Raw genomic sequence first — 72,089 nt, 5'->3', positions numbered from 1 at the left:
GAACTGAAGAGCCTCTTGATGAAAGTGAAAAAGAAGAGTGAAAAAGTTGGCTTAAACTCAACATTCAGAAAACTAAGATCATGTCTCTGGTCCCATCACTTCATGGCAAATAGATGGGGAAACAATGGAAACAGTGAGTGACTTTATTTTCTTGAGCTCTAAAATCACTGCAGATGGTGACTGCAGCCATGAAATTAAAAGACACTTGCTCCTTGGCAGAAAAGCTATGACCAACCTAGACAGCATATTAAAAAGAAGAGACATTACTTGGCTGACCAAGGCCTGTCTAGTCAAACCTATGGTTTTTCTGGTAGTCATGTATGGATATGAGACTTGGACTATAAACAAAGCTGAGTATGTAGGATTGACGCTTTCGAAGTGTGGTGTTGGAGAAGACCCTTGAGATTCCCTTGCACCTCAAGGAGGCCCAACCTGTCCATCCCTAAGGAATTCAGTCCTGAATATTCTTTGGAAGGAGTGATGCTGAAGCTAAAACCCCAATACTCTGGCCACCTCATGTGAAGAACTGACTTATTTGAAATGACCCTGATCCTTGGAAAGATTGAAGGTGGGAGCAGAAGGGAATGACAGAGGATGAGATGGTTGGATGGCATCACCAACTTGATGGACATGAGGTTGAGTAAGTTCCAGGATTTGGTGATGGACAGGGAAGCCTGGCATTCTGTAGTCCATGGGGTTACAAAGAGTTGGACAGGACTGAGTGACTAAACTAAACGGATGTATTATCTTTCTAGTGTATTTGGTTACTGTTTTTTAATCCCTTAATTTAAGTTTTTAATCCCTGAGCTTAATGTTTCATTTGTACTTTCTTCTGTACTATATGTACTTTCTTTCATCATAGAGTTATGAGTTAATAAATATGAGTTCAATTACTCCAAAAAGTTAAACTATACCCAAATAAGATATTATACTCATTTTCCAATTGTCAGGTATTCGACCAATAGATACCCTGATAAACAAAACAAACAACACCATTATTCATTTGGCAAATACTGAATTTCACACTCATCTTTACTTCTCTTTCAACAGAGTAAGTAAAAGAAAACTATATTTTAAAAATATTGAAATAGTATTTAAGTATTATTAATTTGAAGGGAAATATACAAATTGAATAGATAATACCTGACACAGAATAAATAGATATTTGAGGGCAGTTTTTCAAATAGAAATTTAGTCAAAATTTCATACAGTTAAAAATATAAAGATTTCAGAAATCCATGCTCTGTAGTAAGACTTTCTTTCCAAGAAGAGAAACTAATGTATTGGAGTTCAAAAACTTGATGTTGCTCTGCAAATGCTGCTGTTGCTGCTGCTGCTAAGTCGCTTCAGTCGTGTCTGACTCTGCACAACCCCACAGACAGCAGCCGACCAGGCTCCTCTGTCCCTGGGATTCTCCAGGCAAGAATACTGGAGTGGGTTGCCATTTCCTTTTCCAATGCAAGCACGCATGCTAAGTCACTTCTCTCGTGTCCGACTTTGCGACCCCATAAATGCCAGCCCCCCAGACTCCTCCCTCCACAGGTTTCTCTAGGCAAGAATACTGGCGTGGGTTGCCATTTCCTTGTCCACTGCAAATGCTAACAGGTGCCCTATTTGTTTTGATTTTATGTATAGTGGGTGGGTGTTCTGGAAGAAGAAATTTTCATTACTGTCTGCATTTGCTTCCTCTTGTAATTTATGAGAAATGATTATAGCTCCAAGTAATTTTAACATTTCTTATAAAGTATAATACATATGTGGAAATACACATATCATAAGCATCAAGAATAGTAGTTTACTTTTTATTTAAAAATACACAACATGTACTACACCTGTTAAGTGGTTATTTTCATGTCAAGAAATGTAAAAGTTCTGAGATTTTACCCTCTCTTCAAGCTAGCAAGTTAGCATGCCACCATTTCATGGATCTGGCAGAAGTCATGAAACTCCTGAGTGGAGTGGGGGAGGGATAGTTTATTTTTGCCAGGAAAAGTAGTTTGGCAGCTAAAAGATGGTCATTTACAATTTTTCCTGAGCCCCGGTTTCCACAAGTTTATAAATCAAGGCCTGATGACATTCGTACATGCAGTGACTTATGATAGAAGAGAGGACCTCTTAACTTAGGAAAACCCATTTTTTATAAAGGGCCACATTCAAACCAAATAAAACTATTTTCTAGAGAGGAGCATTATCTTTATTATACTAATCAGAAAACAAATTTTATCTCTTGTGATTCACCTGGTAAAGAATGCGGGAGACCGGAGTTCGATCTCTGGGCGAAAAGATCCCTTGGAGAAGGGAAAGCTACCCACTCCAGTATTCTGGCCTGGAGAATTCCATGAACTGTATAGTTCATGGGGTCGTAAAGAATCTGACACAACTGAGCAACTTCCACTCACTCACCCTGAATTGAAGTATTTCTCAGTCTTTCAAGGCCATGTCTCTATTCACGTCTCTGAAAAGATAGTCTGGAAGAAAAGGCAACCGGTACCTCTCCTCACACAACATGCAGACATGCACAGAACCCATAAAGTACTGTCTCACAACTAAGTTTCAGTTCAGTTCAGTCACTCAGTTGTGTCTGACTCTTTGCGACCCCGTGAATCGCAGCATGCCAGGCCTCCCTGTCCATCACCAATTCCCGGAGTTCACTCAGACTCACATCCATCAAGTCAGTGATGCCATCCAGCCATGTCATCCTCGGTTGTCCCCTTCTCCTCCTGCCCCCAATCCCTCCCAGCATCAGAGTCTTTTCCAATGAGTCAACTCTTGGCATGAGGTGGCCAAAATACTGGAGTTTCATCTTTAGCATCATTCCTTCCAAAGAAATCCCAGGGCTGATCTCCTTCAGAATGGACTGGTATTTCAATAATATTCCAATATTTTGCATACTGAATGCACCCATGTAATTGACAGATCAGGGAAAGAATATTGCCAACATTTGTAAAACTCCTCTCATTTCCCTTTTGATGTACCCATCCCTTACCAAGTATAAGCACTATTCTGAAATGTAACAATAAATTAATTTTCCTGTTTTTTTTTACTTTCACTTTTTTTAACTTAAACACACACACACACACACGTATAGTGTGTGCCTTAACATGGCTGGGTTTATTTATTAAAATTATTTTCATGAGATTTGATCATGTTGCTGTGTATAGTGATAGTATTTTTTAAAATTGAGCTGTAATTGACAACATTGGAGTGTACTGAATGATGATTTAATATTTACGTATATTTAAAAATTATCACCAAAATAAGTTTAGTTGACATTAGGTCACCATACATAGTTTATTGATTTTTTCTTCCATGGGCTGGAAACTTTTAAGATCTACTCTCCGAGCAATTTTAAAATGTGCAGTAGCTGTGAAAAGAAGAGAAGTGAAAAGCAAAGGAGAAAAGAAAAGATATAAGCATCTGAATGCAGAGTTCCAAGGAATAGCAAGGATCGATAAAGGACAGAAATGGTATGGACCTAACAAGAGCAGAAGATATTAAGAAGAGGTGGTAAGAATAAGCAGAAGAACTGCACAAAAAAAGATTTTCACAACCCAGATAATCATGATGGTGTGATCACTCACCTGGAGCCAGATATCCTAGAATGTGAAGTCAAGTGGGCCTTAGAAAGCATCACTACAAACAAAGCTAGTGGAGGTGATGGAATTCCAGTTGAGCTGTTTCAAATCCTGAAAGATGATGCTGTGAAAGTGCTGCACTCAATATGCCAGCAAATTTGGAAAACTCAGCAGTGGCCATAGGACTGGAAAAGGTCAGTTTTCATTTCAATCCCAAAGAAAGGCAATGGCAAAAAATGCTTAAGATACCACACAATTGCACTCATCTCACATGCTAGAAAAGTAATACTTAAAATCCTCCAAGCCAGTCTTCAGCAGTACATGAACTGTGAACTTCCAGATGTTCAAGCTGGTTTTAGAAAAGGCAGAGGAACCAGAGATCAAATTGCCAACATATGATGGATCATTGAAAAAGCAAGAGAGTTCCAGAAAAACATCTATTTCTGCTTTATTGACTATGGAAAGCCTTTGACTATATGGATCACAATAAACTGTGGAAAATTTTGAAAGAGATGGGAATACCAGACCTCCTGACCTGCCTCTTGAGAAATCTGTATGCAGGTCAGGAAGCACCAGTTAGAACTGGACATGGAGCAACAGACTGGTTCCAAATAGGAAAAGGAGTATGTCAAGGCTGTCTATTGTGACCCTGCTTATTTAACTAACTTATATGCAGAGTACATCATGAGAAATGCTGGGCTGGAAGAAGCACAGCCTGAAATCAAGATTGCTGGCAGAAATATCAATAACCTCAGATATGCAGATGACACCAACCTTATGGCAGAAAGTGAAGAGAAACTAAAAAGCCTCTTGATGAAAGTGAAAGTGGAGAATGAAAAAACTGGCTTAAAGCTCAACATTCAGAAAACTAAGATCATGGCCTTTTGTCCCATCACTTCATGGGAAATAGATGGGGAAACAGTGGAAACAGAGTTAAACTTTATTTTGGGGGGCTCCAAAATCACTGCAGATGGTGATTGCAGCCATGAAATTAAAAGATGCTTGCTCCTTGGAAGGAAAGTTATGACCAGCCTAGATAGCATATTAAAAAGCAGAGACATTACTTTAACAACAAGGTCCATCTAGTCAAGGTTATGGTTTTCCCAGTGGTCATGTATGGATGTGAGAGTTGGACTGTGAAGAAAGCTGAGTGCCGAAGAATTGATGCTTTTGAACTGTGGTGTTGGAGAAGACTCTTGAGAGCCCCTTGGACTGCAAGGAGATCCAACCAGTCCATCCTAAAGGAGACCAGTCCTAGGTGTTCATTGGAAGGACTGATGCTGAAGCTGAAGCTGAAACTCCAGTACTTTGGCCACCTCATGTGAAGAGTTGACTCATTGGAAAAGATCCTGATGCTGGGAGGGACTGGGGGCAGGAGGAGAAGGGGATGACAGAGGATGAGATGGCTGGATGGCATCACTAACTCGATGGACATGAGTTTGAGTGAACTCCGGGAGTTGGCGATGGACAGGGAGGCCTGGCGTGCTGTGATTCATGGGATGGCAAAGAGTCGGACACGACTGAGCAATGAACTGAACTGAATGTCCCAAAATTTATTTGTTTGTTATTGTTGTTTTAAAATAGGACCTAATATAATTTAAGTTGTAGAACATAGTATGGATAAGGCCCTATCAAAATATCTTGCTCTAAATAGGAACATCATCATATAGACATTGCAAAATAGATATTGACCTAAAGTATGCCTTATCGGGAAGATCCCCTGGAGAAGGAAATGACAACCCACTCCAGCACTCTTGCCTGGAATATTCCATAGATGGAGGAGCCTGGTGGGCTACAGTCCATGGTTTCACAAAGAGTCGAACACGACTGAGCAACTTCACTCACGTTTAGGGTACTATTCCTTAATTTTTTTAATCGATTTTAGATATCAGAATCTTGCTAATAAATGAATTAAGATGGTAGAGAGTTGTTCTGATCTTTCCTTTCAAAATATTTTAAATGGTTCTTTTAAATTGGCACTCCATTAAATAAGAAAAGTGATTAGCTTCTGTTAAATTTCTAAAGTCGTTTGGTTTATAATAAGTTCTATACTCTAGGTCCTGTTGATATCCCCTCCTGATAAGTTCTATTTTATGCCTTTTTGTATTTACATGTATTGGCTAATCTTAAACTTCTTATTGCCGTATACCAAAAACTGGAAATCTCTTCTAAACGCATTACTCTAACAATTGGCCTGTACTATTATGTTTATCCCAGTCTTTGTGTATACTTTTCCCTTTCTTGTCCTACTGCTAGATCAATTTACATTACAGTAAGCTCCATATAATGATGCTAGCTTTATAGTCTTTTTTTTTTTTTTTTTTACTTTTCTATTGCATTTTTAACCATGTCAGAATATATGACAGTAATTTTCAAGGACACTGGATAAGAAAAGAAGCATTTGAAGCATAAAATATATTTTCCGAAATCTTCTAGTATTGAATTTATATCCACAACTCATATAATAATTATTCTCTTCATATCATTAGTTGGAAGGATATAAGCCTATAGCCATTCTCTTCTCCAGGGGATCTTCCTGACCCAGGGATCAAATCCTGGCCTCCCACATTGCAGGCTTTTTTTTTTTTTTTTTTTTCATCTAATCCACCAGAGAAGCCTGCTTATAAGAAAGGTTTCCCCAGTGACTGAAGTGGTAAAGAATTCAATCTGCCTGCAATACAAGAGATACAGGTTTAGTCCCTGGGTTGGGAAGGGCCCCTGGAGAAGGACATGGCAGTCCATTCCAGTGTTCTTGCTTGGAAAATCCCACGGACAGAATATCTTGCTGGGCTACAGTCCATGGGTCTGCAAAGAGTCAGACATGACTGAATGACTAACACACACACACAATCTCTAAGTCACGTCGAACTCTATTAAACCCCATGGGCTATAACCCGCCAGGCTTCTCTATCCATGATATTTCTCAGGCAAGAATACTTCAGTGGTTTGCCATTTCCTTCAACAGAAGATCTTCCTGACCCAGGGGTCAAACGTGTGTCTCCTGCTTGACGGGCAGATTCTTCACCACTGAGCCACTTGGGAAGCCTGATTCAATTCTATATACATATATATCTTTATTTCATATTCTTTTCCTTATCGGTTCAGTTCAGTTCAGTCACTGAGTCGTGTCCGACTCTTTACGACCCCATGAATTGCAGCACACCAGGCCTCCCTGTCCATCACCATCTCCTGGAGTTCACTCAGACTCACGTCCATCAAGTTGGTGATGCCATCCAGCCATCTCATCCTCTGTCGTCCTCTTCTCCTCCTGCCCCCAATCCCTCCCAGCATCAGAGTCTTTTCCAATGAGTCAACTCTTCGCATGAGGTGGCCAAAGTACTGGAGTTTCAGCTTTTTAGCATCATTCCTTCCAAAGAACACCCAGGACTGATCTCCTTTAGAATGGAGTGGTTGGATCTCCTTGCAGTCCATGGGGCTTATAGGTTATTACTAAATACTGAGTATAATTCCCTGTGCTATATAGTAGGTCCTTGTTGGTTATCTATTTTATAGATAGTAGTAGGTATATGTTAATCCCAAACTTTAATTTATCTCTCCTTTCCTTGCCTCTTTGATCATCATAAATTTGTTTTCTATGTCTGCAGGTCTATTTATGTTTTTATATAAGTTAATTATTTTTTTTTTAGATTACACAAATAAGCAGTATTGTATGATGTTTGTCTTTCTCTGTCCAGTTTACTTAGTATGATAATCTCTACGTCCATCCAGGTTGCTGCAAATGGCATTTTTCATTCTTTTTATGCCTGATTAATGTTCCTTTGTATAAGTTACCATATCTTCCTTATTCATTCATCTGTTGGCATTTAGGTTGCCTCCACGTCTTAGCTATTGTAAACAAGCATGCAGTGAACATTGGAGTGCATGTATCTTTTTGAATTATGGTTTTCTCTGGATATATGCCCAAGAGTGGGATTACAGAATCATATGGTAGCTTTATTGTTAGTGTTTTGAGAACCTTCATACTGCTTCCATAGTGATTGTACCAATTTTCATTTCCACCTACAGAGTAGAGTTTTCCCTTTTCTGTACACCCTCTCCAGAATTTACTATTTTTAGACTTTTTGATGATGGCCATTCTGACCAGTGTGAAGTGGTACCTCATTGTAGTTTTGATTTCCATTTTTCTAATAATTAGCGATGTTGAGCCTCTTTTCATGCCTTTTGGCCATCTGTACATCTTCTTTGGAGAAATATCTATTTAGACTTCCTGCCCATCTTTTGATATGGTTGTTTGGTTTTTTTGATATTGATCTGCATAAGGTGTGTATATTTTGGAGATTAACCCTTGTTCATTGCATCGTCTGCAAATATTTTCTCCAATTCTGTAAGTTATTTTCTCAATTTGCTTATGGTGTTATTTTTAATGTTATTCAAAACAAATTTAAATCTACCCTTCTATTTCACAGTCATTGTGGTAAACGGTGGGACTAAAGACAACTTTGTCATCATACATGAACTCCAAACCTCACAGACTAGAGGAATAGGAACTAAGATTGTTTTTTTGTTCTAATGCTTCCTATTATGCTCACAATTTCTTGTAATTAAAATCAGTTCCAATCACAAACTGTGAGGAATAGTTAGCTTTTTCTTTCCATTTATGAGAAAGTAGAGACATAGAAGTGCCTTAAAGTTCACATAGTTAGTGAGACACCATCATGACTCAGATTTTCTTAATCAGATTCAAAATTCCATTGTTTTTCCTCAAAACAAATAATGAATAATAACAAAGAAATTAGACCATGCTGGATCCCCAGATGGCTTGTAAATGATGGAGGTCTTTTCCTGTCCCAAGAAAATTTGGCCCTATTTCTTCTTCTTGTTACAACTAATATTTTATTTTGTTTCCTCACTTGCTACTCTTGCCTATGGGCTCCACTGATTTAGAGACATGTAGAGGAGACATCTTGAGTATGTCCATAAGAAAGAAAGAATGCTTGGTATTCTGTCTGTTCCTTTTGTCAAAATTTAAAATGATACCCTATGTAGAAATTGCAGCATTCTGGGCAGAACTAAGAAATAAACATTTTTATATCCACAGGTCAGTTTAATTACATGATATTGACTAAAGACAATATTAATGTTAGATTATTTCTAAACAGTCACATTATTACTAATGTCAAATTGCAGGAATTGCTAGAATCAAAAGTAGAAAAGGCTTAAATTCATGAATACTAAATCCTAAGCCAGAGATGATTCAGCATCTTTAATGTTATTAATGAGAATTAATTGGTTAAAAAGGAAAATTGATAGACATAGTTGAGTGAAATATTTTTGAGAAAAATATTGTTTTACATGTAAGTCAAGAAAGTTAATTCAGAGTGATTGCTCCAGGAGGAATATGATTTATACAAGAATTATTAAAATGCAGATTAATTGCACACTAGCCAGTTTTCCTTAGCATGTATGCTAAATTTCATTTGAGTTTCATTTAGTAGAAAAAAATGTTTACCTCTGACAATTTCTATTTTAATTTCATTTCAGGAACTTAATAGAACCAGTTATCTTATATTTCTATGAGGCAGATATAAATCTTCATCCTGTAGATCTCAAGAAGGGCCATGTATTTTGGGACTTATTTATATATGTAGCAAATCATTTTATTGAATAGTGTAGTACCTTGCTCAGAGAAGTTAAATAGTTGATTTAAATCTCAGTTTTCATTTTATTTTTCAGATGAAATGTTCCCTAATTATCTCAGGTAAAATATCTTACACCTGCCTCTGTTTTTTCTTCTGTTTACATTTTTCTAGAAGGGAACTTGTCACATTGGATTGTACCTATCATTTTGTTTATGCTCCTTTACACCATGAAGTGTTAAAAGGGGCAATTTAGTCAATAGTTACATTTTGAAAGCCTCTTCTGCTTTTTATTTTTTTAAAAAGGTGGATTCAACATTCATAATCCCCAATGTATGGCTTAATTATTGATCTTTAACAAGTTACTGCAAAACATGGCACCAAACAACAAACATTATCTCATTATCTCATCATGTTTTCCTTGATTCAGTAATTCAAGATCTGTGTTGCTGGATGGCTCTGTTCTGGCTCTCTGAGAAAGTTGAAGTGAACTGATCAGTTTGAGATGCAGTCATCCGAAGTTTCTGAGATGACTAATTTACATGGCAAGTAGCAGGAAGACTTGAGTCTTGGTTAATATGGTTCTGCCAGTTAACCAAGAACTGAAAGAATATCCTTATAATATGGCAGCTAGCTTTCCCAAAAGTGAGTGACCTAAGAGAAAGCAATGAGGAAGCCACAATGACTTGTATTACCCGTTGCCAGAAACACCATCTTACTTTCATTAGAAGTTGGTCATTAAGTCCAACTCACGTATTTATAGGCTCACATGATTATGGAGGCTCAGAAATTCCATTATCTGCTTTCTTCAAGCTGGAGAATCAGAAAGCTGGTTCTGTAAATCAGCCCAAGTCCCTTGAAGTTCAAGGAACCAGAATTGCCAATATCCAAGGGCAGAAAATAGATGTTCCATTTCCCAGCTTAAGCAGACAACAAATGCCTCCACCTTCCACTTTTTTGTTCTGTTCAGGTTCTCATAAAATGGGATAATGTATAGTTGCTTTGGTAAAAAAGATCTACATAAGTCAGTCTACTGATTCAAATTCTAATCTCTTCCAGAAGCACGCTCAAATGCATATCCAGAAATGCTTTACCAGCTATCTGGGCATCCCTTGTTGTTCAGTCACAAGCAGTTCAACTCTTTGTGACCCCATGGACTGCAGCATGCCAGGCTTCCCTGTCCTTCAGCATTTCCCAGAGTTTGCTCAAACTTGTCCATTGAGTCAGTGATGCCATTCACACATCTCATCCTCGGTTGTCCCCTTCTCCTCCTGCCCTCAGTCTTTCCCAGAATCAAGATCTTTTCCAATGAGTTGGCTGTTTGCATCGGGTGGCCGAAGTATTGAAGCTTCAGCATCAGCATCAGTCCTTCCTGTGAATATTAAAGGTTGATTTCCTTTAGAATTGACTGGTTTGATCTCCTTGTTGTCCAAGGGACTCTGTAGAGTCTTTTCCAGCACCGCAGTTCAAAAGCATCAATCCTAGGTGCTCAGTCTTCTTTATGATCCATATCTCATATCCATACATGACTACTGGGAAAACCATAACTTTGACTAGACAGACCTTTGTTGGCAAACTGATGTCTCTTGCTTTTTAATACACTGTCTATTTTTGTCATAGGTTTCCTTCCAAGGAGCAAGCGTCCTTTAGTTACATGGCTACAGTCACCATCTGCACTGATTTTGGAGCCCAAGAAAATTTATTTATTTCTTACTGTTTCCAGTATTTTCTGCATTTATTTGCCATGAAGTGACGGGACCAGATGCCATGATGTTCATTTTTTGAAAGTTGAATTTTAAGCCAGCTTCCTCACCTTTTTCATCTTCATCAAAAGGCTCTTTAGTTTTCTTCCTCTTTCTACCATTAGGTTAGTATCATTTGCATATCTGAGGTTGTTGCTATTTCTCCCAGCCATCCGGATTCCAGCTGGTGATTAAAATGGCCTGGTATTTCACATGATGTACTCTGCATAGAAGTTAAATAAGCAGGGTGACAATATACAGCCTGACATTCTCCTTTCCTAATTTAGAACCTGTCTATTCTTCCATGTCCGGTTCTAACTGTTGCTTCTTTACCTGCATACAGGTTTCTCAGGAGGCAGGCTAGGTGGTCTGATATTCCCATTTGTTTAAGAATTTTCCATAGTTTGTTGTGATCCACAAGGTCAAAGAAGCAGAAGTAGATATTTTTTCTTGAATTCTCTTCCTTTTTCTATGTTTCAACAGATGTTGGCAATTTGATCTCTGGTTCCTCTGCATTTCTAAATCAAGCTTGTACATCTGGAAATTCTCAGTTCGCATACTGTTGAAGGCTATTTTGAAGGATTTTGAGCATTACTTTGCTAGCCTGGTAATTCACACATAATTAGTCTTATCAAACTGACACATAACAGAAGTGTCAAAGAATCTGTGGACATATTTTAAACCACCACATCCACTAACCTCCTACTACATACATACATACATACATATATATATATATATATATATAAAATTGTTGTTTGTTTATTTATTTCCAAGGATCATTTAAGAACTTTCAGCTAACTGTAACTGGTCTTTGTAGGTATACTAGGGTAGGCAAGTATAAACTCATGGATATCTTTCATTTACACTTAAGTTTAAAAATTGATTTGAATCCTTCACCAAGCTTCAGCTATTCTTTTTGTGATCTATAACAATAGATTTGTCATAAGGATTTATGAGAATTAAATGAAAAAAAATGTGCATAGAGTGCTAAATTTCCCACTGCTACATAGTAAACTGTTAACACTAACTGTTGAGATCACTATTATTAGCTGCCATCATGGTGATCATAGGCAGACATGAAGTTCCTTCACCACGTGTTTTTCTTTGCTGAGTTGGGTTTTGTCTCATCACAAAGGCACAAGGGATGCCCAGTTTATGAACAGCCCTAGTTTTCTTCCACGTGGTTGAATGGAAAATGAAAAAGAAGAGAAGATCTTGTGGAATAACCTCCTTACCTATCTCACTGGAAAATAGGTCTCTTATTTTAAAGCTTCTATATCATGCTTAATATAGATCCAAATGTTCCCTTTTGGTGAATAGGAAGAAGAGGAAGAGTGCCCCGTAGACTTCAGAAGTTTTGCAGGATAGTTAACACATTGCCTGATATTGTAAAATCTCAAGTAAAATGTGTTGGTTTAATTAATATATGAATGAATAGAATTTGTGAGTGTTATAGAGCCCCATTTTAATAAGTAGTATTTTACTCATTTTACTTGAAATGAATAAATAGTCACAGAGTACTTTTTTTTAACCTCAGCATGTTCTTGGATACAAAAAAGAAAACATGGAATTTGGGGTTAAAAAGTTGCCTACTGACCTTATTAAGTGGGCAGTCAGGCTATTTATTTCCTAAATAATTACCTTCATCTAAGTCTCAAAATGACCACTTGTTCTATTTTATTTTGCCAATTAAGAGCTGTTTCTAGAACACAATGAAGAAAATAGAGATAAAATTTATTGCTTTCATTTTCCTACTCTTAGTTCAGTTCAGTTCAGTTCAGTTCAGTTCAGTCGCTCAGTTGTGTCCGACTCTTTGTGACCCCATGAATTGCAGGACGCAAGGCCTCCCTCCATCACCAACTCCCAGAGTTCACCCAAACTCACGTCCATCGAGTCGGTGATGCCATCCAGCCATTTCATCCTCTGTCGTCCCCTTGTCCTCCTGCCCCCAATCCCTCCCAGCATCAGAATCTTTTCCAGTGAGTCAACTCTTCACATGAGGTGGCCAAAGTACTGGAGCTTCAGCTTTAGTATCATTCTTTCCAATGAACACCCAGGACTGATCTCCTTTAAAATGGACTGGTTGGATCTCCTTGCAGTCCAAGGGACTCTCAAGAGTCTTCTCCAACACCACAGTTCAAAAGCATCAATTCTTTGGCGCTCAGCTTTCTTCACAGTCCAACTCTCACATCCATACATGACTACTGGAAAAACTATAGCCTTGACTAGACAGACCTTTGTTGGCAAAGCAATGCCTCTGCTTTTAAATATGCTATCTAGGTGGGTCATAACTTTCCTTCCAAGGAGTAAGGGTCTTTTAATTTCATGGCTTCAATCACCATCTGCAGTGATTTTGGAGCCTAAAAAAATTAAAGTCTGACACTGTTTCCACTGTTTCCCCATCTGTTTCCCATGAAGTGATGGGACCAGATGCCATGATCTTAGTTTTCTGAGTGTTGAGCTTTAAGCCAACTTTTTCACAATACATGCATGATTCTATTTTTTCTCAAAGGAAAATTATTCCCATTTACTCTCATTTCTAGAAATAGCTTAAACACAATTTTAACAACTACTTTCTTCAAGTCCTATATTGTTAACTAATGAGTGCTTGAAACATATGATGTGCCGTAGATAGGCTAATGACATAACATATAACATTAATAAGTGTTACTAATGAGTGGTAACACTCAACCCAGGAAGCCAAAGTCTTTCCATTTCCCTTTTCTTTCTTTTCAACTGACTTGACATTTGGTAATATTTCTGAAGTTAGTGTTAGCCTTTTTGTTTAGATGTTTTATTCAGATTACACCTGAAGAAAACATGAAATCACAGCAAAAAATACCTGAATTTGGATCCCTCTTTCCAGATGGTTTTCCTCTCAGCATTAGCAAAATATCACAGCTTTTTTTTTTTTTTTTCCTAAGAGTGATGGCCTAGATAGGGATACAAATTCAGATATTTTTTTGCTGTAATTTCGTGTCTGGGTTTGTTCCATGCAAAATAATCACATAAAGAAAAAAAAGGTAATGGTCAAAATATTACTTATTTGAAAATAAAATATGAATAATTCTTCTGGTCTCATGATGAGAAAAGCTAGATTCATTGTTAATCCACTCTTCACTCTCTGTTTCTACCTGGCTTTCCTGCCACATGCCCGACCTACCATGTCAAAGCAGGAAAACAGACACTGAAAATCTACATGTGAAAACTAACACAGAAAGAGCCTTTGTAGAAAGTTCTAGGGACATTCTCTAAGACCCAACCTTAAAACTTTGGTTTCTCTTCAGACTTATGAGTTCCTAGCATAAGTTCCATGCTAGATTTTTCAAAAAATGAATTCATTTTATATCATTCGCTTTTACACTCTGGGTATTAATAAACCTACTGAGTATTAATAAACCTTTGCTTTCTGAAAGAAGCTTGTGTTTAAGACAGTAGAATGAGAGGAAGAAGCAAAGGTGAAACTCTTTGTCAGTTTTGGATACATTTTCTTATTTGGTGTCCTTTTCAATAGCTTGAATGTTAAAGCTATTTTTATTATAATTCATTCATTCGGATTATCAGTAGTAACTGAAATAACCATTACAAAGTAAGTAAGAGATTGAACCTGAGAAATTGAGGTAGTGATAAACCAAACATTTAAAGAACTTGATGGTACGTTTAAGCCAAAGAGCATAGTTGAAGAATATTGTACACATTTGAAGGATAATGTTGAGGTACTGAACTGGCCATTCTTGCCTGGAAAATCCCATGGACAGAGGAGCCTGGGGGTGGTGCAGTCCCTGGGGTCACAAAGAGTCAGACATGACTGAGTGACTGAATATACACACTGAACTAGACATTAGGGGAGTAAAGAAGCGAAATGAGTTAAAGAGAAAAAACATCTCAGAATTCTGCCTATACGTATTCTATGGCCAGTTATTGTTTGAGTTTTATCTTATTAATAGTTTGTAGAAGTTCTGTTACTATAATCCCATCTGACTGAATCAAAAATGTAGAGAAATTTAATGTTTATTTGTTTTTCAAACACATAGTCCAAGCTGGTAGATTCATTATGAATGCAGCTGTTTGGAGATCATTAACTTAGAAAAATTTTAGTAAGTTTAAAACTTTGCATCAAAACCAGTGAGGAACTTGCTGTATTATAAACCATGGCAGGTAGTACATACTTGGGATGAATCCTTTGATATTATTAAGAAATCCCACAGGTGAAATAGTTGGTAGATGTAAAATTTCACAGCAGCGAATTAACTGGAAGGGATATCTCTGACAAACTTCAAAATGGGCAATCTGATGAGGAAGGTAGAAGAAATTAATTTGCATAACAATGTGGCACTCACAAATTGTACTGTTTCATCAGAGTTAAGTTGAATGTTAGCTATTGCATGTTTATGATTTGAAACTTTCTAGCAAATTCTAACTCCATTACTTTCCATTTATTAAATTTTTCAACTGTAAAAAAAATGTTGAATTTCAAACCATTGACAGTGTCCTTATGAAGATGATTTTCCCTTTATGTTTATATTTAGGATATAAAAAACAGAAAAGAGTTTATCTCCCAACCTAACACTAAGAAAAATCAGACAGACTAAATGTAAATTTATAATTCATCTTGAAACTATCATAAAGTTAAGGTTGTAGTGTAGCCAAGCAGCTTGAAATTCAAGGAAAAAAAAGTATCACCAAAGAGATATGAGTTTCAAAAATAGATAACCTTGGATACAGTACAGCATTAGTAATATTTCAGGTAAAATTTTGAAGCAGTTCATAAGATAATGTGAGTTAATGTAATAGTATAGAATCCATGGGGCTTTCAGAAACAAGGCACATTAGTTCTCACTTGAGTCTCTCTTCCACAGATATCATCACAGGCATATGAGAATTATTGTTGTTGTTTAGTCACTAAGTTGTGTCTGACTCTTTTGCGACCACTTGGACTATAGCCCACCAGACTTCTCTGTCCATGGGATTTCCCAGGCAAAAGCACTGGAGTGGGTTCCCATTTCCTCTACAGGAAGTCCTTCTGACCCAGGGATAGAACCCACATCTCCTGCATTGACAAGTGGATTCTTTAAAACTAAGCCACCAGGGAAGCCCTGAGGAGTTGAAGCTAAAATTTAAAAAAAAAAAAAAAATACTGTTAGGCCTGTGTAGTGGAAACAACAAAAATCCTTGCCTTGAACTTTGTATCTTAGGGAAAAATGGCTGAATCCCTTGATAAAAGGATAGCAAACACTGAGATCCTAATGACAGCTGAAAAGCATTGCAACTGGAGGAGGGAAACAGGAGAAAAACAAAGAAAACAAAACCCTCTACATCTGGGAAATGAAAGGGAAATGTTTTGGTCCCATCTAATGCTGGGGAAGAAGCAGCACCACTGTAAAACCCCACAACAAAGATCCAGAAATATAGGCAATGCTTACATCGATGCAAGAGACAAGGTGTCCCCATATCCTGGACGCAAACTAGAAAATATTGAGAGCGTTAGTTTGCTAGAGCTGCTGTTAACAAAATATCACGGACTGGGTAGCTTAAACAACAGAAATTTATTTCCTCACAGTCCTGGCCGCTGGAAGTCCAGAATCGAATTGTCAGTAGCTCTCTCCTTGGCTGGCAGGTCGATGTCTCCTTACTGTGTTTTCACATGGTATTTCCTGTTATGCACACAGATCTGGTGTCTCTTTATCTGTCTAGATTTTCTCTTCTTATGAAGTCATATGTTCAGTAGGATTAGGGCCCACCCTAAGGACCTCTTCTTAATGTAATCACCTCTTTAAAGGCCCTATCTCCAAACATAGTCACATTGAGAGCTTCTGGACCAGAGGTTAGGGCTTCACCATAAATTCTGAGGCCACACATTTAGCTAAAGCACTGAGTAACTGGTAAAGCAGCTGTCTACCACCAGGGGAGAGGCTAGAGGGCAAAGACCTTCTGTGAGTAATATGCACATAGGAACACTCCAAAGCTGAAAGTGAACAGGAACATTGAGATTACACCAGGAACTCTGCCTGCACACTAAGCAAAAGGTAACACTGGAGAAATACGAAGCCAATGTTAAATAAATGGAAGAGAATCCTAAGCACAACATCCAAAGTCAGTATACCTCTTAGTTCCCTCACATACACTAAAGTTCTAGCAAATAAGATGCATGCACATTTTCTAGCATAAAGATCATTCATCTCAGTCTTTCCTACACAAGTTTTATAGAATCAGAGTACAAAACAAAAAGCTTGAACACACAGGTACACACACACACACAAAACATGCACACATATACACTTTGCAGAGACAAAATAATCAAAAGCACTGGAATTGGAAATGACCCAGATGTTGCATTTCTCAGGAAATGCAAAGTAACTATAATTATTATGCTAAGGGTTTAATTGCCTATAGTGGATAATATGAATGACCACGTGGGAATTTTCGTGGAAATGTGCAAACTAATGAGTCAAAATGAAATGCTAGAAATAAAAATAAATTAATAACAAAAATATAAAGAATGTCTTTGATAGAATTGTCAATAAATTCAACACATTTAAAGAATCTGTGAAATTTCCTTATGTCAAAATAAATTATTGAAATAAAATCGCAAAATGATGAAAGAGTAAACAAAGCAATAATCTAAGATGTGTTAAAATAAAAAATGGTGACCAATTCCTTGAACAAAGTCAGTTTAGTCATACACACAAAACTTGATTTATTTTGCAGGACTAATTTTATCCTGTGTCATTTCTTATTTGTGCTCTGAGATTTATAAGGGAAACTTAGAGTGTTTCCCGAAAATTAACCAGTTCTCTATCATTTGAGAAAATTCTAACACTAGAACCACTGAGAAGAATAAGCAGCCGTTGCTTTGTCACCGTATAAGCTGCTTTACGACAAAAGCCTAAACTTAATGCTGTGTTTGGGTTTGAAATGTTCCTTATTCATAAACTGTATCTTGGGTGTGTAGCCAGTAAAGTTTTACAATAGTACTCTGTTTATTCATTGGCAGGACTTTTTGGCAAAGCTCTGGGATAATATCAAATCATCAGATACCTGTATAAAAATAGAGATTAATCAAGAAAAAGTCAGATTTATTTTGGAATTGTAAGACATGTTAAGATTCAAAAATTGATCACTGAGATGCATTCATTAAAACACTAAGAAAATTAATGTGATAATGCTTAGTAGATTTATAAAATGTGGCAATATTCAATCACTGTTGTTGATTTTTAAGAGCAATTTACAAATATAAAGGGAATACTTAATCCTGACGATGAGCACCTATAAAAGTAATCTATATTTAGTACCATATACATTGGTGAAAAGCAACAAAAATAACAAACAAAAAATGAGAAATGACTTTATTGGAGTTAAAAACTTCTGCTTTGCAAAAACTGTTAAGAAAATGAGAGAAGAAACCATAGGCCAGGAGAAAATATTTGCAAATTATATATCTGTTAAAGAAAAAAAAAAAAAATAACTGGAAGTTGGCATTGAAGTCTGACCTTTTATAATTGGTAAAACTGATGAAAGTTTAAATATTTGCACTAATTTAAATACATAGGCTTATGTATAAAAATATGCAACCTTAGAAGGACCTGTAGAGTATGGTTGCCAGAATCTGAAAGTCTGTTCACATCTCTGAGTTACAACTCCCTTCATCTAAGCTGTGTAAAAGTCCATTTTGACCTTTAGTATTTCTAAATATGAAAAAAATCCCAGGCATTCTAAAGGAGAATCTCAAGTTAAAAAAGAAAAGAGAAAGTGATACAACACAAAATCTAAGTTATGTGGCAATAATATTTGATAGATTATTTATTAAGATACTCAGATACAGTGTCTTGATTATATATATATATATAATCCATACATATGCTATTGTCACTCTTTGCTTTAGGATCTATATTTGCAGGACTTGAAATTTCACCTCATACCTGCCAAAGATTTATGCATTCTCAAAGATTTATATTTATGAATATACATAGATAAATTTATGTCTTTCTTCTCTTGAATTATCTTACTATCATTCTCTGCTGTGTCCCATATTTGCTTCTTTTCCTAAACTTGAGCATCTGCTCACTTAGGAGCAGCCTCTTTTCTATGATCCCATATCCTCATAAGATTGGTCATTGATGCCAGGCATATGTAATTGAGGTTTAATAATAACAGGAACAGCAAGTGTGTCTGTATCATCAATAGAGAATATGATTTATAATTCAATATTAGATGTCTGTCTTCTTAAAAAAAGTCTTTACCTGTACTGCATCTTCAGATTTTGCTTTCATTTATTTCCTTCTCTCCTTCCTTTCTCCTCTTTGTGCACATTTCTGCTTACTGTTTTTCTTTCTTTCTTTCTTTCAACAGACATGGGCTTTCACTGCCTCTTTTTGCGATTCTTTCAATAACCAAATTACACAAACACATTCATGGCCTCTGCACTTGTTTTTCCCTGTGCTTGGCCCATTATCCCTTTTGTTAACCGCATGGATTATTCTGTCACAGCATTTACCTAAAAGCAGTTTTTCTTAGCAGCTCCCCCTAACTACCATCTTAAATTACATCTGCCCATTACAATTGCTTTATTTTCCCCATTACACTTACTACTTAACATATGCATATATTATTTTTGTTGTTTATTGTCTCTGCCTCTTTTATAACTAAATTATGAGTTCTACTGGGTATTGAGTTTTGAATTTGCTTAGGAACTTCTCTCCTTTAAGGGAGCTGAGGACAAGAGTGAAATATTGCTCACTACAGCCAAAAATGTAGTATTTTAAATGTGGCAGATGTCTATTTTTTATTATTTTTCCAATATTGATTTCTAAAACAAAATATAGTGTTAGGAAATAATAGACATGAAATATGGTTTAAACTTTGTCTTCAATGGGGTTTAGTGGAAGAGATGAGTTATTCTTTTATGTGTTAAATCTTTCTTGACTTGTGGAGGTGGTAATGTTAAGATCACTGATGGTATATTGAAGTTAAAATAGAAAGTGTGAATATTCAAAAATGAATGGGAACAGCAAATCTGTAATCAACAAATGAGAGAGTAACTGAGTCACCAAACCAAGGACTAGCAGAAAATATCAAAAGTATAACCTACTGAAAGGTAGGAAATCTATTCCCATCACTAAAAGTGTCCCTCATACAATCGAAGTACTCAAAACATATTTGTTGAATTTATAAATTGTTAAGTTTAGAATTACAGATATGAGGACTAATTTTGAATAAAGATCAGTGAGGTTAGAGAATATATCTTTGGAACAGATTTGATTAATATTTCTAATCTCATGATCTGATGCATAGGGGGATCAATGATACTCAGATTACAAAAAAAAAATTCTTTAAAAATAAACAGAATGATCTTCATCATGATTTGTCATCCTTTATACCCTTAAAACTAGGTACCAAACAGTCTAATCTCAATAGTGTGTGTTTGCTTCAGGCTTGTTTCATCAGTTTCATGTAACTAATTCATTAAAGAGGACTGAGATATTTTCTTTCAGCACTGAATGTTAATGGTCAGATATAAAATAATGTCTTCTCAATTGTGAAATTATATTGGGTTAACAGATAACAGCTACATATCAAGTAACATATCATAGCAAACGCCCTGTTCCAAAAACCGAAGAGAAAACTCTAGACCTGGACATCACCAGATGGTCAATATTGGAATCAGATTGATTATGTTTTTTGAAGCAAAGATGGAGAAGCTCTATACAGTAAGCAAAAACAAGATCTGGATCTGACTCTAGCTCAGATCATAAGTTCCTTATTGAAATATGCAGGCTTAAATTGATGACAGTAGGGAAACCCCATAGACCATTCCAGTATGACCTAAATCATACCCCTTATGATTAAACATTGGAGGTGACAAATAGACTCAAGGGATTAGACCTGGTAGACAGAGTCCATGAAGAACTATGGACAGAGGTTCATAACAGTGTACAAGATTCAGTGACAAAAACCATCCAAAGAAATGCAAGAAGGCAAGCTGGTTGTCTAAGTAGACTTTATACATAGCTGAGGAAAGAAGAGAAGCAAAAAGCAAGGGATAAAGGGAAAGACATGCCCAACTGAGTGCAGAGTTACAGAGAATTGCAAGGAGAGATAAGAAGGCCCTCTTAAAGGAACAATGTAAAAAGATAGAGAAAATCAATAGAATGGGAAAAACTAGAGATGCCTTCAAGAAAATTAGAGATATCAAAGGAATATTTCATGCAAGAATGGGCACAATCAAGCACAGAATGGTCTAAAAGACCTAACAGAATCAGAAGAGGTTAATAAGAGGTAGCAAGAATACATAGAAGAACTGGGGAAAAAAAAAAAAATCTTAATGACCAAGAAAACCGCAACAGTGTGATCACTCACCTAGAGCCAGACATCCTGGAGTGTGAAGTCAAGTGGGCTTTAGAAAGCATCACTGTGAACAAAGCTAATGAAGCTGAATTCCATCTGAGCTATTTCAAATCCTAAAAGGTGATACTGTTAAAGTGCTGCACTCAATACGTCAACAAATTTGGGAAACTGAGCAGTGGCCTGAGGACTGGAAAAGGTCAGTTTTCATTCCAAACTCAGCAAAGGGCAATGCTAAAGAATGTTCAAACAACCAAAAAACTTTACTCGCTTCACATTATAGTAAGTTTATGCTTGAAATCCTTCAAAATAGGCTTCAGCAGTATGTGAACTGAGAAATTTCAGATGTAAAAGCTGGGTTTTGAAGAGGCAGAGGAATCAAAGATTAAACTGGCAACATTCCTTCAATCATGGATAAAGTAAAGGATTCCAGAAATATATTTACTTCTGCTTCATTGACTATGCTAAAGCCTTTGAATGTGTGAATTACAACAAGCCATGAAAAACTGTTAAAGGGATGGGAGTACCAGACCACCTTACCTGTCTCATGAAAAACTCATATGCATATCAAGAAGCAACAGTTAGAATCAGACATGGAACAAGTGATTGATTCCAAATTGAGAATGGAGTATGGCAAGGCTGTATATTATCACCCTGCATATTTAACTTCTATGCAAAGTACATCATGCAAATTTCTGGACTAGATGAATCACAAGCTGGAATCAAGATTGCTGGAAGAACTATCAATAACCTCAGATATGCAGATGATAATGGCAGACAGTGAAAAGGAACTAAAGAACCTCTTGATGAGGGAGAAAGAAGAGAGTGATAAAGTTGACTTGAAACTCAACATCAAAAAAACTAAGATCATGGCATCTAGTCCCATCACTTCATGTCAAACTGGTGAAAATATGGCAACAGTGACAAATTTTATTGAGCTCCAAAATCACTGTGGGTGGTGACTGCAGTCACAAAATTAAAAGACACTTGCTCCTTGGAAGAAAATCTATGACAAACCTAGACAGTGTGTTAAAAAGCAGAGACATCACTTTGTCGACAAAGATTCATATGATATAGCTTTATTTTTTCAGTAGTTATGTAGGAATGTGAGAGTTGGACCATAAAGAAGGCTGAGCATTGAAGAGCTGATGCTTTCAAATTATGGTGCTGGAGAAAACTCTTGAGAGTCCCTTGAACAGCAAGATCAAGCCTGTCAATCCTAAAGGAAATCAACCCTGAATATTCATTCGAAGGACTGATGCTGAAACTCCAATATTTTGGCCACCTGATGCAAAGAGCCAGCTCACTGGAAGTCTCTGACGTTGGGAAAGATTGAAGGCAAAATGAAAAGGGGAGTACAGAGGATTAGATTGGTTAGATAACATCACCAACTCAATTGACATGAATTCCAACAAAACCCAGGAGATATTGGAGGAGAGAGGAGCCTGGTGTGCTGCAGTCATAAAGAGTCAGACAAGACTTTAAAACTGAACAAAAACAGCAAGAGATAATGATCAAACCCATACAGAAGTGATAACAATAAAACCAAGACAAAATTAATAATATATATATATATTTTAATAGCTTAGTAAAAATATTTTTATAATCATTAAGATCTGTTATGCTGTTTTACATTCCTAATGTTTGGTACTGATAATATTTAAAAAGAATTTTAAAGAAGCAGATAACATACATTTAAACATTTATATAGTGATGTAATTTTATGTATTCTTTTGAATAAGCAGTATATTGTAAACTGCTTCATTTACACACTGTAGTTATTCATTATCACACCACTTTACCTTTGAAATTATCTTAATCTCACACTATAGCCATTAGGAAAAAATAGAACAGATGGTAATTTATTGCTTTAATAATGTATTTAATTTAGTATGACTTACAGGTTAGGTGTTTTTCCGTACATCGTCTTCCTAATTCTCATTACATAATCAAGCTAATGGAACCGAAATGATGGTCAATTTGGTTTTGTTTCAGTGTAACGTAATAACAAGATTTGAGTAGGTTTTTAGCAACTTTTCTGTAAGTGAATTGGATTGTTTTATTTAAGGAGCCTGCATGTTATATGTAAAGCCTATTATTTCTATGAATGTATTTGAACAAATTAAAAAGTAATTCATCACAGAAATAATTTCTGAGTGCTTATAACCTATTATGTAGTCCCCATAAAGTAGGGAGTCATCATCAGGGAAAAAGATCAATGAGTCGATGTATGAGACAGAATGCTTAAAAATAGTATTTGCTAAGCATTAACCTATATTTGTTTCATGATTCCCTTCCCAAAAGTGAATTACTCTCATTTAAAGAGTTTTGAGTGATCTATTAATTCTTTGAGAAAAACTAGAAACTAAAGCGGTAGAAGGGGTAACCTCTAAGTAAATTAATAGATTTTAACAACATTTGTAGTTTTTCCCAGTTTTGTTGAGGCATAATTGACAAATAAAAATTACATATATATTTACGGTATACAACATGATTTTATATATGTGTGATAAATATATATACACATATACTGTGAAATGATTCTGTAATCAATTAATTAATATGTTCATCACCTCATATATATGTGTGGTAAGTCACTCAGTCATGTCCCATTCTTTGCAACCCCGTGGACTGTAGCCCACCAGGCTCCTCTGTCCATGGGATTCTCCAGGTACAAATACTGGAGTGGGTTGCCATTTCCTCCTCCAGGGCAATCTTCCTGACCCAGGGATCAAACCCACATCTCTTATGTCTCCTGTATTGGCAGGCCAAGTTCTTTACCAAGAGCACCATGTGAGACTTTGTTTACTGTTAAGGGCGCTTATGCTCTAATAATATGAATTTTAATTATGCAATACAGTATTATTAACTGTAGTCACCAAGATATACATTAGATCCTCAGATATATTCGTATTATACCTAAAAGTTTGTACCCTTTAACTGATATCTCCTCATTTCCCCTAAACCATAGCCCTTGCAACCACCATTCTACTCTCTGTTTCTATGAGTTCAACTTTTTTTGATTCATTATGTGAGAACATGTAGTGTTAACTTTTTATTTATTGTTTTTCTTTTAAGAATAAATTTCAAGGATTTATGACTACAGGCATACCTTAGAGATATTTCAAGTTCAGTTCTAGACCACTGTGATAAAGTAAATATTCCAATAAAGTGAATCACAAGAACTTTTTGGTTTCCCCATATTTGTACTAATAAAAGTTACATTTATACTACACTAGCCTGTAGTTTCGGAGAAGGCAATGGCAACCCACTCCAGTACTCTTGTCTGGAAAATCTCATGGACGGAGAAGCCTGGTAGGCTGCAGTCCAAGTGGTTGCTAAGAGTTGGCCATGACTGAGCGACTTCACTTTCACTTTTCACTTTCATGCATTGGAGAAGGACATGGCAAACCACTCCAGTGTTCTTGCCTGGAGAATCCCAGGGACAGAGAGGCCTAGTGGGCTGCCGTCTATGGGCTCGCACAGAATCGGACACAACTGAAGTGACTTAGCAGCAGCAGCAGCATACTGTAGTTTATTAGCGTTAGGTCTTAAAAATGTTCGTATTTAATTAAAAATAATACTGTTGGGAAAATAGTACTAATTGACTCGCTCAATGCAGTGTTGCCATAAACCTTCAACTTGTTAAAAAAAAAATAGAATATCTGGGAATCACAGTAAAGCAAAGTTCAATTGAACAAGGCATGAATGCATTCCCAATAAGTCACTAAGTACTCTTTTAAAAATACTATGCAAATGATAAGGAAAGAGTTAAAATAACTTAATGCACACACACATTATTAACAGGGAGAAGTTGTAATTCCAGTCCAAATGCAGTCTGCTATAATTCCCTCTTGCTCAGGTGGAGCTAGTAGTAAAGGACCCGCCTGCCAATGAGAACTGGGTTGGATCCCTGGGTCAGGAAGATCCTCTGGAGAATGAAATGGCAAACCACTCCAGCATTCTTGCCTGGAGAATCCCTTGGACAGAGAAGCCAAGCGGGCTACAGTCTATGGGGTCTCAAAGAGTCAGACATAACTGAGCAACATAGCATACAGGAGAAGTTAGTCTTTGTTTTATTAAGGCCTTCAGCTGATTGGATAAAGCCCACCCACCCTTGAGGGGTAATCTGCTTTACTCAGAGTCCACCAAAATAAATTTAATCTTATCTAAAAAACACCTTCCTCGAAACATACAGGCTAACATTTGAGGACACATCTAGGTACTGTGGTCCATCTAAATTGACACATAAAATTAGCCAACATAATACTGCATATTGTAAACTTGCTGTAGAGAAGGAAAACAGGCATTTCAGTAGTTACTTTATTTGTTTAATGTTATCTACTTTGCTACCATTATGGATCTTTTAACATTATCATATTTGAAGGTGCTGATATGACATCTCTATTTTTAAAAAAGAAAAATGCTTATTTTTCTTCTTTGATAATTGTGGTGTTAATTTTCAGTAGAAAACCCTTGGATATTATATTTCACATATGATAAAGCATGAAAAAGTCATCCAATAATATAACCATTTAAAGATGAAAATTTCATTTTGTGAGTCTGCTATGATTTTGGCATTTATAGAAAAATGTGTAAGAACTAGTTTTATTATTTAAGTGAAAATTTAGTGTAACTGGTGAAGGAAATGGCAACCCATTCCAGTATTCTTGCCTTGAGAATTCCATGGACAGAAAAGCCTGGCAGGCTTACAGTTCATGGGGTCACAAAGAGTCGGACACGACTGAGTGACTGACACACATTTAGAATAAGAACTTAATCTTAAGCATGTTCTCCAAATTGTAAACACATCAAGTAAATCTCTAGAAGTTGCCATTCTTAGATTTCAACAATGATTATCTAGGAGGCAGGATTACAAGCAGTTCTTATTTTAGCCTTATATATTCTGAATTAAAAAAAAAAAATTAAAATGTGAGTCTCCAGTGTCAAGCAGTGTTTATACAGTCATCCCTCCATAGCTCTGGGGACTAGGTGCAGGACAAACATGGAACCTGCACAGGAGGAGAGTCTCCTGTAATATACTGGTTTATTTATTTATTTTTTTCATGCTATCTCACTGAAAAAAGAAAGACTCCTTTTCACAATTGTTAGATTAGCAAGCATTACCATGTATTAACACAAGTTGAACAAAGCTGTTTTATCTTTCTAGACCCAGATAGTAATTATTTGTAAGTCAGAACAGGCTCTTATTATCAACAAATGTTAAGGAAATTAATATAACCATTGTAATAAATTTAGCTGTATTTAGGAAGGTAACTGAAAATATATGAAATGAGACTACTATTAAGTAGAGATAAAGTTGAAGTCATACAACATCTGCCAATTAATCATTCAGTATTTATTAAGACATTGATGGGACTAGGTAAGTATTCCTTGGATAGCTAGTTGTAAGGTATTTGCGACCACCTGCACATTGAGGATCAAGTATTACAGCTGTGATGCAATTGATTTCCTCGTGACTTTAGCAAAATAGCTGAAATAGCTCAGAAAATGTGTAGAATATCTTTCAGTAGCATATATTCTTAGTTACAGCCACATCAAGTTGGATTTGAATTTATAAATGAGATTCTAGATTGGCTTCCTTTGTACTGTAAAATGAAACTTAATTGAGATATAAAATCAGTGTGTTGATCAGTAAAATATTTGTAAGGTTGCTGCTGCTGCTGCTGCTAAGTCGCTTCAGTCGTGTCTGACTCTGTGCGACCCCATAGACGGCAGCCCACCAGGCTTCCCCGTCCCTGGGATTCTCCAGGCAAGAACACTGGCAAGGGTAGAAATGCTAATAAAGTTAAACATAAAGGCTAAAAAACAAACTTTTTAATATCAACATGGGAATGTGCTTATGACTTATTTTTTAGAGCTGTTCCTTTTGAGACAATAATATGAATAATTATTGCACCATAACTTTCATCAAGTACTTAATAGTGAATGGGATCTACATTTTAAATTAACATGACAGTCTTTGGAGAAATTCAGAAAATGAAATATGACTATTGTAATTTTTTGAATAGTTTCTTATTTTTTTATAAAGGAATTAAAGAAGCAATTAGTATAAAACAGATATTTGAGATGAAGTGGAAAACAGTATTTCTGTGATGCAAAACATCAGTCAGTTCAGTCTCTCAGTTGTATCTTACTCTGCAATCTCCTGGACTGTAGCACGCAGCGCTTCCCTGTCCATCACCAACTCCCAATGCAAAACACATTCTAAATTAAATTCATCATGTGTAATAAATAATATTTCAGAGAGATAATATGCCTTGATTCACAGAGTTGGCAACTTTATTTTGTAGCATATTCAATTTGTTAGGAAGTGAAAATGGTGGTGTATAAACAATGTCATATTGGAATGAACTCTTGCCACGTGAAGAAACATTAAGTGATTATAATCAAATTAAGTATATTCATTTAGAGGAAACATGTTTAATGTTGTCCTCTATAAGTTGATACCTACCGATTTGCTTTCTCTAAACAAACTATTTACATCAAGGTCAAGTTATAGAGCTTAGATGTTATAGTTTACTCTTACTTTATCTGAACTTGGAGTTAAATCCTAAATAGTTGAAATAAACACACAGTAATGCAAAATCTCATGTATCTAATTTCCAGGAACTTTTCTTCCAACTTCATTCAAATATATGATGTAGGAAAAGGTACAATCTATGAAGTCTTTTGATAATAGTCCTCAGGCTTGGAATACAGGGTCACATTCCTTTTGCCCTTTTCCTCAATTAAACTTAATGTGTTTCTACCAGTTAAATAGCAAATTTAATATCCAAGAACTTGGGATAAATATTAAATGTATGTGTTAGTCAATCAATCATGTCCAACTCTTTCTGACCATATAGACTGTAGGCCATCAGGCTCCTCTGTCCATGCGATTCTCCAAGCAAGAATAATGAGTGAGTTGTCATGCCCTCCTCCAGGGGATCTTTCCATCCCAGGAATCAAACCCAGGTCTCCCACACTGCAGGCGGATTCTTTACCCTCTGAGTCACCTGGGAAGCTCAAATATTTAATAAATTATAGTAATTATTGGCTAACTGTTGGATCTATTTGAGATTAAATACATCCTTTCTAAAATTTATCCTAATAATTGTACATGCAATACTTTGTTAGAATAACACTAAATTTATTAATATCTGTAAGTCAGCACATTTATGAAAATGCCTTTTTTTCATTTTATCATTATCCATGGTAAATAAAAATGTTAATTTTTATTGTAAGCCTGTACACCTATATACATAGTCTCTAGATCAATCTATAAATTAAAATATAGAAAAAATATGAAGTTTAACAAACGCAATTCTTATGCATTCTTTACTTCATGATATGAATTCTGGTATGCTATACTTTATATTCTACTGTTTTTTAATCCATCGTCACACTAAGATTTCTTCATGCGAAAGTTTGGCATTTGTTTTTCCTCTATCACAAGAGAATAGATCTAAAATGTGCTCCCTACAAAAAAGAAGTGGTAATTACGTGACATGCTGGAAGCATTAGCTAATGCTATGGTCATAATCATTTTACAGTATATCAGTATATCAAACAAACCTTCTGTACACCTTAAATTTATGCAATGCTATAGGTCAATTATCTCAGTAAAGGTGGAGAGGAAAAAAAGAATGTTATTTGAACCTATCATCACATAGATTCTTCTCAGCATTCATGACATACTTTATATCCTTACTCAGAGAAGATTCCCTGAATACCTTTGCTAAAATACCTTTCTATCCACACCCATCTCTCTCTCTCTGTCTCTCTCTCTCTCTCTCTCTCTCTCTCTCTCTCTCTCACACACACACACACACACACACACACAAATACCCACACAGAATCCCCACTTTGGCCTATTATTTTCTACTATTCTATTTCATTTGTGACATACAGTTTTGAATACAAAAATGTGTCTTATTTGGCTATGTCGTAGTTTATTATCTTGCCAAGTAAGCAAGATTTATGAAAGCATATCTTATTAGTTACTTCTGCATTTCCAGAACTTATATGGTAAAGAATAAAGGAAATTTTTCTATATGAATAAATGCATCGATAAGTGAATATTTAGTCAATTCTATGAGCTACTTTATTGGAGCAGGAAATGGCAACCCACTCCAGTGTTCTTGCCTGGAGAATCCCAGGGACAGGGGAGCCTGGTGGGCTTCCATCTATGGGGTCACACAGAGTCGGACCTGACTGAGACGACTTAGCAGCAGCAGCAGCATGAGCTACTTTAGTAAGTATCTTGATAGTTTACTGCACAGACCAAAGAGCAAAGAGATTTGGTGACTGCTGAACACATAAATGAAATCTCTTATACAACTAGTGTAGACCCTATACAAAAAATATAATAATAAGCAAATATAAATCTTTTTTCTGGCTTCAAAAGTATTTAAAATGCCTAAAATATGTGTTTTTTTTTTTAATTCTTAATCAAAAGCTTTTTATTTAACACTGCTGTTAATGCTTAAATGCAGTGGTTGTTTCATACGATATCCCTTGATGTATACTTCCAAACATTTGCAACAAGTTCTATAAATATCATATCTTTACCTATATCTATATTAGTTGTGAAAGGGAAGAATTTCATAATAAACATAAATTCTGTACTAGTGACAATGTCAGAAATACTAGTATCACAGTGAAAATATATGAGTAACTCTAGGTTATTCATCAAATATAGCTTATATTTCATCAAATTTATTTTCTCACCCTCTGGCTCACTAAACATTGCTTTCTAGCCAATGTTGTATGTAATAAAAATAACTAACAAGGGAATTTTTCTTTGCAAGTTCAATGCATTTTTCTCTATGTAGGAAGAGAAGATTAAGCCTCAAGTGTTTTAATCAGAAATTAGGTTTGGGAATATCTGTATATCTTGGTTTGACAATGGCTAGAAAGACTTCAAAACTTTTTAATCTATTTTAAACATGTTTCAAACTTAAACAGGTTTCCTATTTCCAAAGTTTCAGTAGACTATTGAAGCAGAAATACAATGGAAATAACAGTGATTTAAACAGATCATGATATATGGGTCTCGAAGCACAAGCTGGAATCTAGATTGCTGGGAGAAATATCAGTCACCTCAGATATGCAGATGACACCACCCTTATGGCAGAAAGTGAAGAGGAACTAAAAAGCCTGTTGATGAAAGTGAAAGAAGAGAGTGAAAAAGTTGGTTAAAGCTCAACATTCAGAAAACTAAGATCATGGAATCTGGTCCCATCACTTCATGGGAAATAGATGGGGAACCAGTGGAAACAGTGTCAGACTTTATTTTGGGGGGCTCCAAAATCACTGCAGATGGTGACTGCAGCCATGAAATTAAAAGACGCTTGCTCCTTGGAAGGAAAGTTATGACAAATCAAGATGGCATATTCAAAAGCAGAGATAATACTTTGCCAACAAAGGTCTGTCTAGTCAAGGCTATGGTTTTTCCAGTGGTCATGTATGGATGTGAGAGTTGGACTGAACTGAACTGAACTGATACAACCCATATTCATCTTCAGTTCAGTTCAGTTCAGTTCAGTCACTCAGTCGTGTCCGACTCTTTGCGACCTCATGAATCGCAGCACGCCCCGCCTCCCTGTCCATCACCAACTCCTGGAGTTCACTCAGACTCACGTCCATCGAGTCAGTGATGCATCTTAGTAGTGGCTAAAACTGACAACCACTGCCACAGTCTAACTATCAAAGAGTGTGTGCACCTTTCAGTTCAGTTCAGTAGCTCAGTCTTGTCCGACCCTTTGCAACCCCATGAATCACATCACACCAGACCTCCCTGTCCATCACCAACTCCCAGGGTTCACTCAAACTCACGTCCATCGAGTCGGGGATGCCATCCAGCCATCTCATCCTCGGTCTTCCCCTTTTCCTGCCCCCAATCCCTCCCAGCATCAGAGTCTTTACCAATGAGTCAACTCTTCAGAAGAGGTGCATCTTTACAATAAGACAATTCCACTAAAGCATATAAATGTTAATATAATAATTCATTTTTAATGGAAGGTGAAAGTGGTGCAGAATTTGAATTGCCACGTATTTACTATTCCCCTTTATCTTAGAAATAATCTCTTTTGGCAAACTATAGGCAATATACAGTAAGGATGCTTATTTATAAGATGTTGGATATATTTAGGGGCCTTCCCTCACAGCTCAGTTGGTAAAGAAACTGCCTGCAATGCTGGAGATCCTGGTTTGATTCCTGGGTTGAGAATATATGTGCCTTTTTAAGACTTTTTTATACACAATAACTGAAAAATTTAAGATGAATAAAAACAGTAAAAAAAAAAAAAGGTAATTTGTAAACTCCCTTACTAAAATAATAATAATTTTGTATTTTCTTATGACATGAAAGAAAATTCAGTAGAATGTATGAAAAAAATATGTTAAGGAAAAGAGAGTTAAAAAACTGTGTGTGTGGGATTTGGAGTAAAGAGACCTAACTGTGATTAAAATATCTGGGTCCTGTGGCTGTACTTCTGAACCAAATCATTATATGATTTTAGACTAGACACATACTTAGGCATTAGTTGCTTTCATAAATAAGAATTATTTAGAAAATGGTTATGTATAATTAAAAATTTAGTATATTTTAATTCCATTAAGACATTCCCCAATAGTAAGAAAAATAATTTTGAATAAAGAGTTTTTAAATTTCACAATTATTTTGGTCATTTAAATATGCAAAGCACTTTACTTAGAACTTGAAGTGTCCTGAGATAAAACCAATCTTTCAGTGTTAATAAAAAGGGAATACAAAATAATACTGAGTAAAACAAACAGCAGTGACTCACATTGATTAGGGCTTCCCAGGTGGTGCTAGTGGTAAAGAACCCGCCTGCCAATGCAGCAGCCATAAGAGATGCATACTTGGGTCAGGAAGATCCCCTGGAGGAGGGCACAGCAGCCCACTCCAGTATTCATGCCTGGAGAATCCCATGGACTGAGGATCCTGGTGTACTGCAGTCCATAGGGTTGCTCAGAGTTGGACACGACTGAAGCAACTTAGCACGCACATTGATTAAGTACTTATTGTATTCTAGTCCGTAAATGACCATGTTTTCCTTATGTGATAGATATTATCAACCTTTTTACCAACAATTTCATAGGCTTAAAAATTTTTAATGTTTTACTTAAGAATAAATGATTCATAGAAAATGTAGTTTTTTGTCATTATGTATAATTTGTTCTTTAGATTGCTATGCAACACCCTCTTATTTGCCTATATTCCCCCTAGTCATGCCAGAAGTTGCCTCTATGATTTTCCTTTCCCTTAATATTCCAGTTCTGATGAGCAGTGTTCAGTAACATTTATTTTGGACTAAAATATATTATGTAATTCTGGTACTTCTGTGTTGAGAAATAAATGTATTTCTCTTATTGCCAAAAGCAATGATTACCATCATTCTTAAAATTTTAGAATGAGAATGGCTATGATTAAGAAAATCGTATATCAGTGCTGTAAACAATATAGCAGTTTATTTTAGTATTTTTTTTAACCACCTTACTCAACCTGAAGGCAAGCTGTCCAAAGTTAGAATAATGTCTCTACTTTAGGAAATTCTCAACTCACAGTTAACTCTTCCAGCAATCCTAAGACATGGTTCTAAACCATATGATACAAGATGTTGTATCAACTTTTTAGGTAGTGGTCAAATGGAGGGCCAAAGAAGAAAGTGAAAGTATCTCTTAAGGAAAGTAGCTGATAGAAGTCACTTTGGGTTACTTAACTTTGGACATAATTTAGTTACGAGTCCACTATTATTTACAAGGAGGTTTTGATCAATAGTTATTATTTGGTCTAGAAGATCCTATATGTTGCTAAGAGCAGTTGATATGAAAAAAAAAAAGGGTATTGCCTCTGTTGTGTCTCATATAGCATATGAAAAATAGGGATTTTATAAAAGAGAGATCAGAAGATTTTAAAATATATATATTGCAGTTTTTTTTGTTTGTTTGTTTTTTTAGTGAAGAATTTTGAGTAGGGTTGCTATATGCCAAGAGTTCTTCAGTTTTTATGGTAGAAATGCAAATAGCATAGCCAGTTTGAATAGCAGTTTGACCACAACAGATTACATTAGTCACCTCCTCTGAGGTTCCATCGTTACCCAAAGATATTAATGGTCAAAACGACTTCATTAGAACCTATTTCATGTTGCAAATATCTCATGAATTTCTGGAGACAAGTGTCATAACTACTGAGCAGAAAATGCTCAGATGTGATGTCATAAAGAGAAATTTAAAAGAGAAAAACATAGCAAGAACAATTACATGATACTGTTATATCTTTTTCAAAAACACAATAGTGGAATGGCAATACTGCCTTTGAGTTTGTGCAGGTGACGTTAAAACAGATGTGATTCATGGGAATTTTCCTGCATCTTGATCTGCAGATAAAAACAAAAATTCCAAAAAGTAAATAGGATATCAGTATCCTTGATCCTGTCTTTTTGGCATCTTAAGAGAAATATGCATGAAGTTTTATTTTTCAGTGCAAAAACTGATTTATTTATTCTATATTCTGTGTTTATGAGCTAGCCAGTGCCAACAAACCTGTTATTTAACAGTCTTAGCAGGATGATGAGGTAAGAACAATCCTACTTCTCAGAAACAGAATAATGTTTCTAAGTGTATTTGTGTGGAGAGCACTACAAAGTTTGATCTTCGTAAGTGAGAAGCTACAACAGCAGCTTACTTAGTTTATCCAGATGATGCTCTGAGTCCCAGTGTAACCACAAGGACTTCAACTTCAAGAACAGCAGAGCCATGTTATGGTTTGAGAACCAAGTCAGGGTCCAACCCACAACCTTTGCCAGCTTTACTAATGTGAAGAAAACACAGAAATCATACGATGTTTGTATTTAGGTCCAGTGGTAGAAGTTCAGTGAGTGAGGAATTCAGGGTGTTTAGCATTATTTTCTTTTCACTCCATTTCATCTCCAAATGGTTAAGTGGAGTGAAACTGTCAGGTGTTTCAGAGTGTGTGTATAAGCTAGAGAGGATTGAGGTAGATTATTCTAATTTCTTGAGCAATTAACCTTTCTGCTGTGCTGTCCAGTGCTTAGTTGCTCAATCGTGTCCGACTCTTTGTGGAAGCCCCACCAGGCTCCTCTGTCCATATACTTCTCCAGGCAAGAATACTGGAGAAAGTACCCATTCCCTTCTCCAGGTTTCCCACATTGCAGGAAGATTCTTTACTGTCTAAGCCATAAGGTAAGCCCAAAGGATAGGTATTATGTCTGTTTTAGTTAGTATTCCATCCTCAGAAATTGGTATTGTGCAAGCACAGTAGCCAATGTTTTTTAAAATTAACTGATACATTAAAAAGATGATAGAGGCATTACATTTTGGACATATAGTGGACTTCAGAAATGCTACAGTAGATTTAACATCAAATGTACAGGTAACAAGAATAAACAGTGATGCAGAAGAGACAGTAAGACAAGAGATGCATAGCATGGGATTCAATAAATATAATTCAGGAAACTAAGGAAAGCATTGTTTGTGAACTCTAGGTGGTGATTACAAAGTAGATATCCCCAAGAGTAAAATAACTCACTAAAATGTCACCCTTATTACTTTATAACAGTTTTAATATGAAACAGTTACAGTAAATAACAGATTTATGTCATAAAATTCAACCATTTCAGTGTACAATTCTATGATTATTTTTAACAACTTTACTGAGTAATGTGACCATCAACATATCATTTCTAGGACATTTCCTTCTCTACAATAAATTCCCTCATGCCTCTTTACAGCTAATTCCCACTCCTACCACCAACTCCTAGCCACCAATAATGTACTTATTTTTTGAGAGAATAACTCAATAAATTTATATTTTCTGGGCATTTTATGTAAATGGAATCCTAGCGTAGTCTCTTGTGTCTGGCTACTTTCACAGAACATAGTGTATTTGAGCCTTTGTCAGTAGTCTGTACCTTTTTTTGCAACTGAATAATGGTCTATTGAATGGATATAATATTTCATCAGTGTGTTCTCTAAACACACAGACACACGATTGTATATATGTATAAAATATTTATACAAAACATAATTACATATTATATGTATAATTACATATTTATACAAAGCACATAAACACACATATATTCAATTAGTTTTCATTATTCATGGTAGTTTTTTTTTAAATAAAATCTCCATTAACATTAAATTAGTGAACACTGAACTACTGTTCCTAGGGAGAATATATATATATATATATATATATATATATATATATATATAACACATATATTTTTAAATCCTAAAAATAGCATATCCTAGTAGATTATATTTTGTTGTTATTGTTTTTTTACAAGAGAGCAAATGATATTCAGAATCAGAAATGATGAGCTACTTGCCTAAGGCTATTCCATTAACAGGTTGCCAAGTTGAGGTTAATGCGTGTGTGCTAAGTTGCCTCAGTCATGTCCAACTCTTTGTGACTCTCATGGACTGTAGCCTTTCAGGCCCCTCTGTCCATGGAATTCTCCAGACAAGAATCCTGGAGTGGATTGCCATGCCCTCCTCCAGGGAATCTTCTAGATCCAGGGATCAAACCCATGTCTCTTATGTTTCCTGCATTGGCAAGTGGATTCTTTTACCACTAGCAACACCTGGAAGCCCAAGCTGGGGTTCAAATTCTTCAAATAGTCATGGAAATGGAAATTTTTATACTACGTTGCACTGCTGGCTGTCACTATTCCCTGGTTATCTACAGAAGATACGTCACACTTTTTTACTTCAACTGGGGAGTTCCATATCTAGCAACTCTAATTATTTCTACTCTGCAAAAGTATTTGTATTTGGAAATGTCCACGTATATGTCATATACAGTCAATCTTCATTAATTATGAGAATTTGACTAGGAAAAATTATTTATAAGCCCTAAATCAATACTTAGGGCAATTTTGCCATCGATAAGAGACATATGAAGAACTGTGAAAAATTTGATTTCCTGGACTTTCAGGTTTCCAGGTAAGATTGAACAAGGCTGCATTCTGTCTTCTTGATTTCAGTGCTCATATGGAAAAAAGTGTCCATTTCACTGTCTATTGGTTACTGCACTTTTCACATATTTATGCAAGTTCTATGTAATATTCTTAAGTAGAATGATTACCTTGTGAAGAAAATATCTGTGTTTCTTAGATAAATTTCCTCTGGGCATGATTTTAATGCTGTGGTCTATAAGTTCTGGCTGTCACATCAACAATAAGGCATATCCAGAAAGGAACAGAGGATGTTTGTTGGTCTTCACATGAGGCCATTTTGGAAAGAGCTAAAGTAATACCTTAAAAAACAAGAAAGAAAGGAAGGAAGGAAGGAGGGAGGGACGGAGGGAAGGAAGGAGGGAAGGAGGGAGGGAAGGAGGGAGGGAGGGACAGAGGGAAGGAGGGAGGGAAGATGTTCTTTCCATCGTAGGGGATTGGAATGCAAAAGTAGGAAGTCAAGAGATACCTGGAGTAACAGGTAAGTTTGACCTTGGAGTGAAAATGAATCAGGGCAAAGGCTAACAAAGTTTTGCCGAGAGAACACCCTGGTCATGGCAAACACTCTCTTCTAATGACCCGAGACGACTCTATACATAGACAACACCATACGGTCAATAATGAAATCAGATTGATTATATTGTTTGCAGCCAAAGATGAAGAAGCTGGATAAGTCAGCAAAAACAAAACCTAGAGGTGATAATGGCTCAGATCATGAGCTCCTTATTGCAGAATGCAGGCTTAGTGAAAGTGAAAGTGAAGTCGCTCAGTCGTGTCAGACTCTTTGCGACCCCATGAATGGTAGCCTACCAGGCTTCTCCGTCCATGGGATTTTCCAGGCAAGAATACTGGAGTGGGTTACCATTTCCTTCTCCAGGGGATCTTCCTGACTCAGGGATCGAACTCAGGTCTCCCGCACTGGAGGCAGGCACTTTAACCTCTGGATTGAAGAAAGTAGGGAAAACCACTAGGCCATTCAGGTATGACCTAAATCAAACTCCTTATGATTATACAGTTGAGGTTATACACAGATTCAAGGGGTTGGGCCTGGTAGATAGAGTTATTGAAGAACTATGGACAGAGGTTCATAATTGTACTGGAGGCAGTGACCTAAACCAACCGAAAGAAAAAGAAATGCAAGAAGGCAAAATAGTTGCCTGAGGAAGCTTTAATAGCTGAGGAAAGAAAAGAAGTAAAAGACAAGGAAGAAAGGGAAATATATACCCAGTTGAATGCAGAGTTCCAGAGAATATCGCAGAGAAATAAAAAGACCTTGAATGAACAATGCAAAGAAATAGAGGAAAACAATAGAATGGGAAAGACGAGATCTCTTCAAGAAAACTGGAGATATCAAGGGAAAATGTCATGAAAGAATGGGCACAATAAAGACCAAATAAATGAATAAATAAGTACCTAACAGAAGCCAAAGTGATTAAGAGGTGACAAGAATACACAGAAGGACTATACAAAAAAAGGTCTTAATGACCTGGATCACCATGATGTTATGCTCACTCACCTGGAGCCAAACATCCTGGTGTGTGAAGTCAAGTAGTCCTTAGAAAGTGTTACTATGGACAATGTTAGGGGAGATGATGACATTCCTGGAGGTAATTTATCCAGGTGATGGATTCCTGAAGTATGAAGTCAAATGAGCCTTAGGGAACATGACTACCAACAAAGGTAGTGAGGTAATGGAGTTTTAGCTGGAAAAGATAATGCTGTTAAAGTGCTACACTCAATATCTTAGCAAATTTGGAAAATGCAACAGTGGCCACAGGACTGTAAAAGGTCAGTTTTCATTCCAATCCCAAAGAAATGCCAAAAAAAATATTTAAACTACTGTACAATTGAGCTCATTTCTCATGTTTGCAAGATTATGCTCAAAATCCTTCAGGCTAGGCTTCAGCAGCACATGAACCAAATGTACAAACTAGATTTAGAAAAGGCAAGAGAGGAGCCAGAGATCAAATTGCCAACGTTCACTGGATCATAGAGAAAGCAAGAGAATTCCAGAAAAAAGCGGGGGGGGGGGGGTTCATTTACTATGCTAAAGCTTTTGACTGTGTGGATCATTAAAAAAATGTGGAAAATTCTTAAAGAGATGGGAATACAAGATCACCTTACCTGTCTCCTTAGAAACCTGTATGCAGTTAGAACCAGGAACTGAACAACTGACTGGTTCTAAATAGGGTAAGGAGTATGACAAAGTTGAATATTGTCACCCTGCTTACTTAACTTCTATGCAGGGTACATCATGTGAAATGCTGGGCTGGATGACTCACAACCCATTTGACTGGACAACTCACAACCCACACTCCAAGAATCCATCATCACATGGAATCAAGATTGCCAGGAGAAATACCAACAATCTCAGATATCCAGATGATAACATTTTATTGGCAGAAAGTAAAGCAAAACTAAAGTGCCTCTTGATGAAGGTGAAAGAGGAGAGTGAAGTTCAAATCCGTTCAGTTGCTCAGTTGTGTCCAGCTCTTTGCGACCCCATGGACTGCAGCATGCCAGTCTTCCCTGTCCATTACCAACTACTGGAGCTTACTCAAGCTCATGTCCATTGAGTCAATGATGCCATCCAACCATTTCATCCTCTGTCTTCCCCTCTCCTTCTTCCTTCAATCTTTCCAGCATCAGGGTCTTTTCTAGTGAATAAATTCTTTGCATCAGGTAGCCAACATATTGCAGTTTCAGCTTCAGTATCGGTCTTTCCAATGAATATTCGGGACTGATTTCCTTTAGGACTGACTGGTTGGATCTTCTTGCAGTCCAAGGGACTCTCAGGAGTCTACAGTAAAGAAGCTGGATTAAAACTCAATGTTCAAAAAACAAAGATCATGGCAAAATCTCCCATCACTTTATGGCAAATAAATGGGGAAAAAGTGGAAATATTATCAGATTTCATTTTCTTGGGCTCCAGAGTCATTGCAGACAGTGACTGCTGCCATGAAATTAAAAGTTGCTTGCTCCTTGGAAGAAAAGCTATGACAAACCTTGATAGTGTATTAAAAAGCAGAGATATCACTTTGCTGGCAAAGGTCTATATAGTCAAAGCCATGTTTTTTTCCAGTATTCATGTACAGATGTGAGAGTTGGACCATAAAGAAGTCTAAGCACCAAAGAACTGATGGTTTCAAATTGTGGTGTTGGATAAGACTCCTGAGACTCCCTTGGACTGCAGAGATCAAACCAGTCTACTCGAAAGGAAATCGACCCTGAATGTTCATTGGAAAGACGATGCTAAACTCAAGCTCTAATACTTCAGCCACCTGATGAGAAGAGTAGACTCATTGAAAAAGATCCTGATGCTGGGAAAGACTGTGGGCTGGTGGAGAGGAGGGCAACAGGAGTTTGGATGCTGTCGTCGACTCAATGGACATGAGTTTGAGCCAACTCTGGAAAACAGTGAAGTACAGGGAAGCCTGGCATGCTATAGTCCATGGTGTTGCAAATGACTTAGCAGATATGACTTAGCAGCTGAACAACAAAAGCAACATCTATAATGAGTGTGGAAACTATGGAAAAGATGTAAAAGTGGCTAAATTGGAATTCATTAGATGAAGACTGATTTTTTTAAGTGTAGCATGTGGCATTTTTATGAGGCTGAAAACTCACTCATGACTATATTCACCCCATGGATGGATTAAACAGAAAGTCCCAAGGTCATTCCTGCTGGATGCCTCAATTTTCTGCCATATGACCTCTCATCTAAAGTAATTTAGACTATACTTCATACATAAAGTTCTCAAATTTCTAAAATGAGAACAGAGGGTGCAAGCCCTCTTATGTTCTATGCTCCAGAATCATCTATCTCTTCTGCCACATCATATTGGTCAATAGAAGGCTCAACCAGTCCAGATTCAAGAATATGAATAATTATTTCTCATAAGAGGAACCACAACAGTTATATGGCATGCATGTTTGGACACAAGATGTGATTTGCTGCGATGTATTTTGATAATTGCTTACTACACTGGGTATCCTTTTCCTGGAAAGGGACAGAATCTTTCCCATTCCATTTGAAAGCATACTTCAAGCAGTACAAGCTGAGCTTATGTAAACTGGTCCACATTTCACATACCCTCTGTTAAACTGGGACAACCTCTGTTCTTTGTAATATAAAGTGGCATCTCACTTAAAAAAAATTTACTCATTCTATGAAGTATGTATATAAATACAATATAAATACTGAAAAGCCCTCTAATTACCAAAGAAATTGAATCATTAGATATGTATCTGCCTACAGTGAAAAGCCATAGGATAATTCCTATACAAAACCTTTTAAATAATATAATAAGGATATGTATGGCTGAGTCCTTTTGCTGTCCACCTGAAACTATGACAATATTTTTAATCAGCTATACACCAATATAAAAAAAGTTTAAAATAAATACTAGAATAAGGATATTCCCCAATGACATATAATTCAAAAATATTATTGGTATACAATAGTTAACTGGAAAATTAAAAGTCAGTCACGTATATGAATATAGCTGCAACAAAAATCATATACAAAATATTCTTACCCAATATGAATAAAATGGTAAATGAAGGCAAAATCCTTTAGAAAAGATGAGATTCATTCTCATCATTGTTCAAAAAATAGCTATGAAAAAAATATGTTGTCCCACAAAATATACAAAATGATAGCAATAACCTAGACATGGACCTTGCATATTTTATAGAAATTGACTCAAAATGAAATGTAGATCTAAAGGTAAAGTGTGAAACTATAAGACTTCTAGTAGAAAACTAGAAGAAAATCTAGGTGATGTTCAGTTTGGTGATGAGATTTTAGATGCAACACCAAAAGCAACATCCATGAAAGAAAAAATTGACATGTAGCACTTTATTAATATTTAAAACTTCTTTCTCAGAGCCACTGTTAAGAAAATATAGACAAACCACTGACTGGGAAAAATATTTGAAAAGCATATACATAGTAAAGCTCCTGATACTCAAGTTAGAAAGAATTCATAAAACTAAACAGCAAGAAAGAGAACTTCAAAATGGGCAAACAGAACAGATACCTAACCTAAGAAGATATACAACTGGCAGATAAGTATAGATTGTGAACATCATTAAGGAATTGCAAATTAAAGCATCGAGATACTGGTAAATGCCTATTAGAATGACCCAGATGCAACAATCCTGGTGAGGATGAGGAGTAGCTGGAACTCTCACTTATTACAGTTGGGAATGAAAAATGGTACAACCACTTGGGAAGAGTTTGGTTGTGTCTTACAAAGCTAACCGTAGATTATCAACCAGCAGTCACACACTTAGGTACTTATCAAAATGATTTGAAAACTTACGTCCACCAAAAAACTGTGCATAAATGTTTATAGCAGGTTTATTCATAATTGCCTAAAAATGAAAGTGGCATCATGTCCTCCAATAAGTAAATGGACCTCAGAAAATCTGTGTGATATCCATACAATTGAATTTTTTTTCAGCAATAAAAATGACTATCAAGTCATCAAAGACATTGATGAATATTAAATGCACATTACTAAGTAAAAGATGTCATTGTGAAAAAAGTATGAGTTATATGATTTCAATTACATACCACTCTGGAAGAGGCAAAAGTATAGACAGACAAATATAAGCATGCCATACTGTGAGGGCAGGGGAGAGGAAATTTGAAAAGATAGAGCATAGGGAGTTTTTCAGAGGTTAACCTGTTCTCTATGATATGTAACTGCAGTTGTATGACATTGTGCCTTTGCCAAAATCTGTTGAAATTTAGTGTATTTAAAATTTTTAAGAATATATTATTTTGGAGTTCAAAGGTGCCTAGAATAAAATGCAGAATGACAAGTAAACCACCTGTATTTCACATATATTTAACAAGCTTTTTCACTCTTAGTCCATTTTGATTGTTATCACAAAATACCACAAGCTAGTCAGCTTATGAATGGCAGAAATATATTGTTTCTCCATATACCTGGAGACTGGAAGTCCAAGATCAACCAGCATGATTGAATGAGGGCTCTCTTTGAGTTGCAAATTTCTTGTGCCCTCACACAGTGGAAGGAGAAGCTCTGTGGGATCTCTTTTAGTATAATGTCACTAATGCCATTCATGAAGTCTCCTTCTTCATGACCTAATCACTTCCCAAAGGACCTATCTACATATATTATCATGCTGGGGGGTTAGGATTTCAATACATGATTTTGGAGGGATCAAATTTTCAGTTCATAGCACTAATTAAAGGGAGTGAAGTAAACTGTGCTGACCTGAATGACTATGTCATGGACTATTTAAACTGAAAGCAAAAGGAATTATACCATAAACATTCTAATTTAGTTTTCTATTTGATAGAGTTCTTTCCATGGGGACATAGGTTAATAATTCTGACAGTGCTGTACATGTTCAGAGGAATTAAATCATTAAGGAAATGGATAGTAGAAGGTGAAAGTCAGGTTTTTCAGTTTTAGAGTGGGCATTTATTCATAATCATAAGGGTGAGACTATAATAACCCATGGGATAATGGATTAAAATTGTAGAAGTCAGTATGAACACATGTATATGGATGGCTAGATATAGACAGAGTTACAGATGTATGCCTACATATAGGTTAGCTCTATACATATATTTTCTTGCTCTATGAGCTGAAAGTGCCTAGAAGCAATGAAACTCAGTAGCAGTGTTCATGGTTGATACCTGGATTACAATTTCTAGTACCATTCTCCAAAATAATAATCAAGGGCTATTGATTGTAGGACTAGTAAAGGAAATGCATAAGATGAGCCTGGAGCATCTTGTAGTGCCAGAGGATAATTTATAGTTTAGTACACAACTCATGATCACACACAGAGACATGTATACACACAGTGGTGGTATGTCAGAGACTTGAATGTCAAGTGAAAGAGCTTCTGATGGTCAAAGCTACAACAATTTGAGTAAAAAAGTAAGTACATTTGTACTAGATTATAATTCAAAATAAATATATATATATATATATATATATATATATATTCTTGAGTCCATACTGACATAAATTATTTCATAAGTAAATAAATAGAAAAAAAATTTTTCCATCCAGATATAGTCCAAATAATGTATATAGATATTTCACCCTGGAGATGGATCATAATTCCTCATTACTTAAATGTAGATTGTACTAATTGACTTGATTTCAAAAGTGCAATGTGAAAGGGGAGATGGTGAGTAACTTTACAGTGGAGAAATTTCACAAACACTACCTCAGGCAGATAATTAAAGTCAATATCGATGGTAATAAGTCTGTAGCTTATGGTATGTACCCTTCATATGATGTCATAAAAATGATACCTTGCTTATGTGGCCTTGCTCTCAAAAACCAATAATTCCAGTTCAATTATGAGAAAAAAAACATCAGACAAATCCCAATAGAGGGGCATGCTACAAAGCATCTGTTAAGTTAATTAAACAAGGAGTCTATTAGGCTGAAGTGATTCTAATGTTTTGGTAGCCAGTGTAAGCAAAGCAAAATCTAAGCCTGTAAATGCCTCAAGATTAAGAAATCAAAACCTAGCTGCAACACATCACAAATAGTCAACTAGGCTTTACAGTCAATCAATCAAATAATTTTCTTTCTTTGTTTCTGTAACTTGTCTACCTAAGTCTTTCCCCTAGCTTTCCTCAGCAGAGCACTCCTAGTCACTTTGAGCTTGGCACTGCCAATTCTACTGCATTTTTGCTCAAATAAACTCTTAAATGTTTTAATATGCCTCAGTTTATATGTTAACACAATTTACCAGCATGTTTCAAAACATTCTTTAGAAACAAGGAAAGTCTTTTCTTTGGCACAAATGAGAGAAGCCCAAAGAGATATTACAACTAAATGCAATGTGGGGAGGGAGGTGGGAGGGGGGTTCATGTTTGGGAACACATGTAAGAATTAAAGATTTTAAAATTAAAAAAATAAAAAACTAAAAAAAAAAATAAAAAAATAAAACATATACTTATAATTAGTGTTATTCTAAGTAGGAATATTTGAAACCATTATAATCAGTAACAAAATATTTCCTACTATTAATGCTTACATCATTATTCAGAAGATCTAGGTAACAAAATTAGGCATAAACTCAAGAGAAAATATGTAACATTTGAATGTGAAAAACAGCACTCCTGTTATATGACACAATGCATTGCTAAAATTTAAAACAAATTTACAGGGAAATTATTAGCATTTTTAAGTGATTTTAGTTTTTAAGATGGTTGGCCAATCTATAGAGTCAGGCAATCTATGAAATGGGAGACAATATTTGCAAATCAATGTATGTTTGGAAGTTAATATGAATTCAGAGTATATGAGTAACACAACTCTCAGTAACAAATAACAAACAACATTTAAAATGTCCATTTAAAATGGAACAAAATAGAAAGCCCAGAGATAAATCCACGCACCTATGGACACCTTATCTTTGACAAAGGAGGCAAGAATATACAATGGATTAAAGACAATCTCTTTAACAAGTGGTGCTGGGAATACTGGTCAACCACTTATAAAAGAATGAAACTAGAACACTTTCTAACACCATACACAAAAATAAACTCAAAATGGATTAAACATCTAAACATAAGACCAGAAACTATAAAACTCCTAGAGGAGAACATAGGCAAACCACTCTCTGACATAAATCACAGCAGGATCCTCTATGACCCACCTCCCAGAATACTGGAAATAAAAGCAAAAATAAACAAATGGGACCTAATTAAACTTAAAAGCTTCTGCACAACAAAGGAAACTATAAGCAAGGTGAAAAGACAGCCTTCAGAGTGGGAGACAATAATAGCAAATGAAGCAACTGACAAACAACTAATCTCAAAAATATACAAGCAACTCCTGCAGCTTAATTCCAAAAAAATAAACGACCCAATCAAAAAAATGGGCCAAAGAGCTAAATAGACATTTCTCCAAAGAGGACATACAAATAGCTAACAAACACATGAAAAGATGCTCAACATCACTCATCATCAGAGAAATGCAAATAAAAACCACAATGAGGTACCATTTCACGCCAGTCAGAATGGCTGTGATCCAAATGTCTACAAGCAATAAATGCTGGAAAGGGTGTGGGGAAAAGGGAACCCTCTTACACTGTTGGTGGGAATGCAAACTAGTACAGCCACTATAGAGAACAGTGTGGAGATTCCTTAAAAAAATGGAAATAGAACTGCCTTATGACCCAGCAATCCCACTGCTGGGCATACACACTGAGGAAACCAGAATCGAAAGAGACACGTGTACCCCAATGTTCATCACAGCACTGTTTATGATAGCAAAGACATGGAAGCAACCTAGATGCCCATTAGCAGATGAATGGATAAGAAAGCTGTGGTACATATACACAATGGAGTATTACTCAGCCATTAAGAAGAATACATTTGAATCAGTTCTAATGAGGTGGATGAAACTGGAGCCGATTATACAGAGTGAAGTAAGCCAGAAAGAAAAAACACCAATACAGTATGCTAACACGTATATATGGAATTTAGAAAGATGGTAACGATAACGCTGTATGCAAGACAGCAAAAGAGACACAGATGTATAGAACAGTCTTTTGGACTCTGTGGGAGAGGGAGAGGGTGGGGTGATTTGGGAGAATGGCATTGAAACGTATATTATCATATAAGAAACGGATCGCCAGTCCAGGTTCTATGCAGGATACAGGATGCTTGGGGCTGGTGCACTGGGATGACCCAGAGGGATGGTACGGGGAGGGTTGTGGGAGGGCGGTTCAGAATGGGAAACACGTGTACACCTGGGGCCGATTCATGTTGATGTGTGGCAAAACAAATACAATATTGTAAAGTAATTAGCCTCCAATTAAAATAAATAAATTTAAATTTAAAAAAAAAAGTGGACAAAGGGACAGGCCCGGTGGCAGTGACTTCTTCGGGGGGCCCCCAGTGCATGATGATACGGAAGTGGTGGCCGTGTTGTTGGCGGCAGCGGGAGGGGGCGCTGTGGCAGCAGTGGTGGTGGCTGGTATAAAATGGCAGATTTCGAGGAGTTGAATATGGTTTTTAGTTTTAGGGTTTCTGACCTACAGGTGTTACCAGGCTTTGCCGGACCAAATAAAAGTGGTCGTAAGCATGACCTCCTGATGAGGGCGTTGCATTTACTGAAGAGCGGCTGCAGCCCTGTGGTTCAGATTAAAATCCAAGCATTGTATAGACACCAATACCCGTGGACGCTTGAAGGCCTTTTTGATTTATCCACAATCAAATCACTGGTTTTCAGTTTGGATGGGAGCTCCTCACCTGTAGAACCTGCCTTGGCTGTGGCTGGAACCCACTCATGGCCTTCCACTTCAGTTACACCTCACTCGACGTGCTCTCCTGCTGGTTCTGTGCTGCTTCAAGGTACTAATCCCACATTTGAGATGCGGCAGCCATCTCCCCCAATCCCTCCTGTCCAGCGTGATGTGCAGTTAAAAAAAAAAAAAAAAGCCTACCATTTTATGAGGTCGTTGACGTTCTCATCAAGTCCACGAGTTTGGTTCAAAGCAGTGTACAGCAGTTTCAAGAGAAGTTTTTATTTTTACTCTGACATCTCAACAAGTTAGAGAGATATGCATTTCCAGGGATTTTTTGCCAGGTGGTGGGAGAGCACTCTTGCCTGGAAAATCCCATGGACGGAGGAGCCTGGTGGGCTGCAGTCCATGGGGTCACACAGAGTCGGACACGACTGAGCGACTTCACTTTCACTTTTCACTTTCATGCATTGGAGAAGGAAATGGCAACCCACTTCAGTGTTCTTGCTTGGAGAATCCCAGGGATGGGGGAGCCTGGTGGGCTGCCGTCTCGGGGGTTGCACAGAGTCGGACAGAACTGAAGCGACTTAGCAGCAGCAGCAGCAGGAGAGATTATACAGTACAAGTTCAGCTGAGACTTTGCCTGGAAGAGACAAGTTGCCCTGAAGAAGATAACTATCCCAATAGTCTCTGTATGAAAGTAAATGGGAAGTTGTTTCCTTTACTTGGCTATGCACCACCACCTAAAAATGGGATTGAACAGAAGCACCTTGGATGGCCTTTGAATATTACATCTTTAGTTAGTTTATCCTCAGCTGTGCCAAACAAGATTTCCATTTCTTGAGCATCAGAAGTTAGAATTACTCCATATCTGTATAACTTGTACAAAAACTCACATCAGCCATGTTATTACAGAGGATACAAATGAAAGATATTAGAAACCCTGATCATTCCAGAACACTAATTAAAGAAAAACTTACTGAGGAGCCTGACAGTGAAACTGCTACCACTAACCTTTGGGTGGAGAAGGCAATGGCACCCCACTCCAGTACTCTTGCCTGGAAAATCCCATGAACGGAGGAGCCTGGTGGGCTGCAGTCCAAGAGGTCGCTAGGAGTCGGAAACGACTGAGCGACTTCACTTTCACTTTTCACTTTCATGCACTGGAGAAGGAAATGGCAACCCACTCCAGTGTTCTTGCCTGGAGAGTCCCAGGGACAGGGGAGCCTGGTCGGCTGCCGGCACTGGGGTCGCACAGAGTCGGACACGACTGAAGTGACTTAGCAGCAGCACCAGCAGCAGCAGCCTTTGGGTGTCCTTGATGTGCCCTTTAGGGAAAATGAAGCTGACGATCCCATGCTGTGCAGTGACTTGTGCACACCTACAGTATTTTGATGCTGCTCTTTATCTGCAAATGAATGAGAAGAAACCCACCTGGATTTGTCTTTCACTTTTCACTTTCATGCACTGGAGAAGGAAATGGCAACCCACTCCAGTGTTCTTGCCTGGAGAGTCCCAGGGACAGGGGAGCCTGGTCGGCTGCCGGCACTGGGGTCGCACAGAGTCGGACACGACTGAAGTGACTTAGCAGCAGCACCAGCAGCAGCAGCCTTTGGGTGTCCTTGATGTGCCCTTTAGGGAAAATGAAGCTGACGATCCCATGCTGTGCAGTGACTTGTGCACACCTACAGTATTTTGATGCTGCTCTTTATCTGCAAATGAATGAGAAGAAACCCACCTGGATTTGTCCTGTGTGTGACAAAAAAGCTGCCTATGAAAGTCTAATTTTAGATGGGCTTTTTATGGAAATTCTCAATGACTGTTCTGATGTGGATGAGATAAAATTCTAAGAAGATGGTTCTTGGTGTCCAATGAGACTGAAGAAAGAAGCTATGAAAGTATCCAGCCAGCCATGTACAAAAACAGAAACTTCAAGGGTCCTTGGTAAGCCTTGTTCAGTGACTGTAGCCAAAGAGACAAGAAAGAAGAAAGTGGATGTCATTGACCTAACAATAGAAAGCTTTTCTGATTAAGAGGAAGACCCTCCTGCCAAAAAGAAATGCATCTTTATGTCAGAAACACAAAGCAGCCCAACCAAAGGGGTTCTCAGGCATCAGCCATCTTCTGTAAGTGTGCCCAGTGTGACTTCCATTGATCCTGCTGCTATTCTGCCTTCATTAACAGACTACTCATTACCATTCCACCACATGCCAATCTCAAGCATGTCCTCAGATCTGCCAGGTTTGGATTTCCTTTCTCTTATCTAGTTGATCCCCAGTCTCACCTCACCCTTAACAGAGAGCAGTATGTCTGTCACCACCACCAGCCCCCATGAAAGCAGTACTCATGTGAGTTCATCCAGCAGCAGAAGTGAGACAGTGGAAGTAATATTCCTGACATCATCTCACTGGACTAAAGATGGACTCACTCGATCCTATAAATCATTCATCAGAACTGCTCTTTCTTGGATCTCTGCTCCATGGAAGCTTTTTTTTTTTTTTTTTTGCTAATGATTACTTTGATATTTATTGAAATATCAAATGGATTCTTTTGCCTTCTGAGAGATGACACAGATGACTGCAATGAGAACCAAATGACATGCAAGGATTTTTCTTACTCTTGGTGTAGGAGCATCAGATACATTCAACTGTAACTATATCCTCCTGAGAAATGGATTTCAATTTCATGTTACTGGATGGATTCTACAAATCAGTTAATTTTTTTTTTTTGTTATACACAGCAATAAAATTATGTATTCAAGTATACTTTTTTCTAATTAGAAAAATATGTAATCAGTGATTCTAAAATAACAACTTTTTGTTTAACTTGAAGTGAAGGAAAAATACATGGAAAGAAGTTATGTTTCCTGAATGAGTCCTTTCCATGGATTTGTTCTGTTTCATTGAAGTAATGAAGTCTAGATAAGTGGCCAAAGCTTGGGTTCCACTTTTCTCCATTTCCATCAAAGAAAAATGGCCGTTGTGTTAAGCATTTTCCCTGGGGGTTGTTTCCACTCTGGTGTTCTGTACCCGTGAGTGCAGAGTGCAATTCTGGGATTTGGTTGCTCCTTATTAGTGAGTATGTTGAAGAACACTATACAAAGTCTGCCCTAATGTCACGGGTGCTGTTTTGGGTAATTCAACTTTCTCATTCTACAGATGTCTGTAAATTAGGGCCTTGCCTTCTCAAAGAAATTCTCTGCAACTGTTGAATGAAATGTTTTTGGATTAAGGTGTGGCTGGAATGTTTGTTAAAATTTTTTTCACACTGTCCAGAAACATTGAGAGCATGGAAGCAGTGGAAGAAAAGATTTAGAGGCAGTGGGAATAGCACAGTTTGACTTCGTCCAAGGAACTTCTTTTACTTGTTTATTTTATAGGATAATGTTCAAATCTGCGATGAGTACTACTGACAAAGAAAGTATGTCATAGGTCTCATTTTGCTCATAGCAGTGATTTTTAAACTTAAAGAACAAACAATAGCAAAGGGATGGAGATGGCATCAGATTCCCTTTTTTAAAAAAGGAAATGTTTCCTGAAACCACAAATGATAAAACCAGAATTAGAAGTGTTTAAGAAAAGTTGGAAGAGGAAAGGATGGGCCTGAAACCCACTTTGCAAACCATTCTCTTACTGTGTGTTTGATTTTAAATCTCTCAGGAAACTGAATTTTACCCTCAGAGAAACATTTTTATCCAAATTTTATTCTTGGCTTTCATTTGGCCGCACAATTTTGATTTCTCCAGGAGTCAATACTTTCCTAATGTTTAGCTTTCCCTCCCTAAGCTGTATCTAAATAAACCTTTGTTGAAAAATCATTAATCTGGCTGCTTTCTCAGACTGAAATGCCCTGATGAAGAGTCTGATCAGTTTCATATTAGGATAGGGAACAATCAGGGTTGATGCAGCTCCTGGGAGCTACCTTGTTACTGATTGATCTTTCGCACCTTCTCAGGTTCTCATGACCCCTGTGCTGTTTTTGTACTCATTTAATTTCCTGTGATTTTCGACATCTTCCATTCTTTGGCTGTGTTATCCCCTTAATGTATTATCCCTTTTGGAGAGTTAAAAACGTGGAAAACAAACCTGAATCTTCTTGCAGTCATTGCATCATAGTTACCAGTTTTACCTTCTTAGAACATGTTAACAGTCCTTTGGTCCATATACAGAATTTCTTCCTGGTAAAATTTTATGTTGCTGCTCTAAATGTGGATGCAAGTTCTGTTAACTCTGTAATCAGACAGAAAGAGTAACATGATTTATGTGGTATAATTTGTTAATAAAGAATGCTGTATATTTGTTATCATTTCGTTACCCGTTAGATTTTCAGAGACCCTCCCCTCCCCAACTTAACCAACAAAGTATTAAAAGGTAAATGAGAAAAAAAAAGAAGTTAGTTTATTTACTTGATTCTTGTAACTGATAACCTCTGCGCTTTTATAGCTGAACTTTGTTTTCTCTTCACTATTTTATGTGAACAGTTTTATTGTTCAATTTTGTACTTTATACTAAATTACATAAAATTTTAATTTATTCCCCAAAAAATGAACAAAGGATTTTAATAGACATTTCACCAAGAGTGATATACAGATAAATGAGCATATGAAAAGGTGATCAATATCATTAATTATTGGAGAAATGTAATCAGAACACAGTGACACAGCACATTGCATTCATTATGATGGCAACTATCAAAAACATAAAATAGTAAAATTTATTGGCAATAATATGGCAAAAATCAAAATTGTGTAATGCTGGTGGGATTGCAAAATATTTCAGCTGCTATGTAGAACAATCTGTCAGTTTATCAAAAAATTAAAAATAGAATAACTATATGATCCAGCAATTCTACTTCTTAGTATATAATCAAAAGAATTGTAAGCAGGTTCTAACTGACATGTGTGTATACCCATGTTCATTGTAGCATTTTTTAGATAAGGCAAAATTTGAAAGCAACCAGAGTCCTTACTGGCAGCTGAATAGATAAGCTAAATGTTGTATATAGACACAATGGGATATTATTTAACATTGCAAGGGATGAAAGTTCTGACATAGGCTACAGTAGGAGTGGACCTTGAGGGAATTATGCTAAATGAAACAAGCCAGGTGCAAAAAGCTTGGATACCTCAGTTCAGTTCGGTCGCTGAGTCGTGTTTGACTCTTTGCGACCCCATGAATTGCAGCACTCCAGGCCTCCCTGTCCATCACCATCTCCCAGACTTCACTGAGACTCAAGTCCATCCTGTCCATGATGCCATCTAGCCATCTCATTCTCGGTGGTCCCTTCTTCCTCGTGCCCTCAATCCCTCCCAGCATCAGTCTTTTCCAATGAGTCAACTCTTCGCATGAGGTGGCCAAAGTACTGGAGTTTCAGCTTTAACATCATTCCTTCCAAAGAAATCCCAGGGTTGATCTCCTTCAGAATGGACTGGTTGGATCTCCTTGCATTCCAAAGGACTCTCAAGAGTCTTCTCCAACACCACAATTTAAACGCATGGATTCTTCTGCGATCAGCCTTCTTCACAGTCCAACTCTCACATCCATACATGACCACAGGAAAAACCATAGCCTTGACTAGACGGACCTTAGTCAGCAAAGTAATGTCTCTGCTTTTAAATATACTATCTAGGTTGGTCATAACTTTTCTTCCAAGAAGTAAGCGTCTTTTAATTTCATGGCTGCAGTCACCATCTGCAGTGATTTTGGAGCCCCAAAAAATAAAGTCTGACACTGTTTCCCCATCTATTTCTCATGAAGTGATGGGACCGGATGCCATGATCTTCATTTTCTGAATGTTGAGCTTTAAGCTCAACTTTTTTACTCTCCTCATCCACTTTCATCAAGAGCATTTTTAAGCTCCTCTTCACTTTCTGCCATAAGGGTGGTGTCATCTGCATATCTGAGGTGATTGATATTTCTCCCAGCAATCTTGATTCCAGCTTGTGCTTCTTCTAGTCCAGCGTTTCTCATGATATACTCTGCATATAAGTTAAATAAGCAGGGTGACAATATACAGCCTTGACATACTCCTTTTCCTATCTGGAACCAGGCTGTTGTTCCATGTCCAGTTCTAACTGCTGCTTCCTGACCTGCAAACAGATTTCTCAAGAGGCAGGTTAGGTGGTCTGATATTCCCATCTCTTTCAGAATTTTCCACAGTTGATTGTGATCCACACAGTCAAAGGCTTTGGCATAGTCAATCAAGCAGAAATATATGTTTTTCTGGAACTCTCCTGCTTTTTCCATGATCCAGCGGATGTTGGCAATTTGATCTCTGGTTCCTTTGTCTTTTCTAAAACCAGCTTGAACATCAGGCAGTTCACGGTTCACGTATTGCTGAAGCCTGGGTTGGAGAATTTTGAGCATTACTTTACTAGCATGTGAGATGAGTGCAATTATGCAGTAGTTTGAGCATTCTTTGGCATTGCCTTCCTTTGGGATTGGAATGAAAACGGACCTTTTCCAGTCCTGTGGCCACTGCTGAGTTTTCCAAATTTGCTGGCATATTGAGTGCAACACTTTCACAGCACCATCTTTCAGTATTTGAAACAGCTCAACTGGAGTTCCATCACCTCCACTAACTTTGTTTGTAGTGATGCTTTCTAAGGCCCCCTTGACTTCACATTCCAAGATGTCTGGCTCTAGATGAGTGATCACATCATCCTGATTATCTGGATCATGAAGATCTTTTTTGTACAGTTCTTCCATGTATTCTTGCCACCTCTTCTTAATATTTGTTGCTTCTGTTAGGTCCATACCATTTCTGTTCTTTATCAAGCCCATCTTTACATGAAATGTTCCCTTGGTATCTCTAATTTTCTTGAAGATATATCTAGTCTTTCCCAATCTGTTGTTTTCCTCTATTTCTTTGCATTGATCGCTGAAGAAGGCTTTCTTATCTCTTCTTGCTATTCTCTGGAACTCTGCATTCAGATGCTTATATCTTTCCTTTTCTCCTTTGCTTTTCACCTCCCTGCTTTTCACAGCTATTTATACGGCCTTCCCAGACAGCCATTTTGCTTTTTTGCATTTCTTTTCCATGGGGATGTTCTTGATCCCCGTCTCCTGTACAATGTCACGAACCTCATTCCATAGTAGTCAAATATATTGAGACAGAAAGTAGAATGATGGTTGTCAAGGGCTACAAAGGGTGAGGGGAATGGAAAGTTGTTGTTTATTGTATATACTGTTTCAGGTTTTTAAGATGAAAATAATCCTGGATATATATTTAGTGTGAATATTCTTGAACTACTGAACTATATACTGTAAAATGGTTGGATGGTGAATTTTATGTGTATTTTGTTGTTGCTCAGTCATTAAGTCTTTGGGAACCCGTGGACTGCAGCACATCAGGCTCCTCTGTCCTACTGTCTCCCAGAGTTTTCCCAGATTCATATCCATTGAGTCAGTGATGCCATTTAATCATCTCATCTCATCCTCTGCTGCCTCCTTCTAACTTTTGCCCTCAATCTTTCCTGGCATCAGGGTCTTTTGAAGTTAATCAGCCCTTCCCATCAGGTTGCCAATGTACTGCATCTTCAGCTTCAGCATCAGTCCTTCCAGTAAATATTCAGGACTGATTTCCTTCAGGATTGACTGGTTGGATCTCCTTGCAGACCAAGGGACTCTCAAGAGTCTTCTCCAACCACAGTTTGAAAGCATCTGTTTAGGAGCTTAGAATTCTTTATGGTCCACCTCTCACATATGTACATAACTGCAGGAAATACTATAGTTTTGACAACAGGGACCTTTGTCAGGAGAGTGATGTCTCTGCTTTTTAATACACTATCTAGGTTTGTCATAGATTTCCTTTCAGGGAGCAACTATGTTAGGATTGCATGGCTGCAGTGACTGTCTGCAGTGATTTTGGAGCCCAAGAAAATAAAATCTATCACTGCTTCTACTTTTCCTCCTTCTATGTGCCATGAGCTGATGGAACTGGATTCCAAGATCTTATTTTTTTTTTTAAATGTTGAGTTTCAAGCCAGCTTTTTCACTCTTTCACTCTTATCAAGAGGCTCTTTAGTTCTCCTTTACTTTCTGCCATTAGAATGCGATCATCTGCATATCTGAGGTTGTTGATATTTCTCCTAGCAGTCTTGATTCCAGCTTGTGATTCATCTAGCCTGGCATTCACATGATGTACTCTGCCTGGAAGTTAAATAAGCAAGGTGACATTATACAAACTTAACGAATTACTTTCCCTATTTGGAACCAGTTATTTATTCCATGTGCTGTTCTAACTGTTGCTTCTTGACCTGCATACCGGTTTCTCAGGAGACAGGTATAGTGGTCTGGTAACTTCTATCTCTTTAAGAATTTTCCACAGTTTTTTAATGTTCCACAGAGTCAAAGGCTTTAGCATAATCAATGAAGAAGAAATAGATGTTTTTCTGGAACTCCCTTGATTTCTCCATGATCCAACAAATGTTGGAAATTTGATCTCTGGTTCTTCTACCTTTTCTAAATCCAAATTGTACCTCTTGAAGTTCTCAGTTCATGTGCTGTTGAAGACTAGCTTCAGGAATTTTGAGCATAATCTTGTTATCATGTGAAATGAGTACAAGTGTGTGGTAGTTTGAACATTCTTTGGAATTGCCCTTCTTTGGGATTGGAATGAAAATTGATCTTTTCCAGTACTGTGTCTACTGCTGAGTTTTCCAAATTTACTGACATATTGAGTGCAGCACTTTAACAGCACCATCTTTTAGAGCTTTAAATAGTTCAGCTGGAATTCTGTCACTTTCACTCGCTTTGTTCATAGTAATGCTTCCTAAGGCCCACTTGATTTCATACTCCAGGATATCTGCTGTAAGTGGATGACCACACCATCATTGTTGTCTGTCTCATTACCACCTTTTTTGTGTAGTTCTTCTGTGTATTCTTTCCACCTGTTCTTAATCTCTTCTGCTTCTGTTAGGTCCTTATCATTTCTGTCCTTTATTGTACCCAAGCTTGAGTGAAATGTTTCCTTGATATCTCCAGTTTTCCTGAAAAGTTCTCTAGTCTTTCTCATTTTACTGTTTTTCTTTATTTCTTTGCAGTGTTCATTTAAGAAGGCCTTCTTACCTCTCTTTTGTTATTCCCTGGAACTATGCATTCAGTTGAGTGTATCTTTCCCTTCTCCCTTGTTGTTTGCCTCTCTTCTTTCCTCAGGTATCTGTAAAGTCTCCTCAGACAACCACTTTGCCTTCTTGCATTTATTTTTCTTTGTGATGATTTTGCTCTCTGCCTTCTATACAATGTGAGGAACTTCTGTCCATAGTTCTTCAGGCACTCTTGTCTACTAGACCTAATCCCTTAAATAGCATCAACATGTATTTCATGACAGTTAACATTTTAAAAGTTCAAAAAGCTGATAATTGGGTAAAAAGTCATATAAAATTAATCAGTTTTTATATTAATAAAGTTTCAAGAACCCAATATTACTTATCATTATACAGAATTTTAAGGAAATTAGAAATTATATACACAAACTTATACAAGTTGTTATCTTAAAATATTAAAATGTTATATTAAAAATATTGAGATACATAAAAAATGCCTAGATATATGAAAGGTATATATATGAAAGGGTATATATCATATATTATATATGAAAGTGTATATTAATATAGATGAATCTTTGAAACTTAATTTTCCATGAAAAATGAAATTTCTAAAATTACCGAATTATATACAGGAATATTCCTTATCAAAGGGGGGAGGTGGGAGGAGGGTTTGGGATTGGGAACATGTGTACACCCATGGCAGATTCATGCTGATGTGTGGCAAAACCAATACAATACTGTAAAGTAAAATAATAATAATAATAATTTTTTTTTAAAGTACTGAGAACATGGTAAGGCAAGAAAAAAATAATTTATAAACAAACAAACACTATTAACATATTATTTTAAAAATGTTGTAGAAAAACTATATTTCAAAGGAAATAGAACATTCACACTTGTTTATGTGTGTTTATCTCATGTTTTTCTCAGGTATAAAGGGTGGTACATGCGTGATTGCTAAGTTGCTTCAGTCCTGTCTGACTCTTCACCCCAGGTACTGCAAGCCACTAGGCTCTGTTATCCATGGGATTCTCCAGGCAAGAATACTGGAGAGGGTTGCCATGCTTTCCTCCAGGGGATTTTCCCAAGCTGGGAATCAAACCCATGTCTCTTATGTCCCCTGCTTTAGCAGGGGGGTTCTTTGGTGCTAGCACCATGTGGGAAGCCCATAGAAGCTGGGAAGATGGACAAATGGAGGAAAATATAAACAAGTAGAATGTGCAGGTAACGTTCTACTGCTTAGGTTTGATGTTGTGTTTACAGCTACACATTTTAAAGAGAAAAAATGGAAAATTTTAAATAAAAGAAAATCAATTTGTTAGCAATTTTTACCCTTATAGCAATCACTTTTAAATTTTCAGTAGAAAGATTGGATCTGGGAATTCAAATAGTTTACCTGAAAGAAGAAATCCTACATGTAATATTCTTTTAGAAGAAAAGCTGAAACATAAGTGAATTATGTACTCAGAAACAGAAAAAAAGGTGACAGCATTCTTCCATTCTGTTTTCTCTAATTCTTTGGATATATTGTTTTATGACTGCAAGCACATAATACATATGAGTTCTGATACTCCTCCATTTTACCAGTTATCACAAAATGGAATAAGTCTATCTGAGGACCTGCTTCAGCTAATTTTATTATCATTCGCTTAAATATCATCTTCTTTGGCACATGATCAGCCAGGACGGAGTGCATCAAATTGCTCTTCACTATTACTATGGCTGCATTCTGGACTTCTATGCTGTCATACAACATATTGAATATGATCATTTCATATAAACTTGGCATAGAAGAATGTTAAGAATATTGGTGTTTAAGATGATATGATACAGTATATGAATAGAGAACACCTTAAAACATGAGACAGCTAATGCAGCCAAATATTCTAAATCATTTTAAAATTGACGTTTGAATTTCTAAATGGCAAAGTTAAATAACAAATTTATTCAGCTATAATGAATATTTGATTCGTTTTCAAAGATAATTGCCCTCTATCAGGGTCATAGTATTAACATGAAGATTAGTCATTATCTTCTTTATGAGAATTGGAAAGAAATCCCTATTAAGATTTTTGAAGGAGCTTTTCAATGAAATAGCTTTGCTTACTGATGGCATTATATGATTTGAAAATATTTCTTCAAACCTGCTTTTTATATTTATTCTAAGTTCTGTTTTTATATTCATGGAAAAGGACTTCAAGAACTTGGGTATAATATATATCTTCACATAATTTTGTTCAATAACATTCTGTTTAGTTCAGGTGCTCAGTCATGTCTGACACTTTGCAACCCCATGGACTGCAGCACGCCAGGCTTCCCTGTCCTTCACCAGCTTCCCTGTCTATCACCAACTCCTGAAGCTTGCTCAAACTCATGTTCATCTGGTTGGTGATGCCATCCAACCACCTCATCCTCTGCTGACCTTTCTTCTCCTGCCTTCAATCTTTCCCAGCATCAGGGTCTTTTCCAATACCCATTGCAAAGTATTGGAGCTTCAGCTTCAGTATCATTCCTTCCAATGAGTATTCAGTCCTTCTAACGATTTCCTTTAAGATTTACTTGTTTGTTCTCCTTGCAGTTCAAGGGACTCGCAAGAGTCTTCTAAACACCATAGTTCATAAGCATCAATTCTTCGGCACCCAGCTTCTTTATAGTCCAACTCTCACATCCATACATGTCTAATGGAAAAGCCATAGTTTTGACTAGATAGACCTTTGTCAGTAAAGTAATGTTTCTGCCTTTTAGTATACTGTCTTAAGTTTGTCATAGATTTTCTTTCAAGGAGCAAGTCTCTTTTAATTTCATGGCTGCAGTGACTATCTGCAGTGATTTTGGAGCCCAAGAAAATACAGTTCATCACTGTTTCCATTGTTTCCCCATCTATTTGCCATGAAGTGATGGGACCAGATGCCAGGATCTTAGCTTTTTGAATGTTGACTTTAAAGCCAGCTTTTCCACTCTCCTCTTTTACTTTCCTCAAGAGGCCCTTTAGTTCCTCTTTGATTTCTGCCAGGTGGTGTCATATGCACCTGATGTTATTGATATTTCTCCAAGAAATCCTTATTCCAGCTTGTGTGTCATTGAGTCTGGCATTTTGCATGGTGTACTCTGGATATAATTTAAATAAGCAAGGTGACAATATATAGCCTTGATGTATGTCTTTTCCAATTTGGAACCAGTCCTTTGTTCCATGTCTGGTGACAACTGTTGCTTCTTGACCTGCATACAAATTTTGCAGGAGCCAAGTGAGGTGGTCTGGTATTCCCAGCTCTTGAAGAATTTCCCACAGTTTCCTGTGATCCACACAGTCAAAGGCTTTACTGTAGTCAATAAAACAGAATTGATGTTTTCCTGGGATTCTCTTGCTTTTTCCATGATCCAACAGATGTTGGCAATTTGATCTCTGTTTCTTCTGCCTTTTCTAAATCCAGCTTGAACATCTGAAAGTTCTTGGCTCATGTACTTTTTAAGCCTTACTTGGAGAACTTTGAGCACTACCTTGCTTGCGTGTAGTTGTGTGGTAGTTTGAACATTCTTTGGAATTGCCCTTCTTTGGGATTGGAATGAACACTGACCTTTTCTAGTCTTGTGGCCACAGCTGAGTTTTCCAAATTTGCTGACATATTGAGTGCAGTGCTTTCACAGCATCATTTATTAGAATTTGAAATAGCTCACCTGGAATTCCATCACCTCCACTAGCTTTGTTCATAGTGCTGCTTCCTAGGGCCCACTTGACTTTGCATTCCAGGATGTCTGTCTCTAGGAGAGTGATCACACCATCGTGTTTGTCTGGGTCATTAAGATCTCTTTTGTATAGTTATTCTGTGTATTGTCCCCACCTCTTCTTAATATCTCTTGCTTCTGTTAGCTGAGAAAAGAAGAGAAGTGAAAGGCAAAGGATAAAAGGAAAGATATAGCCGTCTGAATGCAGAGTTCCAAAGAATAGCAAGGAGAGATAAGAAAGTTTTCCTAAGTGATCAGTGCAAAGAAATAGACAAAAACAATAGAATGGAAAAGACTAGAGATCTCTTCAAGAAAGTTAGATATACCAAGAGAACATTACGTGCAAAGATGGGCACAATAAAGGACAGAAACAGTATGGACTTAACACAAGCAATAATATTAATATTGCGAAATTAGGAAGAAAAACAGACACATTCTTATCTGTTATGAATTATTAATTTTTCACATTTAGCAGTTACTAAATCAAATTGAATAAAATATTTTGGGAAAGTAATTTTAAAGATTATCTAAGCCATATACCTTTAAATATGAATTTCTATTAAAAATAACAGCCTTTGATATTACATAGCTGAAATGATTTAGATGACCACAGAAATTAGATATTGCCCTTGTTTCTAATCATAGTTCATGAAAACTGCATCCAATGCTTATATTTTGTCGATAAAAGTGATGTGCCAAAATTCCACATCAAATTATAGTAGAAAATCCCCAACTGTGACACGCAATGGAGGAGTGAGGAGGAATCGTGCGTCTAAGATACACATGACATGGTGCTCTTTGAGTAAAATGGCTATACAGTACAGAAATAGAATGCATGTAAACTCTCAAAAACACCTCTGGGATTTCCACATGGAATTTGCTAGAGAAATACTTCAGTGTTGTAACATCAAAAATAAAAGTGAAAGATTGAAAGCTAGTAGCTAATAACAGTTTGCAAACTGTTACAGCAGAGATAAGAAAGGCATGAAATTATCCCCTTCCCATTAAAAACTGGTTTGAAGAGATAAAAGCTGAAACTATTAAAATCATGACAAAAGACAAAGAGTAGCACTCAATACATGGACTCAATGAGGACATATCACGCTTACAGTAACAAGTTTTTCTACTGTATCACTGTAGGATTAAAGAATTTAGACACAGAAGAGTGATATTATTAGGTTGGTGCAAAAGTGATGGCAGTTTTGCATTTTTTACATTGCCATCTGATATTGGAATATATTCTTTTTTTTTAATTTTTATTTTTACTTTATTTTACTTTACAATACTGTATTGGTTTTGCCATACGTTGACATGAATCCACCACGGGTGTACATGAGCTCCCAAACATGAACCCCTCTCCCACCTCCCACCCCATATCATCTCTCTGGATCATCCCCGTGCACCAGTCCCAGGCATCCTGTATCCTGCATTGAACATAGACTGGCGATATTCTTAAATAAACATTGTTATTTTATACATCATTTTAATGCGCATTTCTTGCTTTCTTGCTCTATGATTTTTCTTTTTTTGCTAATGACTTATTACCTGTTCATTATTTTATGTTATTTTAGACTACAGAAATGATGTTAGTCAAAAAGCAAATTCAAGGTAATTTTTTTTATTTGAGTTCAAAATGGGTCATAAAGTAGCAGAATGAACTCACAATATCAGCAATGCATCTGGCCCAGGAACTGCTAACAAATGTACAGTGCAGTGGTGGTCCAAGAAGTTTTGCAAAGGAGATGAGAGCCTTGACGATGAGGAGTATAGAGGCTAGCCATTCAAAGTTGATGAAGACCAACTGAAAGAATCATCGAAACTGGTCCTCTTGCAACTACATGAGAAGCTGCAGAAGAACTCACTGTCAACCATTCTAACATTCAGCATTTGCAGCAAATTTGGAAGATGAAAAAGCTCTATAAGTGAGTGCCTTATGAGCTGACTGAAAATCCAAAAAAAAAAAAAATCATTTTGAGGCATCATCTTTTATTCTATGCAACAACAATGAATGATTACTCAATCAGATTGTGACATGCGAGAAAGTATGCATGCTAAGTCCCTTCGGTCCTGTCTGACCCTTTGCGACCCTATGGACCACATCCTGCCAGACTCCTCTGTCCATGTGATTCTCCAGGCAAGAATCCTGAAATGGGTTACCATTTCCTCCTCCAGGGGATCTTCCCAACCCAGGGATTGAACCAGTGTCTCTTACGTTTCCTGCATTAGCAGGCAGAGCTCTTTACTACTAGTGATGTGTCAGAAAAGTGGATTTTACAGTCACGACAACCAGCTCAGTGGTTGGGCAAAGAAGCTCCAACACTGTTCCCAAAGCCAGTGAAGTGAAGGTCGCTCAGTCGTGTCTGTCTCTTTGCGACCTCATCGACTATACAGTCCATGGAATTCTCCAGGCCAGAATACTGGAGTGCGTAGCCTTTCCCTTCTCCAGGGGATATTTCCAACCAAGGGATCAAGCCCAGGTCTCCTGTATTGCAGGCAGATTCAAGCTGAGCCACAACGGAAGCCCTCCCAAAGCCAAATTAGCACCAAAAAAAATAAAATAAAATAAAATAAAAGGTCATGGTCACTGTTTGGTGGTCGGCTGCCTGTCTGTATCACTACAGCTTTCTGTATCCCAATGAAGCCATTATATCTGAGAAGTGTGCTCAGCAAATTGAGGAGATTTGCAGCCACTATTGGTCAACAGAAAGGTCCCAGTTCTACTCCAGGACGACTCCCAACCACAAGTTGCACAACCATCGCTTCAAAAGTTGAACGAATTAGGCTACAAAGTGTTGCCTCATCTGTCATATTCACCTGGCCTCTTGCCAACGGACTACCACTTCTTCAAGTATCTTGACTACTTTTTGCAGGGAAGTGCTTCCACAACCAGCAGGATGCAGAAAATGCACTTAAGAGTTCGTTGAATCCTGAAGCACTGATTTTTAAACTACAGGAATAATAAACATTTCTCACTGGCAAAAATTTATTGATTGTAATGGTTCCTAGTTTGATTAATACAGATGCTTGAGCCAAACTGTAATGATTTAGTAACTGCAGTTACTTTTATACCAACCTAATATGTTCTTTACTTACATGTGCTGCCCTAAAACTCCCTTTCTATTCTTTATAACAAATATTACTTATCACTTATGACATGGTTTAAATACCCTCTCCTTTATTCTCTCAAGAAAAATCAATCTAAGCTACCCCTATTTTCACTTTGTCTTCTCTTTACCACTTGATAGAGCACTTATCACACTGATGCTAATATCATATTGCTAATATTCTAAATGTATATTTTTCTACATTATAACACCTATAAAATACAGATATGTGTTATAATTGATGCAGTAAGAGAAGATTAGATCTTTTTAATTGACTGCAATTTTTTCTTTCTTAATAGAATATAAAATAATTATTTCATAATCAGTAGCAACAGCGTCTCTGAAAAATAGTGGTAAATATACAGTTGACTATTCAAGGATGAGATTCATATCTTACTCCTTTGTGTTTCTCAGAGCCCCAATGAGTGGCTGTCACATAATTGATGAGCAATAAATGATAAGGCAATGTGTCTCATGAGTATCAGTCTGATAACTATTGCTCCATTAAAAAGAGCAAGCCATCAGAACTTTTTATATAAAGACATGTAGCCAAAAACATAGTAAATGAAAACAGTAATATGTCCCTCAGGTGCAGATTATTTACACCACCTGCCTCACGAGTAATTTTTTCAATACATTCATAAACAGAAAAGTGGAGAGAAGATTCATGTAAAATGGGGAGAGGATATAAATATAAAATCAGTGATAATTTGTGTAACATTGTCTTTAAAGAATATATTTTTGTATTTTAATGCCCTGATTATTGACAGTGGTGCCCAAATAATATTGGCCATGGTTAAAAAAGTATGCATAAGAATAACCAAGAAATTTAGCATATACCTTAGGCCTAATGAAACTGAATTTTCTCTTCAAATACAAACTAAAACTGAGACAATGCAAATTATTATCATCTCTCAAGTGTTATAACAATTGCATCAAGCTAAATTTAAGATTTTTCTTTTGGAAATTTATCTGTACATTGTAAAATATAGAGACCAAACCATTTGCAACATTAGTGAATTACATAAGATGGTCAACACCGAAATCAGATTGATTATATTCTTTGCAAGCAAAGATGGAGAAGCTCTATACAATCAACAAAAACAAGACCAGGAGCTGACTGTAGCTCAGATCGTGAACTCCTTATTACCAAATTCACACTCAAATTGAAGAAAGTAGGGAAAACCGCTACACCATTCAGGTATGACCTAAATCAAATCCCTCATTATTATACAGTGGAAGTGAGAAATAGATTTAAGGGTCTAGATCTGATAGATAGAGTGCCTGATGAACTATAGATGGAGGTTTGTGACATTGTACAGGAGACAGGGATCAAGAACATCCCCACTTGGGAACGCATGTAAGAATTAAAGATTTTAAAATTTAAAAAATAAAAAACTAAAATAAATAAATAAATAAATAACAGCAACAGCAAAAAACAAAAACAAAAACAAAAACAAAAAAGCAAAATGGCTGTCTGGGGAGCCTTACAAATAGCTGTGAAAAGAAGAGAGGCGAAAAGCGAAGGAGAAAAGGAAAGATATAAGCATCTGAATGCAGAGTTCCAAAGAATAGCAAGGAGAGATAAGAAAGCCTTCCTCAGCAATCAATGCAAAGAAACAGAGGAAAAGAACAGAATGGGAAAGACTAGAGATCTCTTCAAGAAAATTAGAGATACCAAGGGAATATTTCATGCAAAGATGGGCTTGATAAAGCACAGAAATGGTATGGACCTAACAGAAGCAAAAAATATTAAGAAGAGGTGGCAAGAATACACGGAAGAACTGTACAAAAGAGATCTTTATGACCCAGATAATCATGATGATGTGATCACTAATCTAGAGCCAGACATCCTAGAATGTGAAGTCAAGTGGGCCTTAGAAAGCATCACTACGAACAAAGGGAGTGGAGGTGATGGAATTCCAGTAGAGCTATTTCAAATCCTGAAAGATGATGCTGTGAAAGTGCTGCACTCAATATGCCAGCAAGTTTGGAAAACTCAGCAGTGGCCACAGGACTGGAAAAGGTCAGTTTTCATTCCAATTCCAAAGAAAGGCAATGCCAAAGAATGCTCAAACTACCGCACAATTGCACTCATCTCACATGCTAGTAAAGTAATGCTCAAAATTCTCCAACCCAGGCTTCAGCAATACGTGAACCGTGAACTCCCTGATGTTCAAGCTGGTTTTAGAAAAGGCAGAGGAACCAGAGATCAAATTGCCAACATCCGCTGGATCATGGAAAAAGCAAGAGAGTTCCAGAAAAACATCTATTTCTGCTTGATTGCCTATGCCAAAGCCTTTGACTGCATGGATCACAATAAACTCTGGAAAATTCTGAAAGAGATGGGAATACCAGACCACCTAACCTGCCTCTTGAGTAATCTGTATGCAGGTCAGGAAGCAACAGTTAGAACTGGACATGGAACAACAGCCTGGTTCCAGATAGGAAAAGGAGTATGTCAAGGCTGTATATTGTCACCCTGCTTATTTAACTTATATGCAGAGTACATCATGAGAAACACTGGACTGGAAGAAGCACAAGCTGGAATCAAGATTGCCGGGAGAAATATCAATAACCTCAGATATGCAGATGACACCACCCTTATGGCAGAAAGTGAAGAGGAGCTAAAAAGGCTCTTGATGAAAGTAGAAGAGGAGAGTGAAAAAGTTGGCTTAAAGCTCAACATTCAGAAAACGAAGATCATGGCATCTGGTCCCCTCACTTCATGGGAAATAGATGGGGAAACAGTGGAAATGATGTCAGACTTTATTTTTTTGGGCTCCAAAATCACTGCAGATGGTGACTGCAGCCATGAAATTAAAAGACGCTTACTCCTTTGAAGAAAAGTTATGACCAACCTAGATAGTATATTGAAAAGCAGAGACATTACTTTGCCAACAAAAGTCCATCTAGTCAAGGCTATGGTTTTTCCAGTGGTCATGTATGGATGTGAGAGTTGGACTGTGAAGAAGGCTGTGCGCCAAATAATTGATGCTTTTGAACTGTGATGTTGGAGAAGACTCTTGAGAGTCCCTTGGACTGCAAGGAGATCCAACCAGTCCATTCTGAAGGAGATCAGCCCTGGGATTTCTTTGGAAGGAATGATGCTAAAGCTGAAACTCCAGTACTTTGGCCACCTCATGCGAAGAGTTGACTCATTGGAAAAGTCTCTGATGCTGGGAGGGATTGAGGGCAGGAGGAGAAGGGGACGACCCAGGATGTTATGGCTGGATGGCATCATGGACTCGATGGACATGAGTCTGAGTGAACTCCGGGAGTTGGTGATGGGCAGGGAGGCCTGGCGTGCTGCGATTCATGGGGTCGAAAAGAGTCGGACACGAGTGAGCGACTGAACTGAACTGATCTGATATAATTATTAATTTTTGCAAAAGATACTTTTGAAGGAAAAATAGTGAGAGTTAAAAATAAGATTGCTTTCAAAATGACTCCTAGTTTTTATGTATGCTTCATTGATAATGTATTTTTTTTTCTCTCAATTTTGTTGTGGATTGCATTGTTTCAGTCAAGGCAGCTTATAACCACTGTGCTCTGTATCCATTTCTTACAGTGGCTTTATAATCCGGAACTCTAATATAGTGTATTTCTCAGCACAGGGAAGTGAAGGGAAGTTAAGTTTGATGTTGATAAGTGAAATGAAATATTTATTTACATGTCAAGTCTAAAAATCTCCCTTATATGCATCTAGGGCACAGGGATATCAGTGACCTTTATGATAATTCATCCTTTAAGCAAAGAAAATAATTACTCTGACTTTTTAACTTTTTAACAGTAGGGTAAAACTATGAAGTAGAATGTTACTGTAATAATTTTCATCTAACAAGATTTGAAGTGTAATTAATATACTGATTAAGATACTTTACATAGAAGAAATGATTATAACTTTATCACCTTTAAGTTATATAGTGTGGGTGTGTGTATGCCAAGTAGCTTCAGTCTTGTCTGGTTTTTGTGATCACATAGACTATAGCTCACCAGGCTCCTCTGTCCATGGGATATCTCATGCAAGAATAATGGAATGGGTTGCCATGGCTTCCTCCACAGAATCTTCCCAACCCATAGCTCAAATGCACATCTCTTATGTCCCTTACATTGACAGATGGGTTCTTTACCACTGCTGCAACCTGGGAAGTCCTATTCTATGTTATAAATTCTGTGCATTAAATTTCAACTCAGTCTGTTAAACACTGGTTTATGCCTGACTCTACCAAACTTACACTTGATAGATGCTGCTTTTAAATTAGTATTTGATGTAGTGTTTATAGTGTTTATTTTATTAGTATTTATATCTTGACATTCTGGAATGTAACTATTTATTACAATATGTTTTAATTGTGAGTGTTGGATTAGCATCACCTTTTTCTTGACACACAGCTAGATTCCATTTCCCAGTTTCTCTTGCAGTTAGGTGAGGCCATGTGATTATGTTGATAAATGAAATGTGAGAGAAAGTAAAGTTCAGCACTTTCAGGTCCAGCCCATGAAAATTTCCCACAGATGATGTTTCTTGTTCTTTTCCCTTATAGCTGGATGGAATGGAGAAAACTTCTAGAACAAACTCAGTAGCCATGTGGGAAAGAGCATAGATCACAGGATCACAACTGGAAGGAATGATGTCCATTTTGCAATATCAGTGTTGGGTTGTGAGGTAAAGGGGAAATAATGTATTTCTGAATTTTGGAGAATTATTCATTTCATAGATAACAATAACTGATGTAATGTAGTTCGTGGATAAAATACTGAACTGACAATGAAGAAACATTACTATTAATACCTCTGGTCTTCAATGAAAAGTCCTGTGAATTTAAGAATGCTTTAGACTTCGGTTCTGCTTCATTGACCAGGCCAAAGCGTTTGACTGTGTGGATCACAACAAACTGGAAAATTCTTCAAGAATTGGGAATTTCAGACTACCTGAGCTGCCTCCAGAGAAATCTGCATGCAGGTCAAGGAGGAACAGTTAGAACTGGTCTTGGAACAACAGACTGGTTCCAAATTGGGAAAGGAGTATGTCAACACTGTATATTGTCACCCTGCTTATTTAACTTATATGCAGAGTACATCATGAGAAATACTGGGCTGGATGACGCACAAGCTGGAATCAAGATTGCCAGAAGAAATATCAATAACCTCAGCTATGCAGATGATACCACTCTACCACTCTTATGGCAGAAAGCAAAGAAGAACTAAAAAGCGTTTTGATGAAAGTGAAAGAGGAGAGTGAAAAAGTTGGCTTAAAGCTCAACATTCAGAAAACAAAGATCATGGCATCCGGTCCCATCACTTCATGGGAAATAGATGGGGAAACAGTGGAAACAGTGACAGACTTTATTTTGGGGGCTCTAAAATCACTGCAGATGGTGACTGCAGTGATGAAATTAAAAGACGCTTGCTCCTTGGAAGAAAAGTTATGACCAAGCAGAGACATTACTTTGCCAACAAAAATCTGTCTAGTCAGAGCTATGGTTTTTCCAGTAGTCATGTATGGATGTGAGAATTGGCCTATAAAGAAAGCTGAGCGCTGAAGAATTGATGGTTTTGAACTGTGGTGCTGGAGAAGACTCTTAAGAGTCCCTTGGACTGTAAGGAGATCCAGCCAGTCCATCCTAACGGAAATCAGTCCTGAATATTCATTGGAAGGACTGATGCTGAAGCTGAAACTCCAATAATTTGACCACCTGATACGAAGAACTGACTCATTTGAAAAGACCTTGATGCTGGGAAAGTTTGAAGGTGGGAGGAGAAGGGGCCAACAGAGGATGAGCATCAGCTGGATGGCATCACTGACTCAATGGACATGAGTTTGAGTAAACTCTGAGAGTTGGTGACAGACCAGGAGGCCTGGTGTGTTGCAGTCATGGGGTTGCAAAATGTGGAACATGACTGAGTGACTGGACTGAACTGAACTGAGACCTCAGTTTTTTCATCTGTATGATGCTGAAGATTTATTAAGTATATATGCATTCAATCAGTCAATATTTAGTCTCGTAGGAGGATTACAACAGGCACAGTGCTTGTCCTTGGGGGTCTCAGTCTTCATGGCATTATTTACAATAATATAAATTATATAATATAAATGACTAATATACACGTTAGTTAATAAGAGTCCAAAATATGAGAGAGTTAACAAGTGTGTCTCAACCGAGTCTAATGTTTAAGGAAAGCTTCACTCTGAAAATCTTTTTGAAACTGAAACATTTATAATTAGCATACCAGCAAAATTGAAAATTAGCCTTTCAGGTGAAAGAACATACCTATGAGCACCACAAAGAACATAATCTACTTTTAAAAAGAAAGCAAGTTCAGTATATTGCTGACATGGAGTCATAATGTAGATGGAGAATGCAGTAGTTTGAGATGAGTATACAGAGGCAAGTAAATGTCATAAAGTAATTTATATAATGATTTCATTATCTTCCTGGCATTAGGAAGCAATGTTAAAAAGGCAGGGTCATAAGAATACAAATGGAGAGATATAGAATAAAGAAATTTTAGAAATAACATTGAGTCAAGATGTTGCTTAGGATATAGAGAGATGGGAGAAAAATAGTCTTCTGGTTTGTGTGCCAAGTCACTTCAGTCGTGTCTGACTCTGTGTGACCCCATGGACTGTTGCTTGCCAGTCTCCTCTGTCCATGATATTCTCCAGGCAAGAATACTGGAGTGGGTGGCCATTTCCTTCTCCCTTCTGGTCTGTGTAGCTGATAAAATTGCAATGCCTCTTAATGAATGAACCGTGAAGCACAATAGTAGCAGATAGAGGGACTTTGAAAATCAGTTTTAGAAATGTTAAATTAGAAATGACTGTAAGATATTCAAATGAAAACATTTTAACCCTAAAATATATTTATCCAGTTGTTTAGGAAGCCCTGTATGTATTACCAAAGTACATGTAACGTGACCCATATATATGTGTATATTTTTCATTATATGTTCTATGTTCAAATCTAGATCATATGAACACACTGCTCTTATGAATTTAAATATATTTTCATCAAGCATTTGATTTGTCACACACACCCACACCCATACCCACACCCACACCCACACACCCACCCACTCACCCAGGCTTTTGTGTCTATAGGATTTCCCAGGCAAAAATACTGGAATGGAGTGAGTTTCCATTTCCTTCTCCAGGGGATCTTGCTAACCCAGGAGTCAAACCTGTGTCTCCAGCATTGGCAGACAAATTCTTTACCACTGAGCTACCTTAGAAGCCCAGATACACATATATGTATATAGCTATGAAACCATTAAGATAATCAAGGTAATGAAAATATGTGTCACTCCAAGTGTTTCCTCTTGTTTCCTATTGTTCTTCTCTAATCTAGCCACCACATTCATCTGCTTTTTGTTTAATATAGATTAGTGTACATATTTTAGAATTTGTTATACAAGGGGACACGTAGTAAATACCTGTAGTTCCTGTAGTTTTGGGTCCTATAACTCAACATACTTATTTTGATTTATCCATGCTCTCATGTTTATCAGCAATTTACTCCATTGTTTAAAATTTGAATTCCATCACATAGATATTCATCCACCTCCTGGTGAATATTTGTGTTGGTACTGATTTGGGGGTAGTTGAAATAAAATATATGTAAGCATTTACATTCATGTTTTTGTGTAGGCATATGCATTCATTTATTGGGGGTAAATTTCTGAGTATAGCTCTTTTGCCTCTTTTGGTGGGTTTATTCCTAAGTATTTTATTTTCTTTGATGCAGTGGTGAATGAGATGTTTTTTATTTGCATTCCGATCTTTCGTTATTTCTTAGTATATAGAAATGCAAGAGATTTCTGTGTATTAATATTTATCCTGTAATTTTACCAATTTCATTGACAAACTGTAGTGTTTCTGGTAACATCATTAGGGTTTTCTATGTAAAGTATCAAATCATCTGCAAACAGTGATGATTTACTGTTTTACTTCTTCTTTTCCGATTTGGATTCCTTTTCTTCTTTTCTTTCTTCTCTGATTGCCATGTCTAGGACTTGCAGAACTATGTTGAGTAATAATGTTGAGGGTGGGTACCCTTATCTTGTTTCTGATCTTAGAGAATATGCTTTCAGTTTTTCAGTATTGAGAATAATGTTTTGCTGTGGGTTTGCTGTGTATGACCTTTATTATGTTGAGATATGTTGCCTCTATGCCCACTTTCTGGAAAGGTTTTTTTTTTTTAATCATAAATGGATGTTGACAAATTTTGTTAAAATATTTATCTGTATCTATTGAGATGACTATAGGGTTTCAGTTTGTTAATATGGTTTATCATATTGATTGATTTGCATATGGTGAAGAATCTTTGTGTCCCTGGGATAAACCTCACTTGATCATGGTATATGATCCTTTAAATGTGTTTTTGGGTTATGTTTGCTATTATTCTGTTGAGAATTTTCATGTCAATATTCACCAGTGATATTGGCTTGTAATTTTCTTTTTTGTGATACCATTGTCTGATTTTGATATGAGAGTAATGGTACTTTCATATAAATAGGATGAGTTTAAGAGTGTCCTTCCCTGTGCAATATTTTGAAAGAGTTTCGGAAGGATAGGTGTTAGCTCCTCTCTAGATGTTTGTTAAAATTCACCTGTGAAGCAATCTTATCCTGGGCTTTTGTTCATTGGAAGATTTTTTAATCACAGTTTCAATTTCAGTGCTTCTCATTGGTTGGTTCATATTTTCTGCTTCTTCCTGGTTCAGTCTTGAAGATTGTGTGTGAGTGCTCAGCTGTTCATTTGTGTCCAACTCTTTGTGACTCTACAGACTGTAGTGTGCTAGCCCACCAGGCTCTTCTGTCCATGGGATTCTCCAGACAAGAATACATACATTAAAAGAAAAAGAAAAAAAGTATATATATTTTAAAAATCTAGGAATCCTCTTTTTTTAAATAATAAATGTCATATCAGGTTTCAGAGAAGCTAGTACTTCAGAAATGATCAGAGGATTAATGCAGATATGCTGAGACAGGGTCACTTAATACATATGGCTCCATTTATCTGACTGTGTAACTAAGGAGAGGCAGATGTTCCCCAATGAATCTGTCTCTGAAACAATGTTGCTTTGTTTGATGTTTTCATATCTGTTTACTATGAGTATTTAAGCTGGGCATTTCATGATATGTAATATTTTTATAATAAATACCTGAGTCTAAAGCTGAAAGTAAATGAACTATGACAATAATGAAAGATTCTACAGAGTTTTAAACTAGTAAAACCAATTAGTTAAACAAATATGACTCTTTACATTGTTGAGGGAGAGAGAGAAAATAGATCTACAAAACCAAATGGCACTTGACCTGTCAAAGTAAGATATCCAGAACCTTATATAATTTATAAAAATATTTCATATTCTTACTATTTAAATTTAAAAATGAATACCTTAGCTTAAAATACTTACATTGAAAACACAAAGAGTACTTATAAAGATCTCACCAAAGAAGAAAAACAGATGGCAAATAAGCGTCTTAAAAGATGCTCCACATCATATGCCATCAGGGGAGATTCAAGTTCAAATAATAGTGAGATTTCACTAAGTACCTAGTAGAGTGGCCAAAATCCAGAACACTGACAACGCCAAGCACTCAGGAGGATGTGGATCAACAGGAACTCTCAAACACAATTGGTGAGAATGCAAAGTGGTACAATCTGGGAGACAGTTT

The 72,089-nt window shown here is 36.9% G+C and overlaps 1 pseudogene; it reads left to right on the top strand.

Annotated features, from left to right (window-relative positions):
• The first annotated feature begins 46,268 nt into the window (after positions 1–46,268).
• Positions 46,269–48,864, top strand: LOC138423487 (E3 SUMO-protein ligase PIAS2-like; annotated as a pseudogene).
• The last annotated feature ends 23,225 nt before the right edge of the window (positions 48,865–72,089 follow it).

Source organism: Ovis canadensis, chromosome 18 (assembly GCF_042477335.2).
Source record: "Ovis canadensis isolate MfBH-ARS-UI-01 breed Bighorn chromosome 18, ARS-UI_OviCan_v2, whole genome shotgun sequence".
Taxonomy (NCBI): Eukaryota; Metazoa; Chordata; class Mammalia; order Artiodactyla; family Bovidae; genus Ovis; species Ovis canadensis.
Note: the sequence above shows the minus strand (reverse complement) of the source record. Positions and strands in the feature narration are given on the sequence as shown.